This window comes from Sminthopsis crassicaudata, chromosome 4 (assembly GCF_048593235.1).
Source record: "Sminthopsis crassicaudata isolate SCR6 chromosome 4, ASM4859323v1, whole genome shotgun sequence".
Taxonomy (NCBI): domain Eukaryota; kingdom Metazoa; phylum Chordata; class Mammalia; order Dasyuromorphia; family Dasyuridae; genus Sminthopsis; species Sminthopsis crassicaudata.
Window position 1 is genome coordinate 373,588,384 of NC_133620.1, and position 52,190 is coordinate 373,640,573.

Sequence of the window (52,190 nt, forward strand, 5' to 3'; positions counted from 1 at the left end):
GACGGGACGTGGTGCAGTGTTGTTCTTTCCCCGCCAATATTGCACTCGTCCCGGCCTCCGGCCCCTCCGGCCCCCCGGCCTCCCCCTCACCCCGAGCAGGGCAACCTGGCCCTGGCCGCTGACTTGAGGAGACCTCGCCTGGACGGGCGCCGCCCGCAGTGAGTCCCACCAGCCTCCATCCTCCCCGCTGCACCCCCGCGATCCAACTCATTCTCATGCTGCCCCTTCCCCTTTCTCTGCCCAAGTGCCAGTCTTCGTAGCTTTACCTCGATCGACTCCCACATTTCCCGGTTTGCCAGTTTCTATCCCTCCCTCCTTCCCACGGGGCTGTCTATCCTTCCTTTTCCTGGGCCGCGTTCCCTCCCGAAGAAGCAATTGCACCGGACTGAGTAGAAAACAATATGAACTTTATAGAAACATTTTTCCTGGAGGGTGGTGGAGGAGGGAAGGGACGGAGCCTTAGAGACTTCTCTAAACTTCTCACACGTTGAGCAGTTGGACCTCCAGCCCATCTGGAGTGGGAGGAACGGGGGGGGGGGGGGGGGGGGCGGGGAGGTGGGGGGGGGGGGGAAGAGAGTTTGGAAAGACTCATCCCCTGAACCTCCAGTCTGCATCCAGAGGGTCTTGACTAGATTCTGAATGTCCCTGGATGGACCCTCACACCCGTCCCTGAAGCAACTGCCTCCTGAATGGTTCAAAATCCTCAGGCACTGTGTCTGGAAGGGTTGAAAGTAAGAGGGATGAGGGAAGTCAGAGAAACCACTGCCCCAACCCACCACTGAGAGAAGACCCAAAGATGGAGAGGTGCCCTACAATGAACTACCATCCCCTTCTCCCAGGGAAAGATTGAAAGAAGCTGAGGCTCAAAACCCCTCCCCTTTTCCCCAATTCCAGGGACCCACTCTTGTTCTCTGCTCCCTTTGAGCTTTAAATCTGGGTAATGTTAGATTGAGAAGTACTCAGTGTATGGGTTGAAAGGTACCAGGGGCAGGTGGGGATGATCTTGAATCCCAGTGACCCTTTCCCAACTCTCAGGACCTCACCATTGCATCGATACTGGAGATTAGACCAGATGATGTTTTCTTGTGAGAAGCAGAAGACACCCAGGCGACCCCCCCGCATGGATGTATCAATGATCACCCCAGAATCTGCCACCAGCTGGGGACCCTCATAGAGTTTCACCCTACCCAGGAGAAAGAAATTCATGAGTTTAGGGTGTCCTCTGGACACTGAATTGTTAACAAGCCAAAGTTCTCACTCAATCCCCTGCCAGTCCCTCATGATCTCATCAGGCTTGAGAGAGGAGTGGAGGAGGGGGAAAGGAGGAAGGGGAGAGTTGTTCTCAGGCTAGGGGCCCCCAGCTCATTGTCCATCCCCCTTTGCATCTCAAAGCCCCAGCCACATTCCAAGCAGGGATTGAGTTGCCATGGCGATGGGCACAATGGGCAGGGGGGTGAAGTCACCCACTTCCCAGGCTCCAGTCCACCCCCCCCACACACACACACAGCTCCCCTGCTCTGGCCCCCCACAGGCCCAGGCACCTTAAAGGGGAAAGAACTTGGGAGGGGGTAGTATACACACAGCAAGCTACTTAGCTTTGTTGAGTAATGTTTGTGTTGGGGCAAGCCTCATCTGCTTACTGTTCTGACTTCCCATTTTCCTAAGATCAGCAGTCTTATCCTGCTTTTCCCTCCCTACCTTACTGAGTCTTGGTATTTGTAATGGTAACAAGAGTTTTCTGAACTGAGCTTTGTGTGGAAGTTGTGTTATTCAGACAATTAAGGCTATGCTCTGAGTTTCCTAGTTTACTGACTGGTGTGCACTGCAGCAACAATTCCGGGTAAAGAATAGGGGTATTAACATTTAGTCCTGGAATCTAGCTTGCCACTAACTCACTAAATATCCTTGATTTCCTTATCTTTGAATTCAAATGAGTATGATGAACTTAGATGATAATTGAAATCCCTCTCATATCTAAAATTATAATTCCAGTTTGCCCAGGGCAGGCAGGGCCAACTGGCTGAGAAGTCATGACAAGTTGCCAACTTAAGACTCGCCTAGAGGAGGGCAAAAGAAAGGGGGTTGTATGGTGGATGATTATGTAGGGCTCCCAGAGGAGGGGCTCTATCTCTCCTTCCCTCACCGGATGTATCCAACTTGAGGTCTGTGAAGCAGCTGCCAGCGGTACGAAGTCTTGTCCTGCCAGCCCACATTTCGTGGATCTGTCCACAGTAGGCGAACTTGCTCTGGTGTATGGCCTGTATGCCACAGGGCATTTCGGAGGTGCTCGCCTGGACCAGACACTGACTTTACTGCCTGAGAGCAAAGGGAATAATTGGTTGTCATACCAATGAATGAAGATGTGCCAAAAGAATCACTTGAGCAATAATCATGGAAAGAAAGAATTAAGAAAGTAATATCAGGAATTTCTGGGACCAATTCCCAAATTATATAGGGCTGGACAGGGGGCTGGGGAAAAGCCAGGGAAGGGAGGGGCCATGGGCCAACTGCAGGAAGTCTTAAGCTCCCTGGCCCTGGGTTTGAAAGGACAGAAGACCTTGAGCTGCAGACCAGGTTGGGCCACAGCACGGAAGGGTGTTGCCTGCCAGTAAGTTTGCTCTGTCTGCTTCCACATGACTACGTAGAATCGGCCACTATCTTGGTAGCTGAAGAGAAAACCAGCGTAATCATCATCTGTCACTGTGTTCACATGGAAGGTGCCCTCGAAGTCTACACCATTGAAGGCTGTATACCCTGAAGAGGCAGGGAGAAGAGATTCTTCCTCATTAATGGTCACTTGTCCCAGTAGATTAGTAGGAATCAAGACTTAATTACAGGAAAATGGTGGCAGAAAGAAGTGAGAAGGGACCACCAAGCCACTGACTGCATTTTCCTGACATTATCAACCTGGGTCTTGTGATTTTCCTCTTTGCCCTCTAATTCCCTTCTCTTATCTATACCTCCCTTGTTTCTTTCCTCCCTCCCATTCCCAAGTTAAGAGGATGGCCACTACCTACCAACAGCCAGGCCAGGGTCACTGTTCATAGTCTGAACAATTTCCATACCCTGTGGAGGAGAAGAAACAAGGCACTTAATCCTAGTGTTCCCCTTCCCTTCCAGGTTCACAAAGCCCGAGGAACTCAGGAACCCCACCAGGGATATCTACCTGGTTGAGTACAACCCAATTTGGGTCAATCTGGGCATCCCCCTCAGGATCCAGGACTACAGTCTGATAAGCCCGGAAGTCAGTTAGTGTTACTTCAGCACTCTCAGGACACACATCAAGGGGATCAGCCACCGCATCGTTGTCAAAGTCATCCTCACACACGTCCCCCACACCATTGCCTATGCAGATATGATTTAGGGCATAATGTTTTCTATTCTGAGCTATATTGTGCCCTCCCCAAATCTTGTCTATGGATTGGACCCATTCCTTATACTTCATTTTCCCCCTCCCAATTCTCAAGCATAGAAGGGTTTTAATTTGTCCGTGTTTAATCTCCCAAGAAAGATAATTTGTAATATAATCTATAGTGAACCAAGCCCTCACCATCTGAGTCCTTCTGGTTGGGGTTAGGCACCAGCCTGCAGTTGTCAGGACCAGGGGGCACATAGTCTGGGATCCCATCATTGTCATCATCTCCATCACACTCATCACCCTGCCCATCATTGTCTGAATCAAGCTGGGAGCTATTGGGTAGCTGGGGGCAGTTGTCCTTGGTGTCTTGATGTCCATCACCATCACTGCCCATGAGAGACACGCACCTGGTTAAAGTCCTCACAAAGAGTACTACATCCTACATCCTTTCCATTTCTTTGCTTGGGGTTTCTCTTAGCCCTGGCCTTATTTTTGCATCCCTCCCACTCCCACTACATTTAGAAACAAAGATGAAATCCTATGGGAAGCAGCTGCTTTTAAAGGTAGTAACTGAAGCAGAAAGAATGAGCACATTCTAGGGATTATTCTCAGCTCAGCAGTAGCAAGGAAGAATTAAAACAATTAGAAAATTTGAAAGAACCCTGAAGAGATTCCCCAAATCAGTCGACCAAGACCCTACCTGTCTTCATTCGTGTCACAGACGTCCCCTACCAGGTCACTGTCTGCATCTGTCTGAGAGATAGGGACCTGTTCTCACTTCTTGCCCTGGTTAACCCCACCACATCCTGGCCCCCTTCCTTGTTCGTTTCAGGCAAGAGGTTGATTTCTTTTAGCCCCAGCCTCTGCTCTGCCCATATGCTTCACATCTCTCTCCCTTTCCCCTTCCCCTGTACCTGTGTAGGATTACTCATTTCCGGGCAGCTATCACAAGCATCCCCCACCCCATCCTCATCCCGATCAGTCTGCAGGGGGTTAGGGACCCTTGGGCAATTGTCCAGCCCATTAGGGATTCCTAGAAGAGAGGGTCAAAAGGAAATACAAAATCACTCCAAGAATGAGCACAGTCCTTCCCAATATAAGCAAATGTTTCCATGTGATCTCCCACCTGAGAAGAGCTACATATCTGTGTCTCCAAGGCTAATTTCCACCTTGGCTCCAAATCTTCCCACCTCTTAAGATACCCCTCTTCTACTCCCTGCTTTCCCCTTCCCCCAAATCCTTCACTATCCCATTCCTTATCTAACACACTCACTCCCTCTCTGCATGTGACCAGTCCACACTGTGGCTACAAGCATTCCCATTCCCATCCACCAGACCTTAGCCTTTCCAAGTGATTCCCTACTTGAGTTGTCATCGGTTCCTTCCCTCCCCTCCTACCATTCCTCCCCAACCCCTTTTCTTTGTGAACCTCCTGCGTACCATCCCCATCCACATCGTTGTCACAAGCATCCCCTTCCCCGTTGTTGTCTGTGTCCTTCTGATCATTGTTAGGTACATTGGGACAGTTGTCACAGGCATCACCAAATGAATCTGTGTCGGAGTTCTGCTGGTCTTTGTTGGGAAACAGCCGGCAGTTATCCTGGGTGGAGGGGGAGGGGAGGGAGGAACAGAGAAGAGGAAGGGTTGAAGCTTTGCTCTGGGGCTTGCTAGGGTCTCTGCCTCCAGGGCCACCACCCACAAATGCAGCCCTTCTGCATACTCTTCCAAAGCCTCTGTGCTAGTTTTCTGCCTCCACCTCAGCCCCCCACCAAGTTTGATTATGCCCTTTCTCTAGTCACTCACACCAAACCATTGCATTCAACTTCTTCATTACTCAGATAAGGACCTGGGGCCCAGAGAATGGTGACTAACATGTTCATGGCCACACAAGTATATTTGGAGGAACCTAGGTTTTTCAACTCAAAGATGAGAGAGGTCAAGAACAATATTAGTGGAACAGAATAAGGAAATAGGATATGTATGGAGGAACAGAACAGAAAGAGAGGTGGCAGAGATGACAAAAGAGAGGGCAGCAAAAAGACCAGAGGGACTACAGAAGTAGGAGCCCAGAGGAACCTCCACATTCTTGATCCCATCACCATCAGCATCATCATCACATTGGTCACCCACTCCATCATTGTCGGCATCCTCCTGCCCAGAATTGGGTGTCAGGAGGCAATTGTCCTGAAGAGGAAGAATGACCTTTAGAATTCACTGTTTTCACCTCCATTGTCTCATGTAATTCAGGTAGGGCTGCCACTATGATCTCTTTTAACCCATAAGAACACAAGCCTCAAGAGATAGAACAATTTGTCCAAGATCCCACCACAGGTAATAAGGATGAGACTAGAACTCAGATCTGACCCCAACCCTACCTGGTTCATCCTATGCTCACCATACCCACCTGTTTACAATGCTTGTTGTTATCCATGCAGGGCAGGGCCTGGTCTGGGTAGCCATCAATGTCAGTGTCGGGGCCACAGACATTCCCATTCCCTGCCCATCCTATGTTGCACTAGGATGAGATACAGGAAAATTAGGGTTTCAGATGAGATTTCCAGAAATAATTTATATTTGAAATTTTAAAAGAACAATAAATATTGTGATCACAATCCTCATTTACAAAACAGAAAACAGGCTCAGAGAAGTGATTTTCATAGGCTCTCATAGCTGGAAAGTATCAACTGGACAACAGGATCTAGCTCTTTCCTAAATAGGTCTCCCTTTTGCCTTCCACATCCATTCCTCTCTTCCCACTTCATGTCCAGGTCTTTCCCTCTTCTAGATCTATTCTTACTACATATCCTTCCCCCTTTCCAGCTCCCAATTCCTTAATTCCCTCTCTTTCCCCCAAAGACTCATTTTTTTCCCCCTTCTCCCTTCTGGCTTACCGAGCAAGACACAGCACCATTTCGCTCGAACAGACAGTGAGCATGGACATGGCAGGGGTTGTGTGCTGGGCTTTGACAGGCCCGGGCTGGGAGACAACCCTGGCTCTGGTTACCCAGGAAACCTGAACGGCATGGACCACACTTGAAGGAACCCTAAGAGTAAAGAATTGGTGGGATCATAAGTTGGTAAGTAATGAAACATTTACTGCCAGGCATTTGTATAACAGAGGAATATGGTGCTAATTCACTAAGGTGGGATAAAAAGGATATTATGCTACTCTGGTAGGAGAAGGAGATTGGAATAATGGGACTTTCCATTGTGTCTATCAATTCTAAAGCTTAAAAAAAAAAAAAAAAAAAAAAAAAGATGATACCTTGGAAACTCCCATGAAATGGGCAGATGGAAACAATGTAAAAATTAGTATTCTGTTCTCCTTTGCCACCAGTAATAATAACATTCTCTTTCCATTAGTCACTTTAAGGCTTACTATAAAACTCTTTCATGTGTTTCTAATAATAATAATAATAACTAACATTTACAATTATAATCTTATCCTTTTAACAATCCTACAGAGTCAGTGCAATTATTATCCCCATTTTACAAATAAGGCAAAGTGACTAGCCCAAGATCATGCAAGTATCTAAGGGTGCATTTGAACTCAGATCTTTCTGATTTCAGGCCTGGTACTCTCTTTACCATGTTACCTAGCTGATCTTCATAAGAACTACATTATGTAGGTATCATAGGTGGGCTTACTCTCATATAGCATATAGAGAAACTGAGGCTCAAAGAAGTTAAGTGCCTTGCCCATGGTTACACAACCATTACATATTAGAAGCAGGATTTGAAATCAAGTCTTTCCTGACTACAAACCTGCCACCCTCTCTGTTACTTGATACAGCCTCTAACCAACTCACCACAGTATTTGTGCAGATAGAATTGGGGTCACAGCCACCATTGTTGCCATCATTGCATTCATCCACATCATTGCAGACCTGGAGAAACCAAGGGCTTAGATTTAATGAGACCCGACAAGCAGCTGCTCTCATCATCGAAAAGGTTACAGCATTGAAAGGTAAAGGCTGAGCAACAGTCAAGGAAGAAAATACAGGGACTTGGATAGTTTCCAAATCATGCAAATAAGCCAATATATCATATCTAGGTCATTTTGAGAGGTCAATGTCGAACCCCCTAAACAAGTTCCCAACTTTAGTACTGAGTCACATGGTCCACCTCCCTAACCTGTTTGCTGGCACGAGCATAGTCGATACCCACACCAGACACCTGGGTCCCTTTGTACCCTTGAGGACAAGTCTCACAGTGAAATCCTGGCATGGTGTTGATACATTTGGAGCCTGGAAAGCAGGGATCTGCATGGGCACACTGAAGAAAAGGATAGGAGGAAACTTGGCTCAGAATCCTCTTAGGGAAATTGGACATCATCCTCATCTTAGATAAGTTACCCAAAGCCCCTAGACCTCTTCAAGCTCAGTACCCCATATCCTTCTCTATTCCTATGCCTCTTCATGCCTTTAGCCTTTTTTTTTTTTTTTTTTTTTGTATTCTTCTGGTGTTATCCTACTAACTCCTCTCAATTCTTCCAGTCTTCTGCTTATTTCACCCAAACTTTTTTCCTGTTTCTCTGGTTTTTCTTATCCAGTTCCTTCATTCTCTCCCTGGTCTCATTCAAATATCATCTGTGTTCCTTCCTCCTCCTGGTTTTCTTATCCCTCCTAATTATTGTTCCAGTTTCCTCTGCATCCATTAGTATCCATCTCATCCCCTTCAGTCCCTTTCTTTATCCCCTAACTCTTTAGCTCTCTTATCATCCTAGTATTTCCCTTCATTTATTCCCATATTCTTCCCTTTGCCATCCTTAATCTCCTCCTCACCTCATTTACGTCAGTACAGTGAGTGCCATTGCCCTGAAGACCAGGGGGGCAAGGCCCACATCTGTAGCCTGGGTACTCATAGACTTCCATGCAGTCCACACCACGGAAACAGGGACTTGGGCTACAGTGGGAACGTTGCTCGTGGAAGCCTGGGGAATGAGGGTACTATCAGAAGTCACCAAGAGGGGACACCATAGGGTGAGGGGAGGGACAAAGGAGATTAATGGGCAGAAAACTGTGTGAAATGGGTAGCAGAAGTGGGAGTAGGAGCATGGAGGACAGGGGCAGAGGAGCTGGAGGAAACACAGAAGCCATACTAAAATCCCTCCCCAGGCCCTCCCACTCACCGCACACCTGACACTCCATAATGGTGTTTCTGATCAAGGACATCTCCTTAACCTGGAGAAAGGGAAAAAAAAAAGCTAGGAGGCATGGTCAACACTGGCACACTACTTCCTTACCTCTGCTTGGTCCTGGCTTCTAACCTGGTCTCGGATGTCCTCTCGAAGCTCTACCAGGATCTGGTTGAAAAGGGTAAGTTGGGTGACTAGTGCCTTTGTCTGTTCACCTATAGAGAAATGAGATAGTAGTGAAAGTTTCAGAACTATAAGTACCAGGCATTTAGCTTGTTAGTCACTGAAACACCCAAGGTACACCCAAGATGCTCTTGGGACCATGCCCTCATCCAAATATATAACTCAGGAATTAATTTCTCCCTTAGTTCTTAATCTATCAAGCTCAAATGAGTCTGACCACAGAACTCCTTATCCCCCCACCTAGCACCCAATGATCTTGTCTTAAGCATCCCTAGTGCTTACATCATCACCCTTCCTTGCTCACCTAGGATAGAGTGAAGTACTCCGGTCACTGGAGGAGAGAAGAAAACATAGTAAAAAGACAGAACATTTTTCATCTAGGAAGGGGATGGAGGAAGCAATGGAGAATGGATTGGAAAGATGGACATGTGAACATATAAGGTACCCTGGGAAGGCTTAGAGTTTGGATCATTACTATGAAGATCAGAAAGAATAGTACCTTAGGTGGGGAATTCCCAAGTCCCTATATTTTAGGGGTTCTACCCACTAGTTAGCTGTAAAGTTGTTAAGGGAAACAGATGTCTAAAAGAGAAGAGGAGGAGGCAGAAGCATTATCTATCACATGGGTTTTTTTGGTGGTGGTTGTTCTGCTGAGGCAATTAGGATTAAGTGACTTGCCCAGTGGGGTCACAAGGGAGTGTTAAGTGTCTGAGGTCAGATCTGAACTGAAGGCAGATCCTCCTGACTTTAGGGTTGGTGCTCTATCCACTGAGCTACCTAGCTGCCCCTTTAGAAGCATTATCTAACTAGTTGTTTTAAGATACATTTACCATTATTATATAGTCACATTATCACCAAAACATCTTTTTCCATCTTTCATATTTATCATATCAAGTTTGGTGTTCCTTTATTTTAAAATTATTTTTTCCTTCTAAGCTTCCTTTAGTATTCATTTTAATTTGATGTGCTTGAATAAAAAATGTTGGAAAATAAGAAACTCAGAGAATAATTTTCCTTGGGCCCCATGTCCCTTGGCCTTTTCAAAATTATGAAGTCAGAAATAAAGAGATAACAGAGTTAGAAACCCAGGAAAAAGAAAAGTAGGAGGGTTAAATATTAAGGGAATTGTGGGTCAAAGGAAATGGTGTTTAAGAGGTCCAGAGTTTTAAATCAAGTATTACAGGGATTAAAGATCAAGATAGTGTATCACCTGCATTATGAATGGATTCCTCATCTCCTTGGAATGGACATTCACTCAGTGCTCCGACTCGGGCCATTGATCCCCCCAGAATCATTTTCATGGACTCTATGAAGCCCTGATGGTTCAGGAAGAGAGCAAGGTTAGCCATTGGTCCACATTTGGTTGCACACACCCCCACATTAAAGTTCTCTCACTACACACCTGCATTCTCATATAAGCCTTCTGGCCAGTCCGAACCTCTAGTCCATCTACTTCAGCAGGAGGGATAGGAGCCAATGGGGGGAGCCCAGCATGCTGGTCACCTAGCTTACAATCCACATAGAGCTGTAGAGCAGGATTAGGCCGGGAAGGACCACGGAGACGCAACAGGACAGTGTGGGTACGTCCGTCTGCTAGGCCTACTTGTTGTAGGTTCACTGCATGTACTTTCCCATCTTCCCGCTGGTACCGAACTAACACTGCCCAGAAAGGATAGGGTCAATATGTGCTACTGTTTTCCATTCCAGTGGTAAAAAGTGGTTAAGCATTACTTAGGCATGAGATTGCTTTTTGGACTTGACATCATTTAAGAGTTAAAAAAATCCTTCTCTCCCTCCCCCCTCCCTTCCTTAGTTATCAGACTTTTGCTTCCAATAGGAAAGTAAGAATGAGGTTCTGTACCCACTGAAGCCTACCATTCCTCACCCCCCATAGAATCCTGATATCTTTTCCCTCAGCACTATCACTTGAACACTGGTAACATGTAAGCCCCCTAGCAAAAGATGTCTCTCTCCTCTCCGTCTCCAGTATTCATCCTATTTGAATATTCTCTCAGGTATTAGAAATGCCCCTGGATGCCCCCCCCCCCAGAACTTATTAAGAAAGTATTCCACTGATCCCTAGCCAGTCAAAAAATACCCTTTCCCAGTAGGAGATAAAGGAAAACAGTCAATGCTGATCAAATATCTCCATCATTGGTGGTCATAGCCAGGAAAAGATAGTGCCCGTGGATCACCTTTGTTGATCTTGCCCACGATGGAAGCTTCCAGCCAACGAGTGTTGTCACGGCGAGAGTAGAGGCCAAAGAGAACACCACCCTGTTTGGGAGGCAGTCGGAAGGTGGACAGGAGGTAGATATCCCCAGCTGTCAGTAGAGCTGTCCGGATTTTTTCTGCCATGGCCACCATCTGCCGAGACTCACCCATAGTCAGTAAGTCAATCACTGTCAGGATGGAATACAACAGAGTTGGAATCTGGCTCCAGGTGCAGAGGTACAGGCTCCATTTTTAGGGATCCTCAGCCTCCCCCTGGGCTTTTCTGAGTTCTGCTTCCAGTGGAACCAGAGGTTGGTATCCTCTTAAAACACATTGCCCTTCTCTGTTAGGGATTCCAGTTGAAGATTGGAATATTAAACTCAGAGGTGAAACAATTTGGAGATATCCCCACTAGGTGGCACCAAGGAGCTACTATTCCTGGACCAGGGAAAAAGTGGGCACCTGGTGACCACTGTGCCAAGTTATATTTTCTCCCCATAGCTGAATTTCAGTTCATCTTGCATTTTGAACCCATCCTGTCCTCTTGAGATCAATACAGATATTCAGAGAGAAGAACAGTTGCTCCATGAGATCTCCCAGCTATCTGGTCAGTCTCTCCTTCACACTGGAGAGATCCAGGACCACAGCTCCTCCAGCTGCTATGTCCTGTGGCTAATCTGTGGTTTCTACTCAAACTGAGGAAAATATCTGTCTCTGTCGTCCCTTTTCCGCCTCCACCTCTCCCACACCCAAGGGCACTCAGCCCATCTGATCACCGGACCTCCCAGAGAGTAGGGACCTCTATCCTCCCCTTCCTCAGGAGTAACCAGGACCACAGGGACAGAGTGGTGCAGTAGATGGACACCAGGGCTAATTTCTTCACCAGAGTCTACTTCCAAAATATCTCCTAACCATCTGAGGATATTTGCAGATTCTGAAGTGTCACCCTAAAGGCAATCAATTACTGATATCCCTTGAGCTTCCTGCCTTGGCATCATACCTGGCCTTAGAAGATGTCCCTCTCCTACCCATCAGTGCATTCTCTCGATCTCTGGCCCTCGCTCCGCCACTCTCACGTTTCTAGCTACTTGAGTCAGGAACACAAAGGATGAGATTGGCTGGAAAAGGGTAAAGGGGTGTAGGGGCAGGCTTACCCTGAAGGTCCTGACTAGCAGAAGCAAAAGAGCAGAGGAGGAGAAGAGCCAAGGGCCCCCGAAGTTCCTGCGTCTCCATGCCGATGAGCCGGCTCACAACCCCAGGAGCTGGGAAGGGAAAGGCAAGGCGGAGGGAGGGGAGGAGAGGGGGGGGGGCGGAGGAACGGAGCAGGGGGGAGCCCGCGGGGCTAGGGAGGGGGGCAGGAACAAAGAACTGCCAATCAACCTTGAGGCATCCCCAGCTCTATAACTCTAGGGGCACTGGAGGAAGAAAACCAGAGGCCTCTCAGCTAAAAAGTTCTTGCTCACCTCTCCCGCCAACATCTAGGCGCTTTCTCCCAGTTTTCACTTTCTTCCTCGTATAATTCCTGGGGAATCCCAACTTCCCCAGTATTCCTATCACGATGGGGAGGGGGAGCGTTGACTCTTAGACACCTATGCTTTTTAAGAGGTTGGTGTAGCTATTTGGGGAGGCGATGCTAAAGAAACTATAAGCATTATTCCACTCTTGGCATGAGAATACGCCAGAGTAATGGCAGTGACTAGCTAGCTATCGGGATGCTCACAAACTGGAGATTATGGGGGGAAAGGGAGAGGGAGCACTGAAGATCCCAACGTTTCCATCTCTTCCGTAGTGCCTGGACAAGTTGGAGCCTGGAGGGGTCAGAGGTGGGGTGGGTACAGAAGCAGATTGGGGTAACGGAACGGATTTACAAGCCAAAAGCCGAGAAGAGAAGAAGGGAAACAGAATGATTTGAGTTTTGGGGAGGTGAGGAAGATGGGGATAGGGAAACGGGGTGGGGGGTTGGAACGAGTTTGGGGGGTCAGGGGAGAAGCTTCTGTTTCCAAGGCAACAGTCCTTGAGTCTTCCCCCCCTTACTTCCCTCACTCAGCCCAGCCTCGGGGCCACGACACCGCCCCTGTTTTGTTTCCATGGAGATAAGCGCTGCGGGCTGCTCCAAACATAACGCGCCACGGAAAGCATGCAGCAAGGGGGACCCCCCCGCGCCCCGCCTCGGGGGCAGCCTCCTCCGGGGGCCGGGGGCACCCGAGGCCACAGAGTCCCCGCCTTCCAACATAAGACCTGGGGCTTAGTCCTAATGAAAGACTTCGAGCAAGACCTCGACCCCGAGGCCAAGGGAGGCTCCCCTCCAACCTCGACCGTGATTTCGGTCGGGACCCCGGACTGTGCCTCACAGCAGTCCCCCAGTCTCCATTTCCAAGGCCTTTGTCCTCCCCACAGCTCCTCTCCGGATCGAGTCCCCTACTTCCACGGACAGCACAGCCGCCCCCACAGCCCGTTTCGTAGCCCCTCCCTAAAGCGAGCCTCCCCCCACCATCAACACAATAGCTGTTCCCCCGTCCCGCCCCGTAGCCCCTCCCCAAAGCGAGCCTCCCCACGCCACGAACACCGAAGCCGCTCCCCCGCCCCGCCCCGTAGCCCGCTCCCGAAGCGAGTCTCCCCCTACTGTGCACAACGGAGCCCCTCCCCCGCCCCGCCCCGCAGCCCTCTCCCGAAGCGAGTCTCCCCCTACTGTGAACAACGGAGCCCCCTCCTCACCCCGCCCCATAGCCCTCTCCCGAAACGAGTCTCCCGCCAAGGTGAACAACGGAGCCCCCTGCCCACCCCGCCCCATAGCCCTCTCCTGAAACGAGTCTCCCGCCAAGGTGAACAACGGAGCTCCCTGCCCACCCCGCCCCATAGCCCTCTCCCCACCCCGCCCCATAGCCCTCTCCTGAAACGAGTCTCCCGCCAAGGTGAACAACGGAGCCCCCTGCCCACCCCGCCCCACAGCCCTCTCCCCACCCCGCCCCACAGCCCTCTCCCGAAACGAGTCTCCCATCAAGGTGAACAACTGAGCCCCCTCCCCACCCCGCCCCGGAGCCCCCTCCCCACCCCGCCCCGGAGCCCCCTCCCAATGCTAGTCTCCCTCCACTTTGAACCACGAAGCCCCTCCTCCCTCGTCCCGCCCCGTAGCCCCTCCCCAAAGCGAGCCTCCCCACGCCACGAACACCGAAGCCGCTCCCCCGCCCAGTCACGTAGCCCCCTCCCAATGATAGTCTCCCTCTACTGTGAACAACGGGGCCCCTCCCCCGTCCCGCCCCGAAGCCCTCTCCCGAAGAGAGTCTCCCCCTACTGGGAACACCGAAGCCCCTCCCCCGCCCCGCCCCATACCCCCTCCCCGGAGCCAACCCATCATCACCCAGAATACCCCAGACGTTCCCCAGCCTCGCCCCGCAGCCCCTCCCCGAAGCGAGCCTCTCACCACCGAGGACACCGCAGTCCCTCCCCCGGGCGATCCCTCTCTCCTTGTGGCCACGCCCCCCAGAAATTTTCTACCCCGTCTCCGAGAGGCTCCGCCCCCGTCTGCCACCAGGCTCCGGAGAAAGCCTACCCCGCCTACCCCTCCTACCCGTGCTCTGAGAACTTGCAGAGTTTGGAGCTGCTTCCGGGACAGAGGGCGGAAAAGATGGCGGCGCCCATGGAGCTGTACTGCTGGGCTGGGGGCTGGGGCTTGCCGTCTGTGGACCTGGACAGCCTCGTGGTGCTGGTGAGGGCGGGAACCCCGCTGGGCCGAGGAGCCGGGGACGCTCTGGGGCCGGGGAGGTGAGCCTGAGGTCGGAGGTGAGAGACCCGGCGCGGGTGGCAGGGGAAACTGAGGCAGGAGGTAAGCTGAGGTGGACAGCCGTGGCTCCCGCCCCTCCGCGCGGCCCAGTGGAAGGGGAGCAGAAGCCAGAGTGAAATCCCACCTCTGCCATTTCACTCCTTGCCTGACCTTGCAAAGTGCGATCACCTTCGTAGCCTCAGTTTCCATATCTGCAAAAGGTTTGAACTAGAAGCTAGCGCCTAGGTGGTCATCGGACGACTCCGCGACCTCTGAGAACCCCACCCCACGGCCCGCTAGATGCAGACCCAAATCCTGGCGTCTTGACCTTGGACTTTGCATTTCTGGCCTTTGGAGACAAGGGGGGGTGGGGAATCCCCTTGGCTCAGAGAGAACCACGTGCTAGCTCTAGAAACCTTGAGTGCAGATCTCCAGTCCTGCCCGGCTCCCCCGGGCGGTTTGTGGCCGTGACAAAGTGACGACCCGAATTTCACCGCGTATAAAGTGAAGGATCTGGGGGGCATGTGATGGAGCTGGCCCTCTGGAAATACTCCTGCTTCCGATACACCCCAGCCACTTGACAATGACTGCCTTGTGGAGGACATTTCCACAAGAACTTGCTCTAATATGAAATTATTGGTCCATGAAAGACCCCTCAAATGGGGCTTGAACTAAGATGACCTCTTGAAGTCATTTCCATTTGTAAATCATCTCAGGCACCAGATACCACACATGCTCTAACTCCAGGCCAAACCTCAGCCATTATCATTCTTCTCCTCCCCCCCCCCTCCCAACCACTGTCACTTTGTCTAGGGACACACACAGGCCCTGCCTTTCTTTCCTCCTCATGGCAGTGCCTTTCACCAGTCCTGACAGGCACATGTTAAGCTCTTCCTAATGGGCGCTGCTTCACTGCCTCCTCCCTTCTTTCCTTGCAGACCTATGCCAGATTCACTGGGGCCCCTCTGAAGGTGCACAAGATCACTAACCCCTGGAGGAGTCCCTCAGGTACCCCCTGAAAGCCATGGTTGGCAGGGAGGGTTGGGGCAGAATGTCCTTAGGAGAAGAGGGAATATTGGATGTCTTAAAGAGAGCTTCTAAGAAGGGCTTTATCTATAGCCCCACACCATCCCCTGCAGGCCTTGGAATGTAGAATACCACCCTTTATTTGGCTCATCAGTTCTTAACTGATGCTTGCCTGCACTGATAGTGCCATAATCCCATCTTTCTCTTTCTGTATCAGGAACTTTGCCTGCTCTTCGGACTAGTGAGGGCGGAGTTATCTCTCAACCACACAAGATCATCACCCACCTAAGGAAACAGGTCTGGTGCGGGCTTTCTGAGCCAGAGGAATATGGGTGGGGGGTTGGACAGAATACTTGTCCTTCATTTTCAGTTTTGCTTTTTCTAAGAGTGGAGGGTTTGAGAGAATCACAAAGGATACATAGACTAAGGATGAAAGTAAATGAAAAATGATCTGAGGAAATTGAATCATAAAATTTTGGGGATCCAAAGATAAGACAAGTCTGGAAGGATTGGGGGAAATAATAACACCTGGCTGAGGAGAGGTTGAGACATAGGCCCCCCTCTCCCAAGGGACAGTGAAGAGGAAAGGGGTTCTTGGCCATGGCGCAAGCTGGTGAAATTTAGCAAAACCTCTAGCAAGGTAGTCAGGGAAGTCTAAAGCCACTTGGACTCTAGTATTAGGATAACTCTGTAGATTTGTTTACAAAGGTTTTATTTTTTCAATTGAAGGGAGGAGGTTAAAGGGAGAGAAATAGATGCTTGGTCGTTAAAAAATTATATAATTTTAAAAAGATTATGGTTTAAGGAAGGCAGCACTTCTTCCATTCCATCACATTTGGGTCCTCTGGGCTCCTGAGGAGATATGGAGATAGACCTGTCTCTGGTACTGCTCTGGTCTCTTTGTGGTATTAAGATGAGTGGGAGAAGAGGCAGGCTGCTGTCAGAGAGGAGCCTCCAATAGGCGTGGTGCCAGCTTTCCGTGGAAACTCTGGGAGCCACTCCGAGTTTGTGGCTGAGCCTCCTTCCCCCTCCTCCCCAGACGGGCTCAGGGCCCTGACGGCTGGCAGGTTCTAAGGGTGGGCACTCTGCCAACATCAACAGGCCACTGACTGGGTCCAGACGTGGGGACCAGAGGAAAGGGGAAATGTCTTCGCTCCAAACCCAGAGGCATCCTCGGCTTCACCATTTGGAGAAGGGAAGTCTGGGGGAACACGGCTCAGGTGCTCCCCTAATGTCCACTTAATGACTGCTTTCTCCACAGAAGTACAATGCAGACTATGACCTTTCAGCCCGGCAGGGGGCAGATACCTTGGCCTTCATGTCACTGCTGGAAGAGAAGCTGCTGCCTGTGTTGGTGAGTGTGCCTGCACTTTTGCAGTGCCACTGGTCTGGCCCCACTCCCCTTTCCCCCTCCCCAACAAATTTATATAGGGCTAGATAGGCCAGAGAGAGGCAGAGTATAATTGCATTGTATAATGCAGATATCCTTGGCAAGGGAGCCACCTAGACACCTAAACAATCAACCCTTCCCTCCTTTCCTATCCTCTTCTAGATCCACACTTTCTGGGTGGATGCCAAGAACTATGTGGAGCTGACTCGAAAGTGGTACGCCGAAGCCATGCCCTTCCCCCTCAACCTGTTCTTGCCAGGCCGAATGCAGAAGAAACACATAGAACGGCTCCAGCTCTTATGTGGGGAACAGAGGCCTGAGGACGAAGAGGAAGTAGAGAAAGAGGTGCCTTTCGGAAAGGGGTGATAGTGAGGTTTGGGGGGCAGATGCGGGTGACTGCCAAAGAGGTGAGGCTACCTGTGTCTTTGTTCCTGAGGCTGCCCCATTCTCTGTGTCATTCCCCCACCCCCCTGCCCTTAGCTGTATCGAGAGGCCCGGGAGTGCCTGACCCTGCTCTCTCAGCGCTTGGGCTCCCAGAAGTTCTTCTTTGGAGACTCGTGAGTCTGTGCCTAGAGAGGCATTTGGGGAAGGGGCAGAGGGGGGAAGTATCTGGAAGAAGTGAATTGGGAGATCACAAGGCTTTTTTCCTGGTCATGAATGAAGAAGGATGCTTATATGGGCAAAAGGAGGGGGGATCTGGGGGCAGGATGGAGCCAGAGGTGGATAAGCAGGAACTGTGGTGGGGTTTAGGAGTTGTTTGAGGTAAGCCTAAGCTCTGGGTGACACTGGGCCTGTATGTAGGACCAAGGAATCCATTCTGATGGGGAGAGGCTCTTGTAGCCAGCCAGGACTGTGGAGTGGGAATTTACAGGGCAGCAGCCCTACTCAATGTGCCCTTTATCTAGTATTGGGACAGAGACCCATTCAGGGCTCATCTACTAACCAGTACTGGGAGACTGGACATGTATCCAAGACTTTGTGTGTAATTTCTATCTCCTTCTCCGAGGCTTCCACTCCAGGTCTGGCCCTGACAGTTCCCCCAAAGCTTACATCTTTATTCTCTCTCTCCATCTCTGTTTTCACCAAATCTTCTTTAGGCCCAGTCTCTTGTATTTCCCTGATTCTGTCTCACTTCTGCCCCAGGCCTGCCTCCCTGGATGCCTTTGTCTTCAGCTATGTGGCCCTGCTGCTTCAGGCTAAGCTACCTAATGGAAAACTACAAGCCCATGTTCGAGGGCTGAGCAACTTGTGTGCTTACTGCACCCACATTCTCAGTCTCTACTTCCCTTGGGATGGAGGTAAGGTGGAAGGGCATTGGTGAAGGGCAGAATATGCAAAAACCTTGCCTTCTGACTCAATGTTCACCCAGCATTCTTTCCCTCTCTCAGCTGAAGCACCACCTCCACGCCCAACACCTTCAACTTCAGAGACTGATGAAGAACCATACCGGCGAAGGGGGCAAATTCTGTCTGTGTTGGCTGGCTTGGCAGCCATGGTAGGCTATGCCCTGCTCAGTGGTATTGTCTCTATACAGCGGGCAAACCCTAGTAGAACATCAGGAACCCGGGCTTTGGGTATTGCTGAGGAAGAGGAAGATGAATGACATCCTGATGTTGTTCCTTGAACTGACTTTTCTACTGCTGTGCATTCCAAATGACCACTGTCTGCCCCCATGTTGGGCACTTCGAGAGATGGAGTGGCCATTTCCACCCCTTGGAATAAATCTGCTCATAGTGGCCTAGTGTCAGTGTCTCTGCCCTTAGTGCCCTTCTGCAGCGTCCTTGGCTATTAACACAGAAGAGTACCTGGCTTCCTTAACTGCCCCATGTTTCTGGGAAAGCGCTCCTCTCCACACTCCAGTTGTTTGGTTTCCCTACTTTGCTGGTCTTTGCTCGCCTCAGCTCCATCTCTCTACCGCCCTCTCCCCTGAATCTGCTGTTTGTACAGACGGTGAGCTCACTCTGGGCACGGGGCCAGTTTCCATAGCCAGCACAGAGCACACACTCATACATGCATTCAGAAAGGGAGTAGGGCTTCCCCCTCCCACTCCTCTAGGGGCCTCAAGCCCCTGGCACTGAGCAGAGGGGAGAGTGAGTCACTCAAGCCACAGCTCAGCAATTTAGATCTTTCCCCCTTCTTTCTTCAACCTACCCCCCCCCCCAACCCTGCCTTGCTTCAGGTCTCTCCAGTTAGAAGTGACGGGTGAGTTAGCTCCATCCTTTTAATGTCCACTACCCAAGTGCAGCTGCTCATATGCCCACTTCATTACTGGCGCTGCCAGAGGTATGTCTGAATGGAGTAGGCAGGTGCCAAGGTCTGTATGAAGCCCACAGCAGGATCAGCAATGGTAAGAGGTTCATCCTGGGAAGAGCTGGGGAAGAGAGGAAGCAATTAAGGGATGCTCCCCCTAGTGGGCACTAGTACCTTGGCAATCCTGGAGCTCCTTGCAGTGCCCATCTCCTCCCCTCACTCACCTATTGAGCACCACTAACACAGCAGCACCATCGGGGCGCAGTAAGGCCACTGTCTCCAGGTGGGTTTTCTGGCTGGCATCCAATCCTATCCTCTGGGAGCCCTCGGGAATGAACTTGCTAGACATGAGACAGCGTTAGTGGGTCAGGCTCCTGGCTGCTCCCAAGAAGGAAGTCCCCAATTTTCTTTTCCTCTGTGGCCAAAACTACCTGGCTTCAAATTTTGCTGCTTGATAACATGGCTAGCTGTGTGTCACCTAACTTCTCTGGGCCTACACATGGGAAGAGGAGACTAGGGACTAGGAGATGCCTTCTGACTGTATAAACCCTTCCCTTCTGACTCTGTCACCATGAATGGCCACTGGCTTGGTTAACTGTTGATCCATCATCCCAAATACTCTTCTGGGAGATATCCACTCTTGCATAAGTGGGCCAGGCACATGTGTTCCCACTCTAATAGATCCTGCTTCATAGAACCTTCTTCTCCCTCCCTCCCTCTTCTCCCCCACCCCGCCATCTGCACATACTTTGCTGGCTCACCTGAAGTGTCCAAGATGGTAAAACATAGGCTGCTTGTAAAACTTGTCCTTGCCTATATCCACAATGATGGGACTATCCACAAAATTGCGCACCCAGTTGGGCCCCCCTTCAGGATTCAAGGCAAGGTTCCAGTCTGTCCATCCAACTACATGGTAGAGGAGATTCTATACAGGGGATGGGATAAGGACAAGGAAACATAGGCTCAGCCCTGAGGCATCTGGGAAGGTAATGAGTGTCACAAAGGGGCAGAGCAAAAATAGGTGGGTCAGCCCTGTGCTAGGAGCCTGCTGGTCTAGAGAGAAGGAAGCAAAATAAGGATATCTGGGAAGAAGTCAGGAAATCATGGAGAAATAAGAGACAGATGTGACTAAAGGGGCAGAGGACAAAGATTAATTTGGAGAACCTAAGTGTTCTAGGAATTACCATGCAGCACATAATTGTGCAGGAGGAAAAAGAATTTCTGTCTCAAGGTTCCCTGAATAAGATCGTGTATAAGGTGGTCAGAATTGGAGAAAGAACTCACTCATGAGATTAGCTAAATAAAGGCAAGACTTACAGTGATAATGCTGTGACTGTACTGTGTCCCTCGGCTCCAGGAGCCTAGCCGAACACTCTGTTCCCAAAACTTGGAACCCACACAGGCCTCAGAAGCAAAGAGCATCATATTAGGGAACAAGCGGTACGTTTCCCCCAGTGTGGCTTTGGCTGGGGCCAGGAAGTCCAGGTACCAGTGCACAGCTATCCCAGAGACATACTGAGCTGCTTTACGATCCTTCAGCACCTAAAAAAGGAAGAAGGAGGCGCTTTAAAGGAATGAGACCTTCTGAGTGTAGATACTCAGGAATATAATGAGGAACAGAAGGAGTAATACATGAAAGTATAGAATTGAGGGAGCAAGGGAGAGAAAGAATAATAGAACCCGAGAAAGTTCTAGAAGTCTGGCAAGATCAAGTGACCAGAAGAAAAAATATCCCAAGTTTCTAGGACCATAGCTGTGTGGGGAGCAATAGAGCCCCAGATCAAGGGAACCAAAGTATTTTGAGACAGGGGTCTTAGACTAAAAGGGACCCATGTGATTTGGGAGGCTAAGGCCTTACCACCTCTGCCCAGTGGGGCAGCAGAAGGCGTTGATCATCCAGTATTAGTAGTTTGGTGTCACGGTGATCACTTTGAGCAAGGGCAGGGCCTAGGTCAAAGGCAATGAAATCTCGCTGAAGTTCTGGAGTGAAGCCCAGGCATTGGAAGGGATACCCACTTATCATTCCCGCTGATGGTTCATTCTCTGCTGTCACTGCCCAAAACTTCAACTTATGTTCTGCATAAGCATCGAGGAACCTAAAGAGAGATGCAGGACAAGTATAATGGTGACCCCTACACTGGGATTTAAGAGAAAAGCCATGGTGTATTGGAAAGGTTCAAAAGGTCAAGTCTAGGAGATTTAAAAACCAGGAAGGTAGAATAGTCCCCCAATCTCCCTTCCTTACTTGATAAAGTAGTTGGCCCAGGTCTGATGGTACTTGTCTCCTGGTTTTCCCTTGAGTGACCCTTTCCCATTCACTGCCCCATTGGTCTTAAGCCAGGTAGGTGATGTCCACGGGCTGGCAAAGAGTGAGGTAGGGCGTTGGGCTAGGGCAAGAGCCCGGTGAATAAGGGGAATCTGAAAAAATAGGTAGATAATGAGGAATAGGTGAAGAAACTGACAGTGACTGGCTTAACCAGTGCATCAGGCCCAGTCTTTGAGTCCCGCCCTTGTTCCTTCATAACTATTTAGGGGTGGGGAACATGTAACTTCCAATAACTTCCTTAGTGTGATGCTTCTTTACCTTCGAGGAAGCAAAGCCACTTAATACCAATTCTGCCCACCTTAAGCTTGGTGTCCTCCTCAGGAAGGGTGAAATTGTTCAACTGGAAGTCATCAGGGTCATCGGCATAAGTGTAGATACGAATAGAGAAGTCACAGCTGGCCATGGGCACTCGGATGATATTATATTCAATGCCTAGAAAAGAACAACAGCTCAGATAGCCAGGTTGTGAGGAGATGGAGACCCCTGAAATCTGAACTACAGTACATGGAAGTCTATCTGGAAAACAGGCATTGGAATCAAGGCTTGTAGAATCAGGTGTACCTGTGAGAAAAGTAGGCCCTAAGGACCTTCAGAAATTTAGAAGATGAAGGAGGGAGGATATAAAATGGTAGGGGAACTCAGACATTAAGAAGGGATGAAGGAATTCTCCTAGGTCAAAGAATCCTTTACTCATATTCAAAATATCTCGCCTTCTGGAGAAAAGTAAGACTTAAGGAGTAAGTCTTGGGCAGGACGTGTCAGGGCTAGAATGTTGAGAGCAGCAGCATCAGTCATTGCTCCTCCAAAGCCTTTTATCTTCTGAAACTGTTGATCCGGTCGAAGGGAGAGAAGCAGCCCTGAAAGAAAAGATCTCCTCTTAGTCCTGAACACCAGGCAGCTTGGCTGAGTCCCCAGGCCCAGCAGCCTTGAGTTTCTTGGTTCCATGAGAGCTGTCAGATCTAGCTGATCCGGAGGAAATCATTACCTTTGCCTGTCCAGTTGCTCTGGATAGACCCAACACTCAACTCTAACCTCCGGCCACTTCGGGTACTCTCATATCGGCTAAAGGTGCCAGAGTCAGGGAGGGTTACAGGGTCCAGTGTGTCACAGTAGGTGGCATTGCAGACACAGACCACAGAGCTGTAGCCGAAGCTCTGGGGGACACAGGGACGGGAACCTAGATGGAGAGGAAACAGACACAGAGCAAGAGCAGAAAAGGGGCCAAGTTTTTGTCTCCTTCCACCCAAGTTTTCCCAAACATCTTCTGGTACCACGACGAACCTAGCACTTCAAGGGAAGTCCTAAAAACGCTTCTGTTTTCACTACACCACCAACATCTGAATGTTGTGTGCTCCTTCCCCTCCCTATTATGGTCACTCACTTGAGGCGCAGGAAATCATCTGAAGTAAAAGCACTCCCAAGGCAGCTGCAGCGGCATGGTTTGCTTTAACCAAATCCCTGCGATGTTCCTGAGAGCAGAACAAGGACGGGATTGATTGTGGGGACGGCAAAAAACAAGATGCATCAAACATCCCCGACCTACAGCGCAACTTCTCCTGTGCAACCATCCTCTGCTGGCCTCCCGGCCCGGCTCCTCAAGAAACTATGTGGGACGGGGACCAGGATGGGGGCGGGAATGAGGCTTGGTAACAAGGAATGGGGATGATGAAGCACGGGCAGAGTCTGCTCCCGTCCTGTGGCTCCACGCTCCTTCCCTCATTCCATGCCCTGTCTCTGCGCGGGCCCCCTCCTGGACCAAGGTCCCCCGGTGCGCGAGCAGGGTGGGAGACCTTCAGTTTTCTTCTTTCCCAGAACCAGCCCTGGCGCCGCGAGGCGGAGTGTGGAGGGCTAGGCTGGGCTCCTCACCTCTCTCCAGCGCTTCGAGGGTCCCATCTCCGGTGGGGTCAGGAGGGCTGTGGGGCTCCCCGGCTCAGGGGAGGAAAGGTGTGCAAGCTGCCGGAGAGCGCCCAGGTTTCGCCTGGTGCTGGGACTCTGCATCCCTGAATCCATTGGGCGGAGGTCATGTGACGCTTTGGTCCGTCACGTGACGGTCCCCGAAGCGCCCCCGGCCATCTTTGTGCGGGGCACAGTGATTACTGGGTCAGAGAGAGGAACGGACCTCACCCCGCACCGGGCGGGGCAGACACCGTGTGTTCAGTCTAGAAACAAAGATCACAAACCGTGCGGAGAACTATGCCAGAAAACCCGACCGCGAGTGGAGCGTGGAGTAGTCCGAGTCCTCGGGATGTGCCCGAGGACCCGGGGGAGGGGGAGGAGGGAAAGAGGAACTTCCTTGGCCTCCAGTCGCCCCTTTCTCCTCTTTTAGTCCCAAGCCAGGTTTGGGATGTTTAATGGGATCGATTAAACGTGCTTCGGTTTATGGACAAATTTTAGGAAGGGAGAGGTAGAGAAGAGCGGTTCGTCCCCACCCCGTGTTAAGTCTGGCTGTTTGAGTGCTAATGCTTTGTCTGCTTATTTTGCGTAGAAGCCAACTTGTAGGGACTTTAATTCCGCAAACCGTTGTTAAAGCGTCTCTGCACAACTCTGTCTTCCGAGGCACTGAGATACAATGTTACCTTATATCTGTGGTTTGTGGGAAGAGACAAGTTGGAACTAGGTTACAAGCAAGAGTTACGAGGCTGGTGTAGCAGGACTCTCGTTAATTACATTTTCTTAAATTTAAACAATAAACACAGCAATAAGTTCAGGTATTTCCAGGCTGTAACTAAATGCTCCCCGAGAGAATTTAACCATTAGCCCAATTTTCAATGCGGCCTTCTTCTAGCACACCCGTCTGTAAGTTAGGGAAAGTGGGGAAAGCGTGAAAAAATGCCAGAATCCAGGGAAAACACCAAATAGGCCATGGGCATTGCGAGTAGTCCTGTCTGACTGAAGGACGAAGGATATGCAGAAAAAGAATATTTATATGAGGGTACAGAAAAAGAGGGATGCTAGGTTGTGCAAGATTTTGAACTTGATTTAGAAGATAATTGGGAGCTACTGAAGATTTTTAAGAGAAGCAGCACCATGACCAAATCTGTGCATGTGACAGACTAGTTTTCATATGGATACTGTCATAAAAATGAAAGAGAGATGTGAGCAAGAGGAGAGAGCATTAAGAAATTAAAACAATTAGGAGGTTATTGAAATAAATAGTTCAGGAATTTGTTAATTAGGATCTATGACAGTGTAGCATTGCATATAGGAAGGCACAGATAAGAAAGTTATTAGATCATATCAAGGGGGAAAAAGGGAGTGGAGGAATGAAAAAGGAAGGCATAAAAATTTAAACTTGCTGATTTCCCCAGCACCTATCACTCTATTTATCACTTTGATTTTTTGATATATCCTGTATTTAGTTACTGAGGAAATGTTCCCTAGGAAGAATGGAAGCTTTTTGAGGACAGGGAATATTTCACTCTTATTATCTGTATGCCTACCCACCTAATTGGGTAGCCAATACATAGGTATTTAATAAATGTTGCTATTGGGTGATTTGATTAGTGATACTATAGACAAATAATGAAGTCATTAGAAGAATCAAGTTTAAGGGCTGCAGTGATCTACAAAAGAGCCTGCTTTTCCTTGTACAATTAGGGATGCTTTGGCTAGAGTAGCCAATTCAAAGACAAAGCATAATTCTGAAATAAGACCCTGGCACCCTTTATGAGAAGATAGAGACTAATTTGTTAAATGAGTTGCCCAGACTCATAACTAGTAAAAGTCCGAGGCAAATTTGTACAAACAATATATATGGTGTAATAAATAGAAAGCCTTTTAAATTTGGAGCCAGAGAGCCTGGGTTAGAAAACCAATCTTACTTCTCACTAGGATTTTTTAATCCTTTTAAGCAACTGTTTCACCATTTATGAAATGAAGGAATGGACTAAATATTATCTAAGGGGATCTTCCAACTTTAAATTCTATAATAAATACTACCTCATTGTTTGTAGAAGACTGAATATCTTAATTTTATTCGGTTAAAGTTGAAGTGAAATGGAACTTCTCTTTCTGAATTCATAGCATTGACCTCCTCAGTAGATGGTAATGGATCCAACACTTGAAGTCATATAGTCATAAAATGTTAGGCCAGAAGAAATGGTTGGATCATAGATGTAAATGGTGCAGTTCTATTGTCCTGTTTCTGGTGGTGAGGATTAGTGAGAGGGAAGGAGGTCATTGTTGAGGTTTGAGGGAGAGCCCCAAAAGGTTGGAGTTCCAGATCCATGTCACAAGGTATCTCAAAAGAATTTGCAGGCTTAGACCCATTTCCAAGTCAAGGGACAAAGTTTATTATAATTATAATGCCAATTGAAACAGGCAAAATTCTAAAAGAATTTAGCAGAGAACCAGAAGCAAGAAGATAAAAAGAAGATAGAAAGATCAAGGGCTTCATGTCACTGATATGCTTATTTTATGTCTTAGAAGTGGAGTTGCAAACCATTATTGGCTTAGATTGCCTCAGAAACTTTTTTAGTACAGGCTAACAGATTATTATCTGACAGCCAGCTTTGTTTGTGGAACTACAGCACCCCCAAGTCCCAGTGGCCTTAGGGTTAAGGCTAGGTGACCATAAGGGTATTGCTACATCCTTCCTAGGAGCTACACTACATCATCATGAGTTGGAATCATATTAGTGTTAAATCATGGCAGATGTGGGAAGGACTCAGCAGCCATCTAATCTAACCCTCTAATGACCTTGTATATTGTGCAATTAGTCCAATTCCATCATTTTTTACAGATGAAGTAACTTGAAGAGAAGTCACAGACTCGGGATTTCTAAGTGTGAAGGAATTTCAGAGGTCATCCAGTCTAACTTCATACCTAATGTATGAATTCTTTTCATAACATCTCCAACAGGAAGAACATAAGTTTTCTGAAGGCAAGGACTATTTCATTTTGCAGCTTCCACCCTGTGATTCTATTTCGCACAAGTAAAACTGGTTTGAGTCTCTGGTAGAGATCACATGCCACTGATATTCTTAGAAATGGAGAACTAGAATGATTATTTGTTATTAATTTCATCATTTTCAGTCATGCCTGGTTCTTTGTGATCCTGTTGGGACTTTTCTTGACAAAGTGGTATGCCATTTCCTTCTCCAGCTCTTTTTACAGATGAGGAAACTGAGGCAAACATGGTTAATTAAGCTGCCCAGGGTCACACTCTGAGACCATATTTGAATTCAGGAAGATGAATCTTCCTGACTTCAGGCCCAATGCTCTATCCACTGCATGGTCCAGTTTAATAAATATTTGTTGAGCACCCCCATTTACTCAGTGTTGTAAGAAAACACTCTGGAGGCTAAAGAGAGGTAAAAGGCAGTATCCCCTAAAAGAGATTACAATCTATCTGTCAAGAATCTTTGTCTTCCCTTTCCTATAATAAAACCACATGGAAAGTTCTACAATAATTCAAGCCAGTATGCCAGCTAATATGCCATAGGAGGATTACAGTTTCTATTTGTAACATCTGGTACTTTCCATAAACTTATGTATTGTTTAGAAACATGAGCACTTTCTTTATTTTGGTTTTTTCAAAGCAGTACCCAGCTAAATTGTCAAATAAAAGAAGTTTTCCAAGTAATACTCTTATACTAATATGAAGCTACATAATGAGAGAACCTTGGCTAAAGAGCCCAAGAGCTTCAGAGTCTAACCTTGGCTGCACAAGTATGAACTTTAGTCAGTCAAGTTCCTTCTCTAGCCCTGAGTCTCCTTATTTGTGAAAAGAAGATTAGGGGTTCTGACCCTTTTTTGTATCATGGATCAGTAGGCAAGCCCTGTGAAACCTATGGATCTCTTTTTAGAATCATATTTTGTTTTGTTTTTGAAGGCAATCAGGGTTAAGTGTGTGAGGGATGTAGAAGACCCTTACCCAAAATGACTATGCAGAGATCATTCAGTAGAAAGCAGAAAGGTTGTTTATTAATAAATTCTCATGAAAATGAGCAATTCCACTGCAAGGAAGGAAAGAGAGAAAGCTCAAGGTAGAAGAATTAGTAAAGATATACAGCTTTTATAGGTTCTGTTACAAAGGATTACATTATAAGTTGAGGAGCATTGAGAAATAGGTGATCTCTCTCCTAATTGAATATTAAATATTGGTGCCAAAGGCAGATTAGGACAGAATGCTTTGTTTCCCTGGTTCTGAGAGGAATCATCAATCAGACCTTCAAACTTCAGATTACTGAGCTGACATCATTTAAACTAATAGTCTAAATATTGATAACATTGAATAAGCGTAAATGTCATCATCTCTGGTTAAGTAAATATGTTTATAGCTGGCCAAGGCTCAAGTAAATATGGACCTGCACATATTATACAAATCATAGAAAAAACACAGAAATAATGAAAATAAAATACAGAAAAAGAATTCATACATTCCTGTAAGTTCTTCACCTTATCTCTCTATTCCACACAAGTGACTGCCCAAGTATCTGACTAGTAAATATTTCACATCAGGTTTTCTTGACTTCAGGACTGTGCTCTATCTACTACTTCACCCAGCAGTCCCAGAATCAGATTTTTAAATGCACAGAATGATAAAGGAAACTGATTCTACTGAAATACAGTTAAGTCCTAAGTTTGTGATTGGGTTGTCAGACATGACATGAGGGCTTTAACTAGCAATTGTTTCATCAAAGAAAAAAGTTATAAAATTGGCAAGGGGTAGAGGGTAAGCTAGTTAAAATTCCATTTGGGGTTGTGGGGAAAGTGATCCAGGAAAAAGATATTATGGCACCTTAAAACTAGGATGCAGCATCACTTAGCTATATCCTGTCTCTCACATTCCAGAACTTAGCATGTTGCCTGATATATATTGTATAGTCTTTCAACCAGATGTAACTCTTAAAGATCTTGTGAACACCAAAACTACCCGTAAGGTTTTCTTGACAAAAGTATTGGAGTTTGCATTTCCTTCTCTCTTCAATTAAGACAAACAGGTTAAGTAACTTGCCTAGGGTTATACAGTGAGTATCTGAAGATGAATTTGAATTCAGGTCTTCCTGACTATAGACCCAGACTCTATCCACTGAGTCACTTAGCTGTTTCACTTGGCATATAGCAAGTATTTAATAAATGCTTGTTGACTGACTGATATCCCTAATGCAGCCAACATTTTTAAAAATTTTATTTAAAATTTTTTTAGATTATACACGTACACTCACTTATTACATATTTCCATATGAGTTATATTGGGAGAAAAAAATCAGAACAAAAGAGAAAAACCATGAGAAAAATAAAAACAGAAGAAAAAAATTGAAAATAGTATGTTCAATCTATATTCTATCTCCCTAGTTCTTTATCTGGATTCAGATGGCATTTTCCATCCAAAGTTTATTAGAATTGCCTAAACAACTGAATTGTTGAGAAGAATCAAGTCTATCACAATTGATCATCACATAGTCTTGCTGTTGCTATGTAGAATGTTTTCCTGGTTCTGCCTGCTTTATTCAGCATCAGTTCATGTTAGCCTTTTTAAAATTTTTAATAATAGCTTTTTATTTTCAAAATACACGAAAAGATACTTTTCAATGTTCATCCTTGAAAAACCTTGTGCTCCAATCTGGAACTATGCCCAAAAAGTTGTCAAACTGTGCATACCCTTTGATCCAGCATTGCTGCTACTGGGCTTATATCCCAAAGAAATACTAAAGAGGGGAAAGGGACCTGTATGTGCCAAAATGTTTGTAGCAGCCCTTTTCATAGTGGCTAGAAACTGGAGGATGAATGGATGTCCATCAATTGGAGAATGGTTGGGTAAATTATGGTATATGAAGGCTATGGAATATTATTGTTCTGTAAGAAATGACCAGCAGGAGGAATACAGAGAGGCTTGGAGAGACTTGCATGAACTGATGCTGAGTGAAACGAGCAGAACCAGAAGATCACTATACACTTCAACAACAATACTGTATGAAGATGTATTCTGATGGAAGTGGATATCTTCAACATAAAGAAGATCCAACTCACTTCCAGCTGATCAATGATGGACAGAAACAACTACACCCAGAGAAGGAACACTGGGAATTGAATGTAAAATATTAGCACTACTGTCTATCTACCCAGGTTACTTATACCTTCGGAATCCAATACTTAACGTGCAACAAGAAAATTGGATTTACACACATATATCTAGGTTATACTGTAACATATGTAAAATGTATGGGATTGCCTGTCATCTAGGGGAGGGAGTAGAGGAAGGGAGGGGAAAATTTGGAAAAATGAATACAAGGGATAATGTTATAAAAAATTACTCATGCATATATACTGTCAAAAAATGTATAATTATAAAATTAATAAAAAAAAGAAAAAAAGAAAAACCTTGTGCTCCAAATTTTTCTTCCTCCCTTCTCTTCTCCCTTCTCTTCTTCCTAATATATATTAAAGGTGTAATTCTTCTGAATATATTTCCAACATATAACTTTTATGAGTCTTTTCTGAAATCAGAATAATATTCCATTACATTCATAAAACATCACCTATTTAGCCAATCCCTAAATGATAGGCATTTGCTCAGTTTCCAGTTCTTTGCCTTTTTCTTTTACTGAGACAATTAGAGTTAAATGACTTGCTCAGGATCACACAGCTAGGAAGTATTAAGCGTCTGAGTTCAGATTTGAACTCAGGTCCTCTTAACTTCAGGGCTGGTGCTCTATCCACTGTGCCACTTAGCTGCCCCTGAATATTCTTTCTAGGTTGCATTCCTCATTTCCTGGAGATTTCTCTCCTATGTCCCCAGAAACCTCTGCTGCCCAGGAGGCTCATTCCAGCCCTAGACTTCACATATTGGAAGTACCCTCTGATCCTCCCCGTGATTGCCATATTCCTCTCAGAATCTCAGTATTAAGGAAGTCACCCTAGTTACCTGTGTCTTTATTTCTTTCCAGGCTACAATGCCAGATATATGGTAACCATTTGTTAAATGTGTTTTTGGGACAGCTAGATTGGTTTGGAGCCAAAAGAACCTGAATTCAAATCCATTTTTGATTCAATCAAATCTGGTCTCAGACACTTAACACTTCCTATCTGTGTGACCCTAGGCAAGTCACTTAACCCCCATGGCTGCCCCGCCCCCCTGATAAATAAATAGAAGTTTGTTGCCTAAAAGAACCATCATATGAAAGATCTGTATTCAAGTTCTATCTCTAATACATATTTATTGTGTGTTATTAGGCAAAGCACTCTGTGGTTAATTTTCTTTTTCTTTTTGCTACACTATTACTATCTCTCCTCATCCTTCATACCAGCCCCAACTGAAGGGAAAGAAAACCTAGCCAAACCCAGGCAACTTTCTAAGACTATATTGCAATTTTGCTGCAATACAGCTGATTTGGTTGAAGGAGTTTCATCATCCCTAAGTTTCCTATGCTAAGGAAATCACAGATCCAATATTTATTCTCTAATGAATGAAATATCTTTTAAGTTGTAAGTTATTATTAAAATTTACAAGGATTTGTTTCACAATGAAATAATTGTTCACGTTATTTTCCTCTGATATGGGAGTACTGATTTTGGCTTCTCAAGGATAAGCTAGCACTCAAGGAAACAGGCTCTCAGATGTTGTCCTACACTGGAAAGTCTTTGGATATTGATCCAGCATCAAATTATGCCCTTAGAAAACCAGCCTAGATTGCTGTGGGGAGAAGCTTGGGCCCCAAATGATTCCATTTAATGCAACAAACATTTATTAAGCATCTACTGTATATGCAAGTCACTGTGCTTGGAGTAGGGGGAAGAGAACAGACAAAAAAGGAAACAGTTCTCTCTTCCACATACACTTTCCTCATTGTGTTTTCAATATATTGCTGGTCAGCATAAGAAATTAAAAGAATTTGGGGGGAGTTTTGTGGAAGCCACAAATGATACAGAAAAAGTTTAGAAACTCAGAAATGCATAAAAATATGTACATATTAGCATATTTTATCTTTTAATGACATATTAATTCAGACTCTCCTTCCTGAAGGGAGGACCAAAAAATTTTCCCCAGATTTTCCAGATCACAGGGAAGGGGAGTTAATGAGGAAGGGATAACTATAGTCTCTACTTTCAAGGAACTACATCTACTCTTTACTTCCACTTTTAGGATCATAGAGTATTAGACTTTAGATTATCTAGTTTACTTCTTCGGTTTATAGATGAGCAAAATGAGTATCAGAGGGGAAAAGTAATTTTACCAATCACAAAACTTGTTATTGACAACTGTTGCCAAATCTATTACAACATGCTCCTGTACACTTTAAAAGGCTCAAGGTATCTATGCCTAGTATAGTGCTTCAGTGCCTGATACATAGAAGGTGCTTAATAAATGCTTCTTGGTCTTTAGTAACCTTTGAGGAAGAGTCTTTCCCTTCCCAAAAGTCCTCAGGGCTGGCCATACTCCAAATTGCTACTTCCAAATAGGTTCCTGCAGCTGTAACTCCAGCCCCTATGACTCAACCCATTTCCAGGGACTGAATAGGAAAGAGTATTACTGGAATTTAGGGATCTATGGTCCACCCAGGATACTAATTTCTTTCAAAGCTCATCTGTGTGAATTTAGACCAGTTTACACAATCTTCCTGGGCTGTAGTATTTTCCGAGCTGCTTGACAAAGGTAATTTATAAACAATCCTTTCCAACTCTGATTATCCAAGTGATTGTGTCATGTTGGAGTCTTCCTTGGCCAATTGGCAGCTTTGGGATGAGGGAGGAGTTGGATGAGGAGAAGTGTTGCTGGGTGGTCCATTCTCAAAATTCCTCTGCCCTGGACCTAGGCCAATTATGAGATTTATGGAGGGTGGGGTTTTGGTCTTAAGCAGTCATCCAGCTTATCTTTGTCAACCAACCAGGACCTGAAATTTCTCAAATGTGATCTTTAGAAGTTGTTCTGGGTATGAAGATAAGGGTGCCATTTAGCACTACATTTTCTTTCAGAACCTGCCCATGCCTTCTACTGGTACTTTTGTTTTTAGCAGCTGACAGGATGTCAGAACTGAAAGAAGGCACTTCTGTAGGATTCAGGACCTTCCTTTTCCTCTCCTTCCCTTGTGTTTGCAAGACCAATGTATACTGGAGGGAGTTTCTTGGGGAAGAGGACTATGTTCTCCACAATATTCGATGTGTCCATCGAATCAAATTGTAATTTTTTTCAGCTAGGTTATTTTGACACTGAGAAGGTCTAGATTTAGGGAACCAAAATGAGATTTGGGTTTCTGGTTGTCAGAGAGTTAAATGATAAAGTCTAGTGGCAGATTCAGGGTTCAGGGAATCAAATGGAGAGGTTTGGCTCCCTACAACCCCTTGAGATTTGGTACAAAGGCAGAGAGTTTTGGGGACTCCCTTCTGGTGGTGCAGAGATTCTCTGTAAAGGAATTTACAGACCTGAAAACCTAGATTGAAAAAAGAGGTTTATTATGGGGATTGGAAGTAAGGTTAGAAATCCTGACAGAGAGGCATAAAATCTAGTTAGGGAAATAAGTGAAGGTAAAGAGAGGATAACAGTGGAAAAGAATATTCCAGTGGATAGAGGCCCTTGGCATCCTAAGCATGGCATAGCTGGCATGTTTGGAACCTCTGCAAAGAGATTTTAGCTTAGCTCTTTTACATTGAGTGTCCTAGTGGGGGCTGAGAGAGCCTGGATCTCCTATTGGAATTCAAAGGGATGCTTTTTATCCAGGATCTGTAATTGAATCAAAGGCTCTGGCATCCTGGAAAGACAACTTGTCTGGGGAAGATATGCCTCAGCCAGGAGGGTCTGGGAATCTGAAAGGAATCACAGATCAATAGGAAATAGTTTCTTAAAGGGCTTCAACACTGTTTCTCTGGTGATGACAAGGTCTACTTTTAGCATTGTTACCTCTATAAGTAGTAGCTTTTTGGCCCACCTGCTCAATAAAGCTGGTTGACTTGACTGGAGTGTTAGCTGGAGATGAGTTCTCTCATTTATTTATTTTTTTTAAGAATGTATTTTTATTTATAGTGTTAACTATTTCCTAATTATGTGTAAATTTTTTTTTATGTGCAATTCTTTTTTTAAATTTTTTTATTATATATATATATATATATTTTATAATATTATCCCTTGTATTCATTTTTCCAAATTACCCCCCCTCCCTCTATTCCCTCCCCCCGACGACAGGCAATACCATACATTTTACATGTGTTACAATATAGTCTAGGTACAATACATGTGTGTGAATATCATTTTCTTGTTGCACAATAAACATTAGAATCCGAAGGTACATGCAACCTGGGCAGACAGATATTAGTGCCAACAATTTACATTCACTTCCCAGTGTTTCTTCTCTGGGTGTAGCTACCTCTGTCCATCATTGATCAACTGGAAGTGAGTTGGATCTTCTTTATGTTGAAGATTTCCACTTCCATCAGAATACATCCTCATACAGTATTGTTGTTGAAGTGTACAGCGATCTTCTGGTTCTGCTCATTTCACTCAGCATCAGTTGATGTAAGTCTCTCCAGGCCTCTCTATATTCCTCCTGCTGGTCATTTCTTACCGAGCAATAATATTCCATAACCTTCATATACCACAATTTACCCAACCATTCTCCAACTGATGGACATCCATTCATCTTCCAGTTTCTAGCTACAACAAAAAGAGCTGCCACAAACATTTTGGCACATATATTTATGTGTAAATTTTTAAAACATTCATTTTTTTTTTAAATTTTTTATTATTATATATATATATATATATTTTATAATATTATCCCTTGTATTCATTTTTCCAAATTACACCCCCCTCCCTCTATTCCCTCCCCCCGATGACAGGCAATCCCATACATTTTACATGTGTTACAATATAGTCTAGGTACAATACATGTGTGTGAATATCATTTTCTTGTTGCACAATAAACATTAGAATCCGAAGGTACATGCAACCTGGGCAGACAGATATTAGTGCTAACAATTTACATTCACTTCCCAGTGTTTCTTCTCTGGGTGTAGCTACCTCTGTCCATCATTGATCAACTGGAAGTGAGTTGGATCTTCTTTATGTTGAAGATTTCCACTTCCATCAGAATACATCCTCATACAGTATTGTTGTTGAAGTGTACAGTGATCTTCTGGTTCTGCTCATTTCACTCAGCATCAGTTGGTTTAAGTCTCTCCAGGCCTCTCTGTATTCCTCCTGCTGGTCATTTCTTACAGAGCAATAATATTCCATAACCTTCATATACCACAATTTACCCAACCATTCTCCAACAGATGGACATCCATTCATCTTCCAGTTTCTAGCTACAACAAAAAGAGCTGCCACAAACATTTTGGCACATATATGTCTCTTTCCGCTCTTTAGTATTTCTTTGGGATATAATCCCAGTAGTAGCGCTGCTGGGTCAAAGGGTATGCACAGTTTGATAACTTTTTGGGCATAGTTCCAAATTGCTCTCCAGAATGGCTGGATTCTTTCACAACTCCACCAGCAATGTATTAGTGTCCCAATTTCCCCACATCCCCTCCAACATTCATCATTATTTGTTCCTGTCATCTTAGCCAATCTGACAGGTGTGTAGTGGTATCTCAGAGTGGTCTTAATTTGCATTTCTCTGATCAGTAGTGATTTGGAACACTCTTTCATGTGAGTGGATATAGTTTCAATTTCTTCCTCTGAGAATTGTCTGTTCATATCCTTTGACCATTTATCAATTGGAGAATGGTTCGGTTTCTTACAAATTAGGGTCAGTTCTCTATATATTTTGGAAATGAGACCTTTGTCAGAACCTTTGTTTTTAAAAATATTTTCCCAATTTGTTACTTCCCTTCTAATCTTGTTTGCATTAGTATTATTTGTACAGAAACTTTTTAGTTTGATGTAATCAAAATCTTCTATTTTGTGATCAATAATGATCTCTAGTTCTCCTCTGGTCAAAAATTCCTTCCTCCTCCACAAGTCTGAGAGGTAGATTATCCTCTGTTCCTCTAATCTATTTATTATCTCCCTCTTTATGCCTAAATCATGGACCCATTTTGATCTTATCTTGGTATATGGTGTTAAGTGTGGATCCATATCTAATTTCTGCCATACTAATTTCCAGTTTTCCCAACAGTTTTTTCCGAATAATGAATTTTTATCCCTAATGTTGGTATCTTTGGGTTTGTCAAAGATTAGGTTGCTATATATGTATCCTTTTTTGTCCTTTGTATCTAATCTGTTCCACTGATCTACCGGTCTATTTCTTAGCCAATACCAAATGGTTTTGGTGACTGCTGCTATATAATATAGCTTTAGATCAGGTACACTTAGACCACCTTCCTCTGAGTTTTTTTTCATTAGTTCCCTTGCAATTCTCGACCTTTTATTCTTCCATATGAATTTTGTTGTTATTTTTTCTAGGTCATTGAAATAAAAACATTCATTTTTTAAAATTTTGAATTCTAAATTCTCTTCCTCCCTCTGTCTATCCCAAAACCCCTTGAGAAAGCAAGCAATATGAAATCTATTATATGTGTGAAGTCATCCAAACCATATGTTCATATTAGCTTTGTGTCAAAAGAACATATACCCAACAAGAAAAAGAAAGTTGGCATATGAAAGTAATGGAATATTATTGTACTATAAAAAATGATGAACAAGCTGATTTTAGAAAATCGTGGAAAGATTTACATGAACTGATGCTAAGGGAAACCAAGGAGAACTAGGAATGCATCATACACAATAGTAGCAAGAATGTGCAATGATCAACTATGAAAGACTTGATTCTTCTCAGTGGTTCAGTGATCCAAAGCAATCCCAATAGACTTTAGTCAGAAAATGCAATCTGCATCTGATAAGGTTTGGCTCCCCAGTCAGGGAACCAAATAATGAGATTTGGTGCAGGGCAAGGAGTTGTGGGAACCCCTTCTGGTCGGCGCAGGTCTTTTGTAAATGAATTTACCAACAGGAAAAGTTAAATTGGCTAAAGAAGTTTATTGGCACTGGGAAGTCAGGTTTTTGCTAGAAGGCTGATTTTCTTTCTTTTTTTTTTTTTTTTAATTAATTTTATAATAATAACTTTTTTTTTTTGACAGTACATATGCATGGGTAGTTTTTTTTTACAACATTACCCCTTGCACTCCCTTCTGTTCTGAATTTTCCCCAACTTCCCTCCACCCCTACCCCTAGATGGCAAGCATTCTCATACATGTTAAATATGTTTTTTTTAATTAATTTTATAATTATAATTTTTTTTGACAGTACATATGCATGGGCAATTTTTTTTTTTTTTTACATTATCCCTTGTATTCACTTCTTTTCCAAATTTTCCCCTCCCTCCCTCCCCCTACTCCCTCCCCTAGATGACAGGGAATCCCATACATGTTAAATATGTTACAGTATATCCTAGATGCAATATATGTGTGTAAAATCAAATTTCTTGTTGCACGCTAAGAATTGGATTCTGAAGGTAAAAGTAACCTGAGTAGAAAGACAATAGTGCAAACAGTTTATACTCAATTCCCAGTGTTCCTTCTCTAGGTGTAGCTGTTTCTGTCCATCATTGATCAACTGGAACTGAATTAGATCTTCTCTATGTTGAAGATATCCACTTCAATCAGAATACATCCTCATACAGTATCATTGTTGAAGTGTATAATGATCTCCTAGTTCTGTTCATTTCACTCAGCATCAGTTCATGTAAGTCTCTCCAAGCCTCTCTGTATTCCTCCTGCTGGTCATTTCTTACAGAGCAATAATATTACATATGTTATAATATATCCTAGATACAATATATGTGTGCAGAACCGAATTTTTTTTTGCACAGGAAGAATTGGATTCAGAAGGTAAAAATAACCTGGGAAGAAAAACAAAAATGCAAACAGTTTACACTCATTTCCCAGTGTTCCTTCTCTGGGTATAGCTGATTCTGTGGAGGCTGACTTTCTTAATGCCAGGTCCTGACAGAGAAGTAAAGATCTAGCAGAGAAATCCTCAAGCAGAGAAATCCCAACAGAGATGGAGATAGGGTCCTGTTAGGGAAATAGGTAAGTGAATTAAAGAGGGGATTAATGTCTTTTCAGTGGGCAGAGGGTTGCAGCTATGCCAAGGAGAGAGAGAGGTTCCTTGGCATGATTAGGCTCCCTGCAAGGGATTGAGCTGAAGGAAGCTTGTTTTATGGGCAGCTCTTGGTGGGGGCTGGGAGCAGTTTGAGCTGGGATCAGAATAGAGAATCTTGGAATTGAAGAGTGTCTCCGGACTAATCTTCAACTCAATAGAGTTAGATAGAAATCTCAATCTCAACTCTGGCTAAATAGGAGTGGTCCTGGACTCAACTAGTCCCACCTAGATAAAAGAATGAAACCACTTTATCTTGATTCCATGGGGTGGGTCTCTCAGGGGAGAGCTTTTCCAAGGGAGTTTCCCAAGTTTTCCCCACAAAGTCTGAGAGAGAGAATGAGAGTTTTGGGGCTCCTCTCGTCACATCCAGAAAAAGAACTATGGTGACTGAATATAAATCAACACATGCTATGTTCATTTCTTTTTTCTTTTTTGTTTTATATATCCCATTTATGTCTTCCCTTTTGCTCTGATTTTTCTCTCCCAACATGATTCATAAAGTGTTACGATTACTAGGTGAGAAAGGTTGTCTGGATAGTGACAAGGTGAGAATTCAGGTTGGACAATTACAAGGTGAGAACTCAGGTTGACTTGATAGAAGGAGCAAGCTCATTGGCTAAAGTGGTTCTTCCTAGAAGCCCTTGAATTATCCCACGCCCATTCTCTGGGAGAATAAAAGAGAGGACACCCAGAGATAGAAGAAGACTCTGCATTGCATCAGGCTTGATGGGGCTCTCTGCAGGAAGGGAAGTCACTTCTCTGGACAAGAGTTAACAGCAACTGCCTGGAGACAACGGTTCATTACAGGAAGAAGAATCTGTCGGAGAGATTTGAGTAGAAGACACAGCAGATCTCTTCCCAGAGAGTGATCCGGCAGCTTCTAGAGACGACAGCTCGCTACAGCTTTCATTTCTTTTCCCTCTCTTCCCTCCATTCTCTCCCCTAAAGAGCAATTAATCCAATGTATGTTAAACATATGCAATTGTTCTATACAAATTTCCAGTTATCATGCTACACAAGAAAAATCAGATCAAAAAGAAAAAAAAGAGAAAAAAAAAACAAAAAGAGTGAAAATAATATGTTGTGATCCCATTCAGTTCTCATAGTCCTTTTTCTGGGTGCAAATGGAGACATCATTGGAATTAGCCTGAATCCTCTCATTGTTGAATATGATGTTCCATCATATTTGATTATTATATAATCTTGCTGTTGCCGTGTACAATGATCTTCTGGCTCTGGTCACTTCACTTAGCATCAGTTTTTGTAAATCTCTCCAGGCCTCTCTGAAATCATCCTGCTGATAGTTTCTTATAGAACAATAGTATTTAATAACATTCATATACCATAACTTATTCAACCATTCTCCAAATGATGGGGATCTTCTCAGTTTCCAGTTTTTTTGCCACTACAAAAAGTACTGCCACAAACATTTTTTCACATGTGGGTCCTTTTCTCTCCTTTATGATCTCTTTGGGATCAAAGTCCAGTAGAAATACTGCTGGACCAAAGAGTATGCACAGTTTGTTAGCCCTTTGGGCATAGTTCCAAATTGTTCTCCAGAATGGTTGAATTAGTTCACAACTCCACCAACAATGCATTAGTGTCCTAGTTTTTCCACATCCCCTCCAACATTAGTCATTATATTTTCCTGTCACCTTAGCCAAACTGATAAACCTGAGTTGTCTTAATTTGTTTTTCTCTGATCAATAATGATTTAAAGCATCTTTTCATATGACTAGATATGGTTTTAATTTCTTCATCTGAAAACTGTTCATATTCTTTGACTATTTATGAATTGGAGAATGGCTTGAATTCTTAAAAATTTGAATCAGTTCTCTATTTTAGAAATGAGGCCTTTATCAGAGCCTTTGAATGTAATATTTCTTCCCAGTTTATTGCTTTCCTTCTAGCCTTGTCTGCATTGATATTGTTTTTACAAAAAATTTTTAATTTAATATAACCAAATTATCCATATTGTATTGATTAACAAACTCCAGTTCGTCTTTGGCCACAAATTCCTTTATTCTCCACAGATCTGAGAGATAAACTATCCTTTGTTCTCCTAATTGGCTTATATATCATAAGCCACTTTTTATGTCTAAATCATGAACCCATTTCAATCCTTATCTTGGTATACAATGTTAGGTATGGATTCAATGTCTAGTTTTTGGCATACTAATTTTCAATTTTCCCAGTAGTTTTTGTCAAATAGTGAATTATTATGTCCAAAGCTAGGGTCTTTGGCTTTGTGAAACGATCCATTACTATAGTGATTGACTATTTTGTCTTGTGATCCTAACCTATTCCACTTATTAAGTACTCTGTTTCTTAGCCAATACCAAATGGTTTTGATGACTGCTGCTTTATAATATAGTTTTAGATCTGGGACAGCTAGACGACCTTCACTTGCATTTTCTTTTCATTAATTCCCTTGAATCTTGACCTTTTGTTCTTCCAAATGAACTTTGTTATTATTTTTCTAGCTCTGTAAAATAATTTTTTGAGAGTTTTATTTGTATGGCATTGAATAAGTAGATTAATTTAGATAGCATTGCCATTTTTATTATATTAGTTCGGTCTACCCAACAGCACTTGATATTTTTAGTTGACTAGATCTGACATTATTTATGGGGAAAGGTTGATAATTTTGTTCATATACTACCTGACTTTGCCTTGGCAGCTAGACTCCCAAATATTTTGTAATATCTACAGTTATTAAATGGAATTTCTCTTTGTATCTCTTGCTGCTGGACTTTGTTGGTATTATATAGAAATGCTAATGATTTTTGAGGATTTATTTTGAATCCTGTAACTTTGCTAACATGAATTGTTTCTAGTAGTTTTTAGTTGGTTCTCTAGGATTCATTAAATAGAACATCATATTATCTGAAAAGAATAACAATTTTATTTATTCATTACCTACTCTAATAACTTTAATCTCTTTTTCTTCTCTTATTATAAAAGCTGGCATTTCTAACACAATATTTAGTAGTAATAGTAATAGTGAGCAACCTTGTTTCATTCCTGATATTATTGGGAATAGTTCTAGTTTATTCCCATTACATATGATGCTTGCTGATTTTTATAAGTAGACGCTACAGATTATTTTAAGGAAAACTCCATTTCTTCCTATATTGTCTACTGTTTTTTAATAGGAAAAAGTGTTAAACCTTGCCAAATGCTTTTTCTGTGTCTATTGAGATATTCCTATGCTTTTTGTTGGCTTGGTTATTGATATAGTCAATTATTCTAATAGTTTTCCTAAAATTTAACCTGCCCTGCATTTCTGATATAAATCCTACTTGGTCATAGTGTATTGTACTGGGATTATTGGCTGTAATCTCTTTGTTAATATTTTATTTAAGATTTTTGCATCAATATTCATTAGGGACATTGGTCTATAATATTGTTTCTGTGTTTTGACCTTACCTGGTTTAGGTATTGGCATCATATCTGTGTCCTAAAAGGAATTTTGTAGGATGTGTATTTATTAAAAATAAATTTACTATAATAAAAAAAAAGTATGCTTCAATCTGGATTCTGAGTTCATCAATTCTCTCTGGAGGTGGAGAGCATTTTTTATCATCTCTTATTCATTCTTGTTCTTAAGAATGATGCTTTTGGAAAGGGCAGTATTGTGTAATGCAAAGAGTACATTAGTCTTGGACTCAGAAGTGATGACTTCACCTTTCAGTTCTGACAATTATCAGCTTTGTAGCCCTGTACATCATTACATCCCCTCTTTGTGTCTGAATTTCCTCATCTGTAAATGAAAGTCTACGGAGTTGTATATTCTTTTTTCTTTTCTTTGTTTATTTAATTTTCAATAGTATTTTATTTTTCCAAATACATGTAGGGATAGTTTTCAACATTCATTTTAAAATAGTATTTTGTTTTTCCAAATACATGTAAAGATAGTTTTCAAAATTGATTTTTGTAACACTTTGTGTTCCAAATTTTTCTCTCTCCCTCCTTTACTTGCCTTATTCCCAGAATAGCAATCTGATACAAGTTAAATATGTACTATTCTTTTCAAATATTTCCATATTTGTTATATTACACAAAAAAAATCAGATCAAAAGAAAGATACAAGTAAACAACAAAAAGGCAAAAATACTATGCTTTGATCCATTTTCAGTTTCCATAGTTCTCTCTCTGATTTCAGATGGCATTTTTCATCCTAAATCTTTTTTTTTTTAAATAATTTTTTATTATATATTTTTTTATAATATTATCCCTTGTATTCATTTTTCCAAATTATCCACCCCCCTCCCTCTACTCCCTCCCCCCATGACAGGCAATCCCATACATTTTACTTGTGTTACAATATAACCTAGATACAATACATGTGTGTGAATATCATTTTCTTGTTGCACAATAAGCATTAGATTCCGAAGGTACATGTAACCTGGGCAGACAGATATTAGTGCTAACAATTTACATTCATTTCCCAGTGTTTCTTCTCTGGGTGTAGCTACCTCTGTCCATCATTGATCAACTGGAAGTGAGTTGGATCTTCTTTATGTTGAAGATTTCCACTACCATCAGAATACATCCCCATACAGTATTGTTGTTGAAGTGTACAGTGATCTTCTGGTTCTGCTCATTTCACTCAGCATCAGTTGATGTAAGTCTCTCCAAGCCTTTCTGTATTCCTCCTGCTGGTCATTTCTTACAGAGCAATAATATTCCATAACCTTCATATACCATAATTTACCCAACCATTCTCCAACTGATGGACATCCATTCATCTTCCAGTTTCTAGCTACAACAAAAAGAGCTGCCACAAACATTTTGGCACATATATTTCATCCTAAATCTATTGGGATTGCCTTGAATCACTCAGTTGTTGAGAAGGGCCAAGTTCATCACAGTTGATTATCATATAATCTTGTTACTGTATACAATATTTTCCTGGTTCTGTGGGCTTCACTCACCATCAGTTCTTGTAAGTCTTTCTAGGCTTTTCAGAAATCAGCCTGTGAAGTGTATTTTCTTCTATTCTTTTCTTTTTCTTAACAAGGCTAACATAGAAATTTGTTTTCCATGATGAATATAGTCTCCTTTTTTTTGCCATATCAGTGGGTGGAAGAGGAGGAGGAGGAAAAAAAAGGGAGAGAATTTGGAATTAATATAAAATAGGATTAAAAATAATAATCTGCATTTTCTAGCTTACAGATTTCTTCTTAGGACAAGTATTTATTAACTTTAAAGTTGTATGTGAAGGTGGTTTCTATTGGAAAGAGCACTTGGACTGGTATCAGATTTAGATTCATGACTCACTGTCATGTTAAACATTTCATCATTTGGGCAAGTCATAGAATCATAGACAAAATGGGAAGGAACCCTGTAGGTCATCTGGTCCAGCCTTTTCACTGTGTGTGTGTGTGTGTGTGTGTTTAAAATAATTGGGACTAAGTGACTTTCCAGGGTCACACAGCTAGTAAGTATCTGAGGTTAGATTTGAACTCAAGTCTTCTGCTTTATCCACTGTGCCATCTAGCTGTCTAAGACTTGGTTTCCTTGAGAGGTGGTGGGTTCTTCCTCTGAAGTTTCTTCTTTTTTTTTTTATTTTTTAATTTAAAATTTTAAAAATTAATTTTATAATTATAAATTTTTTGACAGTACATATGCATGGGTAATTTTTTATAACATTATCCCTGGCACTCACTTCTGTTCCGAATTTTCCCCTCCTTTCCTCCACCCCTTCCCTTAGATGGCAGGTAGTCTTATACATGTTAGATATGTTATAGTATATCCTAGATACAATATATGTGTGCAGAACCGAATTTCTTATTGCACTGGAAGAAATGGATTCAGAAGGTAAAAATAACCTGGGAAGAAAAACAAAAATGCAAACAGTTCACACTCATTTCCCAGTGTTCCTTTTCTGGGTATAGCTGATTCTGTCTATCATGGATCAATTGGAACTGAATTAGATCTTCTCTTTGTCAAAGATAGCCACTTCCATCAGAATACATCCTCATACAGTATTGTTGTTGAAGTATACAGTGATCTCCTGATTCTGCTCATTTCACTTAGCATCAGTTCATGTAAGTCTCTCCAAGCCTCTCTGTATTCATCCTGCTGGTCATTTCTTACAGAACAATAATATTCCATAACATTCATATACCATAATTTACCCAACCATTCTCCAGTTGATGGGCATCCATTCATTTTCCAGTTTCTAGCCACTACAAAAAGAAATGCCACAAACATTTTGGCACATACAGGTCCCTTTCCCTTCTTTAGTATTTCCTTGGGATATAAGCCCAGTAGTAGCACTGCTGGATCAAAGGGTATGCACAGTTTGATGACTTTTTGGGCATAATTCCAGATTGCTCTCCAGAATGGTTGGATTTTTTCACAACTCCACCAACAATGCATCAGTGTCCCAGTTTTTCCATATCCCCTCCAACATTCATCATTATTTTTTCCTGTCATCTTAGCCAATCTGACAAGTGTGTAGTGGTATCTCAGAGTTGTCTTAATTTGCATTTCTCTGATCAATAGTGATTTGGAACACTTTCATGAAATGAGTGGAAATAGTTTCAAGTTCATCATCTGAAAATTGTCTGTTCATATCCTTTGACCATTTATCAATTGGAGAATAGCTTGATTTCTTATAAATTAGAGTCAGTTTTGGAAATGAGGCCTTTATCAGAACTTTTAACTGTAAAAAGTTTGTTACTTCCCTTCTAATATTGTTTGCATTAGTTTTATTTGTACAAAAGCTTTTTAATTTGATGTGATCAAAATTTTCTATTTTGTGATCAATAATGATCTCTAGTTCTTATTTGGTCACAAATTCCTTCCTCCTCCACAAGTCTGAGAGGTAAATTATCCTATGTTCCTCTAATTTATTTATTATCTCATTCTTTATGCCTTAATTATGCACCCATTTTTATCTTATCTTAGTATGTGGTATTAAGTGTGGGTCAGTGTCTAATTTCTGCCATACTAATTTCCAGTTTTCCCAGCAGTTTTTGTCAAAAATGAATTCTTATCCCAAAAGTTGGGATCTTTGGGTTTGTCAAACACTAGATTGCTATAATTATTCACTATTTTGTCCTGTGAACCTAACCTATTCCACTGATCTGTTTCTTAGTCAATACCAAATGGTTTTGGTGACTGCTGCTTTATAATACAGTTTTAGATCAGGTACAGCTAGGCCACCCTGAAGTTTCTTCAAGCAGAAGTTGTCAGGTATGGTCTAGTGAGGAATCTGTTTTGGTGCATGGATTGACATGGATGATCACTATGATTGATCCCTTGTAAATGTCAAATTCTGGGATTCTGGGGTATGGTTCCAGAGTTCAAATTGGAAAGGAGGTCTGAAACCTTTTAGTCCAATTCAAAGATGTACAAGGACCTCTTCTATAGTGTCCCTAACATACAGTCATTTAACCTTTACTTGAAGACTTCTGGTGAGATGCTAGTCCTAGATTGAGACATTGCTCTTAAGTCAGCCTAAGTTTTATTCATTCAGCTTTATGTCTGCCATATCACAAGTTCACAGTCCACTAAAATCCCCAGGTCAACTAACAAACTGCTATCAAGCCTCAGTTTCTCTAGTTTGTATCTCTGAAATGGGTTTTCAAAAATCCAGATTTAAAACTTTACATTTATCTCTATTAAATTATTTTTTAAAGATTCAGAATAAAATTCTAATCTCTTTAAATCTGTTTGGATTTAGACAACCAACATGTTAATTATCCATCCTTGTTTTGTCCCATCTGCAAATCTGATAGGCCATTTATACCTCTATCCAAGTCCCTGAGGTCTTCTGGTCTAATTCCTCAGTTTGCAGAGGAGGAAAAATTCAGAGTGAAAAAGGGTGGCAGAACCAAAGTTAGGAACCTAAATTTTCTAACTGCCAGGCAGTGAATTTTCTGCTTCTATTTGTTTACGATAATAAGGAAGATGATACCTAGCACTCATATAACACAAATGTTTTATATTTTGATTCTCACAAAAAATCCTGAGTTTTTGTGGTTCTCATCATTCAGTGGTTATCAATCTTCATGATTCATGATCAACTCTTCATGAGTCCAGTTGAAGGTTTTTTGGCAAAGATTCTAGAGTGGTTTATCATTTCCTTCTCCAACTCATTTTACAGATGAGGAAACTGAGGTGTTTTAAACAGGGTTAAGTGACTCACCTGATCCTATATGGAGGAAGTGTCTGAAGCAGAATTTGAAATCAGGTTTCCTTGACTCAAAGTCCAACACTCTGCTCAGTGACTGTTTTTACCCTCCTGACCCTTCTGTAAATATTATGTGTAAAAGCACATCGCCAAGTAGCTGATGTGATCCGTGCCCTCAAGAAGCTTGTAGTCAAGTTGGGGGACTGGCACATATAAATGAAGAGAAAAGGAAAACAAGGAAACTGTCAAATGCTCTTTCAGTGTGTCACTGAGTGTGCAGAAAGCAATGACCTCACTCAGATCATTCAAACTTAGTTATATCCTCATTACTTCGTTCTTATTCCTAAGCAGCCTAAAGTTCTCTAGGTGTTGGCTCCTTGACATATATCCACTCACCCAACTTGAATGAAAGAAGAATATGGATATGCTATAAGACCTGGTTCAAATATCTATTGCTGCTTTGTTATTTTAGTTGTACCTGACTCTTTGTGACCCTGTTTGGGATTTCCTTGGCAGAGATCCTAGAGTGGTTTTGATGAGAGTTAGGTAAGGGGTACCTGAATGAAATTAGGGTTTAATTGAGGTCTAGTGGCAGGTTCAGGGTACAGGGAGTCAAATGGAGCTCCCTGCAACCCCTTTGGATTCAGTGCAAGGATACAGAGTTAAATGAGGTCTAGTAGCAGCACAGAGTCCTTTGTAAAGGAATTTACAGACTCAAAAACCTAGATTAATAAAAGAAGTTTATTTGGGGTTTGGAAGTAAGGGTAAAGGTAGAAATATGCCAAGCCAGAGCTGGCACTGTGGCGGACAAGAACCCTGACACAGCCGGCATAAGGATACCATGTTTGGGGCTCCTGCAAAGAATGGGCTCCAGGGTTCCTCTTTTTATAATGGGGGCTTTTAGTAATCTTGAAGGTGGGTGGAGTCCCAGGCTCCTGGCTGGTTTGGCCAGGGTTAGAATTGAATAGAATCCTTTAGATAAGGAACTGTTTGTGTTGGGAGTGGGGGTTGGGAAAACCTGAGCAGATCATTAGAGTGGGGGTGGGACAGTCCAAGTTAGCTCAGATCCGGTGGAGGCTGGGAAAGCCTGGATATCTCCCATTGGGATTCATGAGGCTGGGAATTAGAAAGGAATCTTTAACCCACATCAGTTTTACAGATGGGGAAACCGAGGAAAAAGTACTGATTGACTTGCCCAGGGTGTCACATGGCTCTACCTACTCCTGAGCCCGCCTGTCTTAACTGTCTCAGCTGCAATGTTATCTTTTCTATAAAGTCGCTAAGACCAGCCCCCTCCCACACACAGCTGCTTCCTAGTCATTCCCCCTCTTCATCCTGTCTCACTGCAGATCTTGAACTCTGTTTTGACTGGTGAGCCCCAGTGTCCTGCTTGGGACTCTCCACCAGGTATATTCTCCCATCCCCACTTTCTGCGTTGTCTCATTGTACCTTCAGGGCAAGGATTCGCCTCCTCTGCACCTGTGTGCCCAGCTGGAAGAAAGGGGCTGCTAGTTAAAGGGTTTCCTCTTGCTATGGAGGATGTCAGGAAACTTCCTCTACCTGGGGGCTTTGATTGGGGTTGAGGTCCCTTTAAGATTCTTTTCTGATTGCCCAACCCCCATGGCTGACCTTGATTCACAAATCCTGGTCAAAAAGCACCCTTTTGAATATCCAGGCCCAGCCCCCACAAACAGTTTCTTCCTTATCTGAAAAGTCTGCAGAACTTGGGGCACCCCATAAGCCCCTTTTAGGTATAAAAGAGATAAACTGGAACTCTTTCTTCACAGGAGCCCTCCCCCCCCAACACATGGTATCCTTCCAGCCATGTAAAGGTTCCTGCCTGCCCAGCGGCCACCTTTGGCCCTGGCGTCTTTCTAACTGAGCTTTACTTCCAAATTTCTACAATAAACCTTTTATTTATCAATCTAGGTTTTCAGGCCTGTAAATTCATTTACAGAGGACACTGCGCCTCATGGAATCTTTGCGCCAGCCAACAGGGTTCCCCCTTTTCTTTCATCATTTGGTGGCCCGTAGGGGACCCGAAAACTGTTACCCCAAAAATTAACCTTAACCTTTTCAGGTCTCTCAGAACCAATCTGGGTTCTTAGCATTTCGAGCAGCTTGTGTTCCCACCAGGGAATCCGGAACTCTGGATAAAGTAAAAGACTTTTTTTTCTTTCCCTGTCTTGCAGTGGACATCCAAGCCACTTTAGGCTTGGGTCATTCCTAGAGCTCTACCTCGCTTGGGCACAATTCTTTATGAATTGCTGCAGATAGGGGCAGCTAGGTGGCGCAGTGGATAGAGCACCAGCCTTGAATTCAGGAAGACCCAAGTTAAAATCTGGTCTCAGACACTTAACACTACCTAGCTGTGTGACCCTGGGCAAGTCACTTAACCCCAGCCTCAGGGGAAAAAAAAATGAATTGCTGCAGATTGACAGTTCTCTTTTACTGCCTCAGTTTCCTTAAGCTGATCTTTTTGTTGCCTCAACTTCTGGCATTTCAGTCCAGGAATCCCAGGGATAGAATATGAATAGATTCTCCCTCAATCTGCCTTTTAGAGAATGGCTTAATTAACACCTGAATTCTATGTAGAGTTCCAATCTCTCTCTACTCAACTATGATGATCCGGTCTAGCTCCTCTGAAGGGCTCAGAATAAGTCCTTGCCCCACGTTGTGGACACCAATATGTACTGTGCTGTTGTCTCCAGAAACTGTTGATCGCCCTCCGGGAGGAGATCTGCTGTCTCAACTGCCGCCAACTCTGACCTCGTGTAGAGACTCTTTTTCAATCTTTCTAATGCCACTCTCTTTTATCCTCCCAGAGAATGGGCGTGGGATAACGCAAGGGCTACTGGGAAGAAATACTTCAACCAATGAACTTGCTCCTCCTAAACATGTAAGCTCCTCCCCAGGAGTTCACAGGGCAAAACTCCCCTAAAGGCCAGAACTAGAGGTTCAGTACTGACTTAGCACTTAGTAAGAACCTAACACTCAACCAACCCCCAACCCAATTAGGGTCCCACTTTTCTAAATGTTCCAAATGCCCCCACACCCTACTCACTAAAAGATGGGTGGGGGTAGGATCTTTTGTCTTCAACTCAACCACTATTCATTGCATTAAGTACCTCAGCCTGAGGTAAATGCTAGCTGCCTTCCCCTCCCCCTGCCTCTTCTAATAGAGTAGGGAGGGGCCACGTGGGATTGCTCCACACCTTCCTTCTGCAGAGAGGCTTGGCTTTGGCAAAAGGTTCTTTGAGATAGGCCCGATTTCAAATTAATTGATCTATTTTTTAAGACTCATTAAAACTGGGGGACTTGCTAAAACTGTTTGACTATTGCTCTGCATGAGAAAAACTATTGCTGCATAACTGTTTGACTATTGCTGTTTCAGGAAATTTACTAGTCTGTTATGCATGATCTGATAATTTCTGTAAACAAGGGGGGAAGGAAACTGATTTCAGCTAGTCAGGAAATTGGAAAAAACTGATGTATTGTTTTATTAAGTTCAGGCTGAATTGGAAACTATTTTACTCTTTGCTTAAAATTTACTAGACTATTTGCTGGGTTATGTTTTTTAACTTTGAAATCCCTTATTCAGTCTTTGGGATTATTCTTTAGAAACAACCAGAAATCAGACACCTGTCCAAGGACTGGCAGCCTCTCTGATCTGTTTCTCCCTCCTGTTACCCCATTCCCTTAATTATTTCAGCATTTTGACATCAGAACTCTAATGGTTTGGGGTGGTCTGTCTTGGTCTAATTGCATAATTTGCTCAGAAATCTGTCCTGTCCCAGAGAGAAAGAGAGAATGGAGCCCTCAACCCCATTCTCTCTCTCTTGGAGCCCCTGACTTGGGGTGCCTTCTCAGGGCAGCAGGTCCGCCTTGAGCACTGCTACCCAGCAGAGGCTGAGTTAAATGCACAAATGACCACAGACCTAAAGACTGTCCATCTCTAGCTGAGATGCCCCCCAACTGCAGAGATTCGAACAGGGAGCTTGTGTGTCTCTCTGAATAAGGTGTGCTGTTTGATGCTAATAATTCTGGGGTTATTGGGGAGAAACTGGTCCTTGCCACAAGTCCTTGCATTTTCTAGTTTTAGTCTGGTTTGTTTATTATTGTCCTAATTCAGTTTCCCTAATTATCCTGACTCAGTCCTGACTCAGTTTCCCTGCCTCTTAGTTCTGTAAAACCTCCCCCCTGTCTCTTTATCAGAATACTTGATAAGATCTTATGTTTCAGAATAGCAGAATGCCTCTCCCATCCCAAGCTATTGGAATCTCTTATCAAGATGCTATCTCCCCCTGATTATGTCATCTCTCTAGAGACCTACTCCAATAGTCTGATTGCTCTTGCCTCTATTTCAGTCTTCCTGATTTACTGTTCATGAGGTAACAAACACCTACCCTCTATCATCGAGGTAGACAGCTCAGTTTCCCGGGACTTGATTGATGCTGTCTGGAGTTCAAAATGCTCAGCTAGATATTTCAATTATAAATATCTCTGCGGAATAGAGACAAAAATTAAAAGTTTTTGTTGTATCTTTCTCTCTTAGGGACGCCTAAAGGGAATGAAAGCTATAGAGTTACTGCCTCTCAATAAACTCCACTGAATAGATTAACTAATCTATCTCCACCCACCTTGACAAGGCTTCTACACCCACCAAAGCTAGCCCTTTTGAAGCAAACAAGGTTGGGAAAGAGCAATAAAATTCAAACTTAGCCTGGGTTTCTGTGAATGTCATCCATACTTCGGTAGGATTTATTTCTAAAAGTTTAACTGCTAACTTCTTGAATTCTCTCATGTAGAATTAGACATTCTGTATGTGATTGTATTTGCATTGGGTATTTTAAAAGCAAACTGATTTGTATGAATAATGTTCACTTATGAAACATCTACTTGGATGTGAACTTATTGGGACAAATTCCTTACTGTTATCAATATAAGGTTATGATAAATATTTGTTTAGAATTTGTGTTCTTGCATTGTTTCCTTCTGTAACAGATTTCTAAGATCAGAGCAATAGTCAATAGAAATTGTTATTGCAATTCAATTATGTCATACCTTGCTGTTTCCAGCCTGATTATCGTTGTATCTGGTCATCTGTCTGTTACTGGACAACTAATAGATATCTGTAATACCAAAACTGATTTCTAATACCTGTTAGTTTTCCTTTATCTCGTTAACCTGAGACTCTCAGTTCTCTTCTCGGGGCAACTCCTGCCTCCAGACACTCAGACAGAAGCAGAGATGCCTTTTTAATGCAAATCTCTTCTAGACTTAAGCCTTAGAAGACCCCAGCCTCTGCCCTGAATTCGAGCAGGAAGAACTGCCTTCTCACTACCTCAGCAAACACCACAAGGATTGACCTGGCCCCCCAGCGTCCTGCTCCCTGGTAGGAATTTGAGGTCTGGCCCTGTTTCCCTTTATCTCAGGACAGCCCGAACACCTCAGGGGCCAGTAAACTGGGTAGGCTATGCTGATTCTGTGCACCCTCACTGACTCCTTTCACCCCTCCCCATAAAGAAAGGAAAAGATTCAGGATCTTTGCTTATTGAGGAACCAACTCTATTCAAGAACAGCACAGTTTTTCCAACATTTCCAAGACCTTACAATGCATTCTTATCTTGATCTGCAGCCCTGACAATTGGGGATATATACCCAACCCTAGATGCTGCCTTACAAAAGAGCAGTGGTTCATTAAATCTACTAGATACCAAGGCCTCTTGCCTCCCCTGACTTCTGAGTCCACACCCTTTAATCCCAACCCCAAGAGAAATTAGCTTTCCTGGAAATTAAGGGTGAAGGAGCTAGGCTACAAATAATCTTTTCTCTCAGCATTTTCTTCTATTTCTCTTTGATAATTAGATGGGCCATCAGCTAAAGGCCCCATTCTCCTGAATGTCACCATCTCCATCCTGGATAACACCCCACTTTTAATCTGCTCCCGAGATCTGTCTTCTCTAGGCTTCACACTTTGGATTCTCAGCTGGCCTTTCAGCCTGGAGACAACTGACTGGGGACAACTGACCGGGACACCTTCTCGATGGCCTGCTGCCGTCCCCCACACCTCCTGGCATGGAACCCCAAATCTCTACGACCCTTGTCAGCTCGAAGCAGTTAAAGAGGAGATCCATGCCCCTTTTCCCATATGCATCTGGAGGTGATGGCTTGAGGGTGGGAACAAGACGAGGGGACCCTGCAACTCTGAAGATCTTTGGATAAAATCTTCAACCTTGCCTTAAATAAAGGACACTGCCCCAAATTTTTTTCTTAAATGAATTTAAGTCTCAACTGTTTAAGGGGGGAAATGATAGGGGTTGAGGTCCCTTTAAGATTTCTTTCTGATTGCCCAACCCCC

At 43.8% G+C, this 52,190-nt stretch overlaps 3 protein-coding genes across 7 annotated transcripts; 1 reads left to right on the forward strand and 2 right to left on the reverse strand.

Annotated features, from left to right (window-relative positions):
* Nucleotides 1-388: 388 nt before the first annotated feature.
* Nucleotides 389-12,465, reverse strand: THBS3 (thrombospondin 3). Of its 3 annotated transcripts, none has more exons than XM_074262194.1 (23): nucleotides 12,356-12,465; nucleotides 10,874-11,080; nucleotides 10,081-10,337; nucleotides 9,889-9,994; nucleotides 8,983-9,009; nucleotides 8,628-8,710; nucleotides 8,490-8,541; nucleotides 8,143-8,291; nucleotides 7,493-7,633; nucleotides 7,168-7,245; nucleotides 6,250-6,402; nucleotides 5,763-5,873; nucleotides 5,435-5,542; nucleotides 4,799-4,958; nucleotides 4,273-4,391; nucleotides 4,059-4,111; nucleotides 3,551-3,744; nucleotides 3,167-3,345; nucleotides 3,018-3,066; nucleotides 2,558-2,754; nucleotides 2,144-2,316; nucleotides 1,044-1,183; nucleotides 389-716 (listed from the first exon to the last, which is right to left on the reverse strand). In XM_074262194.1, the coding sequence occupies exons 2-23, from the start codon at nucleotides 11,061-11,063 to the stop codon at nucleotides 658-660; spliced, it is 2,778 nt and encodes a 925-aa protein (XP_074118295.1). In that variant the 5' UTR covers nucleotides 11,064-11,080; nucleotides 12,356-12,465; the 3' UTR covers nucleotides 389-657. The 3 variants fall into 3 exon arrangements, with proteins under 3 accessions (XP_074118295.1, XP_074118296.1, XP_074118297.1); XM_074262195.1 differs by lacking the exon at nucleotides 12,356-12,465 and adding an exon at nucleotides 12,047-12,280; XM_074262196.1 differs by lacking the exons at nucleotides 8,983-9,009; nucleotides 9,889-9,994; nucleotides 10,081-10,337; nucleotides 10,874-11,080; nucleotides 12,356-12,465 and having other exon boundaries at nucleotides 8,497-8,541; nucleotides 8,628-8,695.
* A 481-nt stretch (nucleotides 12,466-12,946) lies between these two features.
* On the forward strand, nucleotides 12,947-18,804 carry MTX1 (metaxin 1). 3 transcript variants are annotated; one of them, XM_074262200.1, is made up of 9 exons: nucleotides 12,997-13,906; nucleotides 13,998-14,598; nucleotides 15,591-15,660; nucleotides 15,896-15,975; nucleotides 16,940-17,032; nucleotides 17,231-17,413; nucleotides 17,549-17,625; nucleotides 18,212-18,366; nucleotides 18,457-18,804. In XM_074262200.1, the coding sequence occupies exons 2-9, from the start codon at nucleotides 14,101-14,103 to the stop codon at nucleotides 18,669-18,671; spliced, it is 1,371 nt and encodes a 456-aa protein (XP_074118301.1). In that variant the 5' UTR covers nucleotides 12,997-13,906; nucleotides 13,998-14,100; the 3' UTR covers nucleotides 18,672-18,804. The 3 variants fall into 3 exon arrangements, with proteins under 3 accessions (XP_074118298.1, XP_074118301.1, XP_074118300.1); XM_074262199.1 differs by having other exon boundaries at nucleotides 12,997-13,684; nucleotides 13,776-14,598; XM_074262197.1 differs by having other exon boundaries at nucleotides 12,947-14,598.
* Nucleotides 18,805-19,275: 471 nt separating this feature from the next.
* Nucleotides 19,276-23,669, reverse strand: GBA1 (glucosylceramidase beta 1). Its single transcript, XM_074262201.1, has 11 exons — nucleotides 23,511-23,669; nucleotides 23,026-23,113; nucleotides 22,630-22,821; nucleotides 22,355-22,501; nucleotides 21,943-22,076; nucleotides 21,564-21,736; nucleotides 21,177-21,414; nucleotides 20,636-20,860; nucleotides 20,080-20,243; nucleotides 19,543-19,659; nucleotides 19,276-19,439 (listed from the first exon to the last, which is right to left on the reverse strand). Exons 1-11 carry the CDS (start codon nucleotides 23,652-23,654, stop codon nucleotides 19,334-19,336), a joined length of 1,728 nt encoding a protein of 575 aa, XP_074118302.1. The 5' UTR covers nucleotides 23,655-23,669; the 3' UTR covers nucleotides 19,276-19,333.
* Between the last annotated feature and the right edge of the window lie 28,521 nt (nucleotides 23,670-52,190).

Bases quoted from the DNA above. Each gene is read 5' to 3' on its own strand.
- GBA1 (XM_074262201.1), bottom strand. From the start codon at position 23,654: ATGGATTCAGGGATGCAGAGTCCCAGCACCAGGCGAAACCTGGGCGCT. The intron at 22,822-23,025 runs GTGAGTGACCAT...CTCTCCATCTAG, and splicing joins GATGATTTCCTGCGCCTCAA to GTTCCCGTCCCTGTGTCCCC. The intron at 20,244-20,635 runs GTAAGTCTTGCC...TCCCCTGTATAG, and splicing joins ACAGTCACAGCATTATCACT to AATCTCCTCTACCATGTAGT.
- MTX1 (XM_074262197.1), top strand. From the start codon at position 13,030: ATGCAGCAAGGGGGACCCCCCCGCGCCCCGCCTCGGGGGCAGCCTCCT. The intron at 15,661-15,895 runs GTACCCCCTGAA...TTTCTGTATCAG, and splicing joins CCCCTGGAGGAGTCCCTCAG to GAACTTTGCCTGCTCTTCGG. The intron at 17,414-17,548 runs GTGCCTTTCGGA...CCCTGCCCTTAG, and splicing joins AAGAGGAAGTAGAGAAAGAG to CTGTATCGAGAGGCCCGGGA.
- THBS3 (XM_074262195.1), bottom strand. From the start codon at position 12,125: ATGGAGACGCAGGAACTTCGGGGGCCCTTGGCTCTTCTCCTCCTCTGC. The intron at 8,292-8,489 runs GTGAGTGGGAGG...CTCATTCCCCAG, and splicing joins TATGGAGTGTCAGGTGTGCG to GCTTCCACGAGCAACGTTCC. The intron at 7,634-8,142 runs GTGAGGAGGAGA...CCTTTTCTTCAG, and splicing joins ACTGTACTGACGTAAATGAG to TGTGCCCATGCAGATCCCTG.